At 39.6% G+C, this 59,949-nt stretch overlaps 1 protein-coding gene across 4 annotated transcripts; it reads left to right on the top strand.

Annotated features, from left to right (window-relative positions):
• Positions 1 to 872: 872 nt before the first annotated feature.
• Positions 873 to 55,518, top strand: SYT3 (synaptotagmin 3). Of its 4 annotated transcripts, none has more exons than XM_087948153.1 (10): positions 874 to 1,241; positions 20,028 to 20,480; positions 23,806 to 23,946; positions 25,363 to 25,744; positions 27,405 to 27,963; positions 41,028 to 41,148; positions 48,943 to 49,114; positions 50,725 to 50,854; positions 51,935 to 52,055; positions 53,240 to 55,518. In XM_087948153.1, exons 3-9 carry the CDS (start codon positions 23,811 to 23,813, stop codon positions 52,019 to 52,021), a joined length of 1,587 nt encoding a protein of 528 aa, XP_087804279.1. In that variant the 5' UTR covers positions 874 to 1,241; positions 20,028 to 20,480; positions 23,806 to 23,810; the 3' UTR covers positions 52,022 to 52,055; positions 53,240 to 55,518. The 4 variants fall into 4 exon arrangements, with proteins under 4 accessions (XP_026525300.1, XP_087804281.1, XP_087804279.1 ...); XM_087948154.1 differs by lacking the exon at positions 874 to 1,241 and adding an exon at positions 16,918 to 17,076; XM_026669515.2 differs by lacking the exon at positions 20,028 to 20,480 and having other exon boundaries at positions 873 to 1,241.
• Positions 55,519 to 59,949: the final 4,431 nt, after the last annotated feature.

The raw sequence follows: 59,949 nt of genomic DNA, 5'->3' as shown, positions 1-59,949 counted from the left end.
GCATACTATACTGTATTTCATTTGTAACCATGCTGACATACTAGACATACTCTCCAAAAATCTAGTCTTACTGGTTTTTATGGCAGTAAGTTTTAAGGAAACAGGTTTATAATTTTTAATGCCTGTTTTAAACTCCCAGTTTATGATTCAGTATAATTGTAATTTGGGTTCAGATGGCACAGCTTCTTTAAGGAATCATAGAGATCCACCAATAGGGATCAAGCCCAAGAGGGACATTTGCACAGCCAGTTCTTTTCAGACAATGCTAACCATTTCCATTTTGGCATTTCCATTATTAAATTACCACTCCCACTGCCCAGTCAGGGGCAGGGGATTATGGGAGTTACCCCTCTAGATGAGGCCAAGTTGAGGAAGGCTGAGCTGGTTTGACATGCGAGACTGAAGCCTATGTAGTTTTCCTCCCATCACCTGATAGCAGAAAGAAACAAAAGGCTGCTAAAAGGCTGCCATTGGGGTTTCGGGTAAGGGGTGCCTAGGGGCAGGGAAAGATTGATTCCTTCTTCCCTTGGGCGCTTCCAGATGCGCCCTGTTCTTTTTCATTTGCTGGCCGTGAATGTATGCTTTAAAGAACAACGTCCAGCAAAAGGAAGGTTGGGATGAAATACTGTCATCTTGCTGCCCATGAAAGGACGCCGCCTTCTAGACAAGTTCGAAAGTTCGCCACCGCGTTGCCTATCTGAATACATCACGACAATCAATACTGCACCCTTCTGGCTCTCGCCCTTCCGCTTGCGAGCCTCCCAGAATAGCCTTGGGCGAACGAGAGGTGCCCTTCTCCCCGCCCCCAACCTGAAAGCCACGAAACTGCACGGGAGCCGCTGGGTGTGCCGGTGCATGCATCCTTTATCCCTCTGCACACAGATTGTGCAAGGACCAACACACACTGTGCTGCCACCGCCGCCGCCGCCACCGCCTTGCTGCTTTGCCTGGCTAGCCCTGGCTCACTTTCCCCCTCCCTCCTTCCCTCTCTTGCGGTGCCGCCCCCCGACCCACCGCATCTAGTCCGGCGAAGGGGCTGCCGCAGCTCCCTCGGTCGCGTCTCCACCGCCCCCTTCGCCCCTCCTCCATCCTTTCTTTCTGCGGGCGCCCTCTAGTGGTGTGACTTCAGCTCCCAGCACCAGCTTCCGCGGACAGCCGGCAAGGGAGGCAACAGTCGCGGAGCGCAACCAGCCGCTTGTCCTTCGTCCAGAGTCGGCTTCTCCGGCGTCTCCCTTCTGCAGGTAAGGAACAGGCAATACGGGCAGACAGAAGAGCGACTGCTGCTGCTGCCACTGCTACTGCTGCGCCTTCCGGCTGCTGGAAGGGAGCAGGGAGGCTGCTGCTAGATGTGATCGGGGCTGGAGGGGAAAAGGGGGGGCTTGGTTGCATATGGGTGAAGGCGGGGTGACGGAGGGGCTTCTCCGCCATGGAGAGAAAGGAAAAAAAGGTGCAAGAGGGGTTGGGTGGGTGGAGAAAGGAGATCCTTGGGGGCGGAAGGCGGATGGAGTTGGTGAAGGAGACTGTCATGGCATGCAGGTGGACCTGGGAAGGAGAAACTGAGGCATGCGATGGGGGCAGCTGAAAGATCGGGGTGGAGGTCGGGATCCAGGCCCGCACCAGTGGGGCCCTAGTATGAGTCCAGAGTGAGCTGGAAAAAATGAGAAGGGAAGGTCCCGGTGATAGAGAAGCAAAAGAAATCAAGGTGGAACAGAGAGATCGAGGACATGCATAGGACGCAGTAGAACGAAGGGAACAAGTTTGGGGGGCAGCAGGTGTTTTAATTTGCATTTTTGAGGGAGAGGGTCATGCACAGCAGCTGCATCCATTCAGAGACTGAGGCCCAGCTGCTGGCAAGAAAGAAGAGGCCAGGTATGGGGGCAGCACATTTTTGACTCTATGGGGGTTTCATCCACACACCCTTGCCTGGCGGAGGGTGTAATTAGGAGGCGGCTGGCAGGGCTCAGCACGTCAGGGCGCAGACAATGGGCCAGCCTCCCGGGGCGGCTGTTGTGCCAACACGCTGCTAATGTGATTAGGGGCACATATCGCAGCCAGCACCGGCCTCCTGTGTGCCAGAGAGCGTGGAAGAGGAGTGGAGGCAACAGCTTGGAAAGAGAGATGGGAGGGGAGCAACGCCAGAGAAGGCCATACCTCCTTTGGCAAATGAAAGCCTTGAGAACTTTGGAAAAAATGAGCTATCTTCCAAGGGAATGAGTGAACCCCGAAGGGAAAGAACATGCTGTGTGCGCGCAGACTTGCTAATATGCCTCAGCATGGCATAGGCAGATGGACTGATTCTGTAACAGGCGTAGAACAGTACAATACATATTAATATACTATACTTATCAAGAGATCACATTTCCTTCCGACATTGGGCATGCAACTTGTCTATCAACAGCCTTTCCAGTGGAAGGTTTGTAACACCATTGTGTTTCACATTTAGTTTGTGTACACATTAAAAGTGCAAGTGTGATAGAACAGCTGTTTGTCTGCGTGAAATAAATGGAATTCTAGTAACACCCTTTGTGCTTGTATGTGTGTGAGGGTTATGGTGCTTCAGCTCAGTTCTGTCCCACCTCAGCTAAAAGATATGCAAAAATTAAATGTATGCAGATAAGTGAGTGCATTCCAGGTATTGTACACTTGGGTACAGGTAGCAAAAAATAAAGTTTATTTCATAATAATTTTTTATTAAACTTTAGTGAAAGAAATGGGCTACGTATATGACAGTGATGCACCTACAGAACATAATTTATCATGCATTCCTCATACTGAGGAAATATGTTTTTTTTACCAAACAATATCTTGCTGGAAATTTATCACATATTAATGTAACATTACCATTATGTACGGACTCCTATCCCTTTTAGATTGGTATACAAATATTTTTTCTCTTTTTCAATTATGATTCTTGGAGATTGCTTGGGTGAGTCTCTACAGTTTTCTTAGCAAAATGTTCAGAAATGGTTTGCCATTGTCTCCTTCCTAGAGCTGAGAGAAAGTGACTGGTCCAAGGTCACGCAGCTGACTTCCAGTGCAAGGCGGGTCTAGAACTCATGGTCTTCCGATTTTTAGCATGCCTTGGCCACTAAACCGAGTTAACTCTATCAACCTATGCAAATATATCTTTGTACATGTGTGTGGATAAGTTGCGTGATGTACCAGCCTGAGGAAAATAAGACATGAAGACATGAGTTCCACCAACCTTTCCTGATAGCGTATCTCATCTACAGAAATGTGTGGAGGAGGATCAGGCCTAACTTGGTATAAATATTTTTGTTTGCTTCCCCCTTAAGAAACAAGGCTTTCTAAAACAGTAAAAAAATGTTTGTTTTCAGTCAAAGAAACCTGTGATTACTCTTCCCCATAATTTAATTTTTAATCTTAGACGCTCTAAGGGAGCCTTCTGCCAAGTCCAAGCCCAGTGTTGATACTCTGAAGTCCAGTCCTTTATTTGCCTACCCCTAATAGAAAGAAACCTTGACAAACTAAAGCTATAGCCTTCTAACCTACTAGATATGTCCCAATAGATTCTAAAACAGTGGGCCCCGGCCTTTCCAGCTCCACAGACCACCAGCAGCAGTGTGTGCGTGTTTCGCACGCACAACCTAATCCTATGCCTGCACAAATGAACCTTCACATGCTTGCCGCTGCTTGGGTGGCCTGGTTAACAAAGGGCTGTGGCCTAGGAGCTTGGGACCCCTCTTCTGGAGCCCTCATCCAGTTTGGGGCTGCGCAGCCTCTTAATTTGGGCCTCTCTCTGGGAGAGCATTGAGTTGCAAAACGTTCCCCTGCTGGACCTGCAGGTGCAGATTCCCTCACACTTTCTGCAGTTTGTTTGGCCTCTGCAACTGTTGAACTACTATTATCTTCATTCCATGGGCCTTGCTGATTTTGAGATGATAGGATTTATCCCCCATCTTTAAACACTGAACGGTTGTTTTATCCATCAAGCCTTTCCATCCACTTTCTCTTCCTTCCAAAAATCCTGAGGTTCCTGGCTCCAAATCTCCTCAACTCTGAAAGTATTCAGTGTCTTAAAAACCCCTCTCTCAGCCCCCTGCAATTTTTGTTAATGGGCAGGCAGCAGAAATTAGAAGGAGGGTTGTAGTGGTCCCATCATTTATCTCAAACTCTGCCCTAACTTTCAATTTGGTCAAGTGATTAAGGGCCAAGGCTAGAAAGCAGGAGGCTGTGAGTTCAAGTCTTGCCTTAGTCACGAAAGCCACCTGGGTGATTTTGGGTCAGTAACTCTATCTCAGCCCAACTGCCTCACAGAATTGTTGTTGTGGGGAAAATAGGAAGAAGTGTTGGATATATTCACTACCTTATTTGTAAAAATAAATAATAAAGGTGATATATAAAGAAATAAAATAATCAAAAATCTTCAATCACAGTTATAGGAAAACTGCAGGATGGTGGTAGTATTCCTCATATTGGCAGCAACAAGACAGTTTATCGACCTGACATGGCTGTGGATGCAACAGGACTGGGTCATGTTACTTGCAGATGCCAGCGCAGAAAGACAGGCAGGCAGCTGCAAATTGGGAGGGAAGAAGGCAGGAATTCCTAGTTACCTGGGTAGGATTGGGGCTCTGTGAGTTATTTATGGATTTACCAAACAGATTTATATGACTGTCTGTCTATCCAAAGGAACTCTGGGCAATGAACAAGAAGAAGAACACAATACAATTAATTATAGAAAAAAAGGGGGGAAAATTGCACTGAGGCCTGATATAACTCATATTAAATAAATCAACTACACCATGCCAGCTAATTTCTGCCTCAGTAGTTTTTGGCCTTGAGGGATGCAATATCCAGTTCAATCTCTGTGTATATAGACCTTCAGCCACTCTGTTAAGACAGAATGTTGCCCGGGTATACTATTATGGAGGTAATTTACTCTTTGTACCTTAATGAGGGCCCGCAATATGACTGTGGTGGACCGGAACAAACTATAACACGTATAGTTCAAGAATTTCAGGAAATTTCAAGGTACCTGGGATGATCTCCTCGCAACCACACCAGAAGCACTTGGATGGTTAGCTTCCTTAGATAACAAATGATAACATTGATCCCATTGCAATTCTATGGCTCCATATTATGGTGATTTTATGGTTTTATCTTAATTTAATATTTTATCTCCTGTATTATATTGTCCACATATTATTCATGTGTTTGTGTGTTTGCTGATGGTTTATTTAAACAGTAATATGTAAACAAACAAACAATGCCAGCTCTGTCAACATCTTGGCCCTAAGGCCTGGAGGGGAAGGAGTTATAGTTCAGGGATGGAATTGCTGGTACTGCAGGAACAGACACCAGGCCAGATGGTAGCAGTGAACTAGATGTTGGTCAATTTATGTCCGGCAGAACTTTGTAAAAAGTGGATAGTGCATATTACATGCTATAAAATGTGGCAATGGGGAGGGAGTTATTCAACCATCTTGCTGAATGAGGTCCTGCATTTCTGCTGAATTCCACCTTTAATAACAAGGGTGATGGGGCCCCTGAGGCTTCAGCATATAATTTTAGGTTTGTGTCAAACTGCAGGGTGCATGCCCAAACCCTTTTTTGTGGCTGGCAGAAATTCTGATCTCAGGTGTTGAAAGTTTATGGTGTTTTTTGCTACCATTTTGAAATTAAAAACAAAGTGTATCATAAATTTTAAAATATACTAATTGTTTAACTACCAAAACCTCCTTCCAAAGCAAGACTCTTCCCCCAAAAAAACTGGTTAAACACACTTTGTGTTACTTTCCCATTCAATTCTACCCCCACCCATTCCCTAATGTGCAAGTCTTAGCCATCCAAAGGTTTCCTCGTCTTGACCTAAGTAGTGAAGGCTGGGTGTCTGGGTCCATAGTAGATAGTACAGTTCATTAAAGATTAGAAATAGTGTTTGATTAATAACTGGGCATAGGATTCAGCCATAGTATTTGGGTGCACACATAGTTATAAAAGGTACCCATCCAGGGGTGGAATTCTACCAGTTCGCACCTATTCACTAGAACCGGTTGTTAACACTCTAAGCAGTTCGGAGAACCAATTGTTAGAAGAAATTACTGGCCTAATCCTGTAAGGAAGGCAGGAAGGAAACATTCTGGTGTTGCTTACAGAAACTGCCTCTCTGTTAACCCTTATTACATTCTTGGCAGGACTAGACTTCCTGTCTCAGGAACTTCTCTGGAGTTTTCTTTCCCTCTTTTGCTGGTACTTTGCTTGTGTGGAGTGACCATTCAAAGTTACAATGGCACTGAAAAAAGTGGACTTATGACCATTTTTCACATTTACGACTGTTGCAGCATCTCCACAGTTATGAGAGGCCAGGCGAGGAGATGCGTGCCTCGATGTGAGTGATATTGAGTTGGCCACACCCAGCCAATAACATGACCACCAAGCCAAGCCCACCAACTAAGCCATACCCACAGAACCAGTTGTTCAAAAATTTGAATCCCACCCGTGTACCCATTCCATTCCCCAATCAGTGAAAGAAGGAATGAAAATAAAGGTCAAAGCTCTCCTTTCCACCCCCTTCCTTCCTGCAATGCATATTTTACATGATGGGTCAGCAGGAAGAGGATAGAAGCATTTTTTTAGATTAGCCTTCCCCAAATAAGTGCTTTCTGGATGTGTTGATTTGTAAGTCCCATCGTTGCAGCCACATATGCTTGCTGAAGAAGATGAGATGAGACAATTTATCTGAAGGTTTCCCTGGGTGTGGGGTTGCCTTCGGTCAGCAATTTAGTCTAGATTTCCTGTGTGCGCTTTCAGATGTAGAACCTACTTTATCAAATGTACTAATGGATTAATGGGATTCTCATGACAGACAGGTAGAGAACAAGGCCAAAGCAATGTAATTTTTGCATGAATCCCTCTTGTCTGATTCCATTTGTGTTTCCTAAACTATGGTTAGGTACATGGCTTTGCATTCTAGAAAGATAAAAATGGCCTCTACTAGGGCTCATTTTTCTTTCCTTTTGATCTTTATATGCAGCTGATGGCTAGGAGTTGAATTACGAGAGAAGTAGTGACAAAATCTAGGACTTCACTCAATAAAAAGCGCAAGAAGACCCCTCCCCCAAACGCATCAGGGACTCCTTTATATGTTTCCACTGATCTTATTGAAAGCCTACCATCGAAAAGAATGACAGTTTGTGCAAAATGCACTTATTAGTGTGAAGCATCCTAGGTACAATACAATATAGTACCTATCAACCAGTAGTGCAGAAAAAAATGGTCTAAGTGGGTCACAACTCTGTTGGATAAATTGAACAATAACACATGAAACAGAGAAAAGAAGGAAGGCAGAACAATCAGTCTCCAATGGATGTCCTAGGGCAAAAGATTGGGTAGTGTTTCTGTAAGTCCATATTGTAATTGGAAGAGCTTCTGAAAGTTTTGGGGCTAGGAATCAAAATATAATGAAATAATGTTTTTGCAGAGACTTCAACTCATTCATTATCTTCAAGGTATTTCTTGAGGGGAAGACTGCTCCAAGTGTCAAATACTGCTTCTGCATCCTATAGCTTTTGGTCATTAATTTATAGTTCCAACAGAAAAAAAACGTAAATTACATTATTGGAATTTTTGCATCCTGAAAGCTTACCATAACCGTTAAGTATAATGTTTGGGAAAGTCTCTAAGTCCTTCAATGAAAAAAGTGAACTTTTTGTTTCTGTCCTGATGGGAGTCAGGTTCTTGATATTGGGAGACTTAAGATTAAAAAGAAACGAAAACAATTAATTTGTTTGTTAATTACCTAGTTTGACTTATTTGAGGACTGTAGTTAGCTTTGGGAACTTTAACAAGGATTAGTACTTGCTGAAAACTGAGTGAAGATATTTCATCACAGGACACACTGTTGGCTACCACACTTGATGGCTATGAAAAGGAAGAGGGGAAATCCATGTGGGATCCATCTCCAGCTTTAAACCTGCAGCTGTGATTTTTAGAGGACATATATCTTAGTGTACCAATTGCTGAAAATTCTCTTGAGACATCTGGTTGCTTACCTGCAGGAAAATTTGAGAAATTGGACTAATTTTGGTCTGCTCCAGCAAAACATCTCTTATGTGAGAAGACGTAAATGTTCTGGATTATAATGTACAGCATTATAGCTTAGTGAGAAAAATAAGAGATGAGAAAGAATCAAGGTGATATTATCCTATTAATGAGCAGAATTCCTGACTTCTTTATGGTAGAGCCCCAATGAGTCATGCTCTCCCCTGCCCCCCAGTATGCATGGCCAAATGTCGTCATGGTCAATGCAGCAGCAGTATATGGAGACCCAGCTTCATTTTCAGTTGTTGCCTTGTGTAAACTACAAGATGTACAGACTTGTTTTTCCCCTTATGTGTAGTACAAGTAGGCTATTATTGTTCAGTACACAATAAGTCATAGTGTGAGTGATAACTTTTTCTTCATTCTGTATTTGCAGTGTTGCTTGGAGAATGTGCTCTTTTCATTTAGAAATTGGAAATCATCTTGATATTGTTTCAGGGTTTTCACATCACCCTTAGCTTTTCCTTCTTCCTCCAGCCATGGAGTTCCAGGGGGGTGGAGGTCTTTCCCCCCCACCTATGTGTTTCTCATCTACATAGGGGAAGCACTAATAGCTCAGATCCACCTTCCTGGAGGTTCCCTTCAAAACCCCTTTTCTCTTTTTCCTCCTCCTCATCTCCTTTACACAGCACAGTGACTCATTCCATGCGGGGGTGACAAATGGCAAGTGATTGAAGAGGCGGTATTGACATGATGCATGAGCCAGAGAACTGAAATCTCCCTCTCACTGACACAGATAAATGCACCCTGCACATGCACACTTGGCTTAATGGCAGGGCTTCCTTTCTCATGTATAATATTCAACTGAAGTCCTGCGCAGCCTCATCCAAAAGCATAGAGAACATTCCACAGGTGTGTCCAAAGCCAGTGGTAGCTAATGCATTTGCAGCATATCCCAGCTGCACATCAGCAGGGGGAAAGAGAGGTTTACCTAAGAACAGTGTCTGTTTCACACTGAATGCAAAAGTGTGTTGCTCCAACTCTAATTGTTATCACGAGTTTGCTGAGCCAGGGTCAAAAAGACTACAAAATGAAAACGTTGTTTAGAAACTGAGCATTAAGTATTTGTGGCAGCTGCTCGGGCTTGTCAAGAAAGCTTTTTACTAAGGTAATCCAAAGATTCACTCAAGAGTAGCAGCACATAGCTGTACCCTGCCTATTTGTATTTTATGGTGCACTCAGGATATTTTGCAGCACAATGGGCATGTCAAGAAACAGAGGTAAGGAAATAAGCAACAGGCTGACAAAACTGAGCTAACAATCACAAGAGATGAATAAGAGAAGGTAAGCGTGAACAACTCAACTCTGTGTGAATTCATACTCAACTCCCACTGAAAACATATCAGTCTGGTTGATACCCTAATCTGGAAAATAATTATCTGATAGGTTGACTGAATTCTGTAACATGTATATATACCAGATACTGCTCTGTGACTGTGTTTTGTCAAGTACTGCACTCTTAGGATAGTGCCATTCTTCCTAATATGAATGCCATTATTTAAATTATTTGTAACAGGCAGACATATATTAGGTGTCATCTTCCAAGATATCATGGGTAGTCATGGGCTTATTGACTGTTCAAAGTTACATCAGCATTGAAAAAAGTGACTTATAACCATTTTTTTCACACGGCCTTTGCAGCCTGCCCATGATCGTGAGTCCTAATCACCTTTTGTAATCACCTTTTGCAATATTTTGATGAGCAAAGTCAATGGGAATGCTAGATTCACTGAATAACCATGTTACCAACTTTTCAACTGAGGTGATTCACTTAACCAGAGTGGCAAGAAAGATGATAAAAATGAGGCAAATGTCTCACTTAACAACAGAAATATTGGGCTCAGTTGTGGTCTAAGTACACCTGTATATGTGTCAATGAAAATAGTTCATATTTTTATGCATACAGAAAATGTTGTGGATGGGTGTCCACCAGACACTATCACTGATGTAGTGGATATGGGAGAGACCTATTTTAAAATTTTCACTCAGCTCTAAGGCTGAAACAGGAGAGTTTTTGGCCTCACTTCCTGTACCCTTGAAATGGCAATACTGATGATTTTATTGGGTGTTACTGATAACAAACAAGACAAATGTTATAGGGAGAAAACTAATACATCAGGTGTTAAAAGCAGTTTCAAAAGGATGATTATAATAAAAGAGAACATCAGGATCCAAGTGCCAAAATTGTGCAATAAAAAACAGAAGTAATATGGATGTCTGCCAACAAGAATATCTCTTATTATTCTGTCTATCTACTTTTGAAATTATCTTGCATCACTGAATGAGGCAAATTCCAGGAAAATAAGTCATGTCTGTTTGATATAAGGAGATAAAGTAAATTTTGTTTTCGGCAGAAACCTATTGCTTCTTCCTTTATGTTTATGTCATAGCCTTTTATTGTTTGTTCTGTTTGGTGAAGGTGCATCTCTAGAAAGAAGGATATCTGCCCATTGAATAAAAGGAAGCCTGGAATTGGATAGGATCGCACTGTAACCATAACCACATTGTTGTATGTTAACAACAAGAGACTTATTTGATGCTGCTATTTGCCGCCCATGTAAGCCTATCCTATAATGAAGCTACAATCTTTCACATAAGCCTCCCCAATGTGTTGCTTCTCTGATATGGTGCTGAACTTATCCTTATATATAAGTAGCACTTAGTATATAAGTAGCACTTAGTGCTACTTCAAAATTTAGAATTATATTGTTTTAAGAAGTTTACAAGTTTCCTTTTAATGAGGCATTTATCTTTTGGTCAGAAGGTGGAATATAAAAAAAATTAGACTATTTTTTTTATTATCTTGTCCACTTTAATGGACAAGAACAAATAAAAGTATATGATATTATCTGAAGAAGTGTTATCATTACCATATTTAACCAATATTACTGTGTGCAAACTGCTCTGATATATTCTTGTTAAATTGGCACAAAAAGAAAAGAGGCAGATAAACAGGATAAAGTTGAGCCCTGTGTGTGTAACTTTGGTGCAGGAGAATAGGCCAAGGGCCTAAGACTGGCACATCAACAATTACACTCTCAAAAATTCATGGAACCAGACCAAACTAAATGTAATGTAATTTAATTTGAATTTAATATTATTTTAATACAAGTGCACCTATATATCTTTATTTTTCCATTCTATTACACTAAATACTGCAAGTCATCAACAACTTTGGGAAAGATTCTGGTTACTTCAAAGCCTTGGTAGACCATATGCAACCTTCAGCTGTGAGCTGGATGTATTTGCTTTCGCCCATGCATGTAATGCTATTGGCCAACTAATAGGCTATTTGAAGAGCACACAGGCTGAACTCATCTTCTGTTGCATTCAGGAAACATTGCTAAGAAAGAGGAAATTAGAATAAGAGTAAGATTGAAGAAAAGGAACAAAGGAAAATAGCCAACTATATGCAACTAGCTAATCTTTTCTGTTTTATGTGGCTAATTTGGAGCTGGGATGAATTTACTGTTGATTTTAAGATCCACAAGTAAGCCCTACAACAAAATGTTGTCTATGTCCTTTCTAAGAGGCCTGCTCAAAATTTTTGAGAAGGCTAGTTGTATTCTTCTTCCATATGACCTTTTATGTTTCATTGATTTTATTGTAATTTCTTTGTTTGTATTATTGTGAGCTACCCAGAGTAATTGTGAGTTGGGCAGCATGCAAGTTTAATAAATTATTATTATATTTGGTTGCGTAGTCAGTCAGCTGTTTCAGCTGGATTTAGCTTTCCTTTTTCAGCAAATATGTAATATACTACTGAACCATCAAGTCTCAAGTTGGGCAGTTTTTTTGTGACAGGTATGTGTACGTTTGTATATGATATTACTTTGGATTCTAGATATCCACAAATATAAAGTGATCATGTTTCAGCTCTATTTCTGTTTTACTGTGATAAATATAAGGTCATGCACCATTATATTGGATACAAACTGGCTTTGCCATGCAAGTATTGTATATGGTTTTGACAGAAACTACAGCATAAGTGCACCAACGTGCCTACCGTTTCTTTTTATTGTTTCTTATTTCTTTTTATTTTTCTTATATGTATCCATTTCATGTATTCCTAACTATGTTTATACTTATACCTGTTATCTTATAATCACTTGACAAAATAAAAAATAAAATAAATAAAAATAAAATAAATAAATAAAATAAATCTATCAGTAATGTAAATGAACCCATTGTTTTTACCCAACGCCACATGACAATTTTATTCTGAAATGTTACAGACAGGATAGCTACAAGAATCATCCAATAACTCATAAATCAAAATGGTGCATAATATTCAAGAACTATATAACAAAGGTAACGCACTAAAGCATTTAAATTATTGGTTAAGTGTATAACTAAGACTTAGAATATTTCTAAAACTTCTCTCTAGGCTTGCGATAAGGTGGGAAATGGGGGTTGAGACTGAGATTTAATTGTTTGTTTTTATATTGCACCATGTGATAATTTCTTCAATCATGGGTGATTAAATAAGTCACAATGAGAAAGGTTCACACAATCTCAGGATGCTGTATTGTATGAACTATGTTATTGGGACTGCTGCCGACCCATTTAGAAGATGTGATTGGGAGTTGAAAAATGGAAGCTTTGAAAATGCGTCCTACTTTATTAAAAAAAAAAATGAAGTGATGATCAAGAGCTTTTAGGATCTAGTTCCATCAGTTTGCTTGTCTTCTGAATACAGATAATTTTTTAGCTTTGAATCTGAGTGAAACTTTTTTGTCTAAGTCTGAGAAAAAGGGGTTGTCTTCTACTTGGGAACTTGTAGCAACTTTTATGTTGTACCTAAAAACTAGCATGTAAACACACACACACGGACGGACGGACGGATGGACGGATGGAGGGAGGGAAAGGGAGAGAAGAGAAGCTTTTGTAGGGTCTAGTTCAGGGATGGGCAGCTATAACCCCTTTACAATTTGCTGTCTCAGGAATTCTGGGAGTCAAGAAGTCCACAAGTCATAAAGGGGCCATAGTTGTTCACCCTTGGTCTAGTTCAGCTTTTCTTGTTACTATACACTGGTAACTTGTTGGTATTCCACTATTAGAGCTGCCTAGTTTTTATTGTTTCTACGTTGTATTTTTCTATATTATAATTTCATTGATGTTTGCTTATTTCCTGTCTACCTTTCTTATGCTACATGAATCATCAGAGGCAGAATATTTTCTTACGTAAGAGAGGCTTTGGGAGGAAAATGTTGAGATATAGAATCTTCATTGAAGCCGAACCTTTGCAATGTCAAATGGGAGATCAGTTCCCATGATCCTCCAGCCATCAGGGCTGATCAGGAGGATGGAAATCAGCTCAGACATACCTGGAGAATATTTGCTCCAAGTAATGCATTCTCTCCAGGAGTAGAAAGAGCATTTACTGAACAGTAATTGCTGTACAACTGCTCATGGCCTGCTTAGTTCCCTTGAGATCACTGATTAGGCCCTTTGGGGATTGGGATGTTGGCCTCCAAGGCCTTTAGCCTAATCAGCAGGGCTTTTATCAAATAGTCTATTAATCTGACCCCACCAGAGAATTCAATTCCTTTTATGTGAAATTTTACCAGCCCATTTAGTTTCTTCTTCAAATGACCGTAGTGTCATCTAGATCTGGGGCGGATCTTTCTTTTCAAAGAGCCATGGCAGAGCTCCAGCTGAAAGCTGCATCCTTTTCTTTCTTTAGTTCAAGAATTAGTGAGCTGTCCTTCTGCATCAGCTCTTGGGGTAGCCTAAAGTGTGAACGCACAAAATTGACATCACATATCAGGTGCACGGAATGTGTCCCAAGCAATATATGTGAGGGATGAAAGGAAAGCGGATGAGTTAAAATCACATTTTTCTTAAACCCCTTCTTTTTATACAAATTCCATTCCTTTCTATTTTGGCCGAGGTAAAATAATCATATTTAATTTTTTAACTTATTGAAAATCTGCAGGAGCTGAGGAGAGGGTAGAGTGCCAAACCCAAACCTTGAGAGACCTGCCAATCGTGCATCTGTGGTTTAAAAACATGAGGCAAAGTGCTGTTACTTGTTGGTATTGCACTGCAGGATGAAAAGAGCATTCATTGAAATTAGAGGGGACTGCAGATTACCATCGCCCCGATACTGCAAGGGTGCCAACCTCGTTCTTTGGAACAGCCTCCCCCTGAGAGCCTCTTGGCCCTGATCCTGCTTGCCTTTTGAAAGGCGTTGAGGCCATGTTTCTTAACCTTGGTGACTTTAACATGTCTGGATTTAACTCCCAGAATTCCCTAGGCAGCATGAAAAAAGTGACTCACAACAACCAGTCCTGAATTTATGACTCTTGCAACAGCTGCATAATCACAATGTCACAATTTAGGTGCTTGGCAGCCAGCATGTATTTACAGTGGTTGTAGCATCCTGGGGTTACATGATCTCCATTTCCAACATGTAAGGTCAATGAAGAAGCTAGATGCGTTTAATGATCTCATGATTCATTTAACAAACTGCAATGATTCACTTAAAGACCATGCAGGTTATAAAACAGGTGCAACTCATTTAATAACTGACTTGCTTGGCAATGGAAATCCTGGTGTCAATTGTGGTTGTAAGTCGAGTAATATGTAAATAATTAAAATCCTATTGGCTTCAACATGTTAGACAGTTTTAGCATTCAGTGGTTTTTTCCCCCTTAAAAATAAGTTTTGAAATTATAAAGTGTCTATTTTTTTTTTAAAAAATGTTAATTTTATATGCCTTGTTACACTTTGTAGGTTTCTAAATTTTAATCAGGCTTACCTTACATATTGGTTTAACTTTTATCATGTGAATTTCCCATTTAAAAAATTCTCATTAAAAATTTATCAAATAAAATTTATCCCATGTAAATCCTCTTTTTAAATATAACTGGTGTTGCCTGTATACAACTTGTTTTAGACACATTTTTGTGGATTTTTGATGAGGGTGAGTGAGAATAAAATGTAGCAGATTTTATTTGATTCTAACCTTCAAGCTAATGTAAAATAAGATGAGGACTGAATACTAAAATCCGCCTTCAACAATATTTATGATTTTTTTTTTTAAAAAAAGCACAATGCAAAATTTGTCTATAATTCTCCAATTTGTCTATAATTTTAAATCTTGTTTAAAATGTACAGCAGCTCAATTAAACATTGAGCGGCAATGTCTCGGGGTAATTATTTCTGAATCCTTTTTCCTAACCCCCCTTTAGCCACCATTTCCTAAGCATTAGCTTGCTAAGTTTAATAGTAACATTTCTGGCTATGTTTTTTTCAGAGAGGATTCTGTAGGTGCTTCTCTGCCCACTACTTCACAACAACCATATGAGGCAATGGCTATTTTATGACTGCCACAAACAGCCAAGTAAGATTTTGCACCCAGATCTCCCTAGTTTGTCTATAGTGGAGAAAATCTCACAGCCCTTCCCTAGACAAATGTCTTGTATCCCACCCATGGGTGTGGATTATGAGGCAGGAGACACATTCAACAGACCTCAACATGCTGTCTTTACTAAAATGTACACTTCAGTCCACACAAGCCTGTCAGAATTCATTTTCTCCTGTCAGATGCTTTATGAAGTAGGTTTGGTGCTCTTCCGCATGACCTGTTAACTTTGGGAAAGCAGGCTTTGTGCGATCTCAAAAAGAGAGCTAGAAAGATAAGGGCACCGATATGCTTTGGCATTTACCAGTGTGATATATTTGTGACAATCTAGCTTGGTTTAGCAGGATTACAGGATACAAGATTATGATACTTGGCTGGGTTCACACATTTCCAAAGCCATAATGAAGTTATCATATACCAGCTTAGTACTAACTCAATATTGTTCTTGTTGTTGTTTACTCTGATTGGCAGTTGCTCTTGATAAGCTCATGCAGAGGACTTTCTGATCACAAGTATTATTGCAGTATTGCCATTTGCTACCACCCAGCAGTTTTAGACATCTCATCATTGCCCTTTGATCTTGCTGACTGGGGGAATTAAGGGAGCAGATTGTCCAAAATTGAATCCCAGATAATAAAGGAAGGTTGATGTACAGTAGCAAGTAAAAGAAATTCAGTTCCAGTGAACGATGACCAGTCCTCGGTGATGTTTTTGTTGTCACAAGGGGTCTGCAAAGGTTTGAAAAAATGTTATGGTTTAAATCTTGAGTTAAGTCTTGGGGGGTCCATGGCCATAGTCTGTGGCCACAAATGGTGTTTAAGGGGCATCTGTGATGAAGAAAAGGTTGAGAACCACTGATTTTAACGCTTTGAAAACAGCAGGTGCTCAATTTGCTAATATGCACCTACACTTGCTAAAGCACCTGGAGTGTGTAAATTAGGCCACATAGGTTCTGTATTCCCTGAAGCAGGCAAGCATACATATTTGATGAGACTTTATTTGAATCTGTACAAGTGACATCCTGGAATCACATATGAGTTTTCTTGGCTATATCAATTGGTAGAGACAGCTTCCTGTTCCACATACATATTTCTAGATTTTCTATCTTTCTGTTAAGCATTGCTTCTGAGCAGGTGAGCTCTTGTATGATTTGTATGATTTAGCCCTTAGACTGATAGCCATTCGATATGATTACAGTGATGCCTTTTCAACCTAGCTGAGCACACATGCAATACAGTGTCATAGTTAAGGAACTGGAGCAATACTAGAGACACCCAGGTTCTAGTCCACTTTCAACTACAAAAGCTCCCTGAATAAGTTTGGGCCAGTCATTCTCTCAGTCTAACTCATAGGGTTTTTATTGTGGACAAAAAAAAAGAAGGGAGTGCTGTTTATGTTGCTTTAAGCTCTTGAGTTAAAGCCAGGATATGCATCAAACAAATAACTAAACCTTTTCCACTTTTCTGGCAGCTTCTTCAGACATATAGGGAATACGACTGATGTCAATGTGTGTCTGAATGGAGATTTAGTTCAGCAAGTAAACAAAAGTTGTAAACCTAAACTTATTTCCAGTACACTGAGTCTGCAAGTAAAGAACAATAAATACAGTACTTGGGGTTTCCTAAAGAGCTGATGAAGCATGGGTAAGTTCAGATAATGGCAATGTTATGTTACTATCCAGAATTTTTTTTGGGGGAGGCAGCTGTTGTAATAAAAATAATTGTGTAAAGGTTAGCTGCTTTGCAAATAATTAGCTGCTGTATGAGGTCAGGTCCTATGATAACTGTGACATGATTTTGCTGGTCAGAGAAAGTCCCAAGGGAACTGTGGTTCTTCTGCCAGATATCTCTCACATCTATTAAATTATATTCTCGAAGTAGTCTTTAACTGTGGTGGCTAATCATTGTTGGCTATAACTCAGACAAATTATCAGAGAAGTCATCAGCATGGTCACATCGAGAAACTGATCACTATGGACGGCCTACATCAAGACTATTTTTAAAATAAGGATGAAATAGTACTTCATTAGATCAGGGGTTGCCAACCTTTTGGACCTCAGGGACCACCAAACTCATAATTTTAAATCCCACAGACCACTAATATGAATTTTGACTGACAGTGGCTTGCTGACATTTTCCCAGGGTCTCTGCAAAAAGCAGCAGAGGCCCTGGGAAAATCCCCCAAAAAAGTCCCCACCCCATTTTCCTACCGATCGATCATTCTTTATTTGGGATTGCAGGATACCGTCTCCAGCTCCGTTCTTAGGGGGGAGAAAGAGACTTTTGGCTTCATGCAAGGAAAGCAGCAGGAGCAGCAGTAGTATTTCTTTCTCTCCCCCAAACTCTGCCAGAAATGAATCTTTGTGAGACTTTGTGAGACTTGTCGTGCCAATGCAGCCTCTTGGAACATGATGCCTTGCAGGGTCCCAAAGACTCATTTCTGGCGGAGTTTGGAGGAGAGAAAGAAAGACTTTTGCTGCTTTCCTCATGTGCAGCCAAAAGCAGAAGAAGAAAGAAGTGGAAAGAAGCAGCCTGGTGGCCAGGCGAGGTGCATGCGGCGAGTTCCCCCCTCCGCCCTTTCTCCCCTTCCCTCACTACTTCGTGTTTGTTCGCAATGCAAGTGAAACAAGCCTTGTGTTCCCACGGGCCATGTGGGTGGCGCAGCTTTGTGTTTCCACACAGCCTGGATTAATTGCTTTGGGGGGGGTGCTTTGGGAGTGATAATTCTCTGTGGACCACCAAAATTTTCTCGCGGACCACCAGTGGTTCCCGGCCCACTAGTTGGCGACCATTGCACTAGATCATAGTTTGTTTCTTTTAATCTATGGATAAGAAACAACATGACATTTAGGCACTGTGGATTATTTCCATATCAAAATGTCATAATATAATACTTGAATAATAAATTTATTTAGGTGACAATGATAGAAAAATGAACAGAGTTTGGGGCATGATCACTTTAGGTGGATGGTATAGAACAATGGCAGTCAGGCATGAAAGATATGATTGGTGTGACAGAGGGGACAGAGGGGGGAAGGGGAGGGGAGAGAGAGCGAGAGCGCAGTTACACTACTCAGCCCTTAATACTTGTTATTTTGAGCAGGAACACTGGTAACTCTAGCAAAGATGCAGCAATAACAGATGGAAGAAGCTGCAGCAGAATTCAGAGGAGGGGAGAACTGAGGAATTAAAGGTCCTCTTCTTTCTTCTCCTTTGGATGACTTGCTATTCCGTTGGGGAACAGGAGAATCCTATTATTAGCCAGACTTAGCCTGACTTCTGCCTTTCTAAAAAAATTGAGGAAAGAGAAAAAGGGAGAAAAAGCACGATATCCGTCATAGGCTCCATTCATTCCGTCTCTAATTTGATCCCATGCAAATTTAATTTAATTTAATTTGAACTAAATTGCAAGTGTTTTCCTTCTCCGGTCTGAAATACCTGTACAAGTAGTGTTCTGATGGCTTTTCTATTTGGGAAAAAGTAGGTACAGAGTTTCATCTCTCCTCAAATGATCCTGCTTCTACCCAAAATAATCAATGTTTTTCTTTCTATAGCCTAATCTACTAAAATATGTATTGGTTGTAGAGAATCCAAGAATACTAGCCATAAGTTCCTGTCGGAAGCCTTTGGGTTTCCAGAAGAATCTGAATTACAACCCCAGTTGTAATTCAGTTGTTTTCCAGGCCTTTATATTTTCACCAAGGTTTTTTTGGATTTTACTGTTTGTCTGTTCATCTTGCCCCTTTGTAAGACAAGCAGTAGAAACTATAAGCTTTGACCTCAAGATGGCATGTGGCTCTTGAATAATTTTGGGGTAGTTGCCCCAAGTATTTCTCTGACACTACTTAATTAAGTTGTAGGAAATTCACAGGAAATAATACATAAAAAGGCATGATGTAAAAAATAATTAGCCGTGCGCTTCCTGACGCCACATGGACTTCATGGCAGATATTTTTTTTCTTTATCCCTGCCAACCCTATCACTTTGAAAATCCTTGGAGGTGGCCCCCATTTTATAGAACCTTTCATCTCTAGTACCCTCAATGCTTTTAAGAACAAAGTTAAATTCGTTTTAGCAAGCTTCTGGCTCTTAGGCTTTTTTTTTTTTTTTTTGGATCACCACTATAATTAGTTGAGTGTTAATTATTTTAATTGGGGAACAGGGAAAGGATAGTATTTTGACTAATATCCACTGCCCAGAGTCTGTGTGGGTGGGAGTGGATTATAATGATTGCTAAATAAATAATTACCATGCTTATTTTGCTTAGTCTAATATAGAAACTTTAATGATGTTATTGACCCCCATAAAAACCATATTTGCCTTCTTTTGGCAAAGATGAATAATCCAATAATGCTTCTGAGAACTGCAGAGCAAACCCAAAATGAGTAAGGAGAAAATATTCTTCCCTTTGATAGAATTTTGTGACACTTTGAGGGCATAATATATTTTTTTAAGTGCAAAATGGTCCAGAAGTTAGATTTATATACTTTGTCCCATCTGTTGGAATTACAGACAGGCTGAACCAGGATGATGAGAAATAGTAGAAGCACAACAGGAATCCGTATCTGACACCCTTTTTTTTTAAATTCATGCAGCTGGCCACCTAACTGAAGACACTGGCAATAGCAGGGATCTAATTCGCAGGCAACCAATTTCATGGAGGATTTAGAAAATAATGAAGAACCCTCCAGAACTCAGTTGGAGATCTGGCATTTCGTTTAGACATTGTAAAGCCAGCTAGACACACTGAAACCTTCTCACAATCACATTTGATCTCGGCTACTGGTTCCATCCAGCATCTTGCGGTGGGCACAGTTGTCTTCCACCACAACATCAAATTGCAACTTGGACTCAGCAGTGCTCTGGATGGCAGATCCAGTGTCCTACTTCCCTCTTGCAGCCTCTCACATATGGACTCAGTTCACCAGAAACTTTGGATTGCTTTCCTGCTCCTCTGCTGCCTGGCATTGACTGGGTCAGTTAGCATTCTGGATCCAGCAATACAGAAGCAACTTGACAGCTATCAACTGAACCAGTTTGCTGACCAGGTGAGATTTTGAACAGAGGGCAGAGAATGTCAAAAGGTTCTCAAAATAGCTGACACTGATCCTCATTACTAATTGTAAAAAAGTCCAGACAAAGTTCTTTATTATAGTTCTGGAAATCAAGTGAGGATTTGGGATAGGGGAGGTTTAGCTTATCAATATCTATACAATAATTAGTAATGCTAATTCTGGAACTAAGGTATATTTTGAAAAATTATCCTTATTTGTTTAAGGTTTCCCTCCACTCTTTCTAATTATTTATTTTCTCTCAAAAGAAATTTACTTAGTGTTCAGGGATAAGATGGAGATTGAATATTATTAACAATATTAATGGAATTATTATCCATGGGTCATTTGTGGTTGCTGTTTTATTGTTTCCAGTCTGCACCATTGTTCTTTTCATTAAAAAAAGAAACAAAAGAATAAAAATAGATGCATTGTGGAATAAAATGCTGAAAAAGGCTTTATTCCTAAAATTAGAACTGTCAGAATTGAACAATAAGAACTGGAATGTATGGAGCAGCTCCCAAACCTATAACCTTTATCTTTTATAGCAATTTTGAACAATCCCCTCTCTGCATTTGAGTTATTGTATGTAGGGCAGCTGCCAGCACCGTTGTCCCCTGGGCCCAATCAAGGAGAGAGGGTCCTGCTTTTTCAAAACCATGCCAGGTAGGTTTTAGCCTAGCTCCTTATTTGGCTGAGAAATACCTTGAAGCCTAAATGACCAGTTGCTGCAAGCTCCTTCAGAAAATACTCAGCCTCTCTCCAGACATATACAAATCTTGTAGAATTAAGAGCAATGTTCTCAATGCTTATGACATTCAGGTGCATTGAAATTCGGCTCTCATAATCTAGCTAGGAATGAGAGTTATCTCTTTGTTTGTTTTCATGTTTCCTCCAACCCCTCAAAACTGGCTTGCTGTGGGATAAGCAAGGCTGAGAGTGGCCTTGCCTGAAGTCTCCCCTTAATTTTTCTTGGCCAAGGCTGCATTTATACTTGGCTCACCCCATCCTTGATCCAACCCCTTAACTACTGAAATCTAGAACAGGTGGAAGGCCTCTGGTAAACATAGACTGCCTTAGACAGCCTGACTAAAGAACTTTTATAGCATAATGTTCATGGACTCTGGAGCCTTTTTCATCACAGTAATCCTGGTAGCCTTTTAAAATGCTACTGCAGCTTATTAGCTGCCATGGGTTAATAAATCCCCCTTTCCAAACATAGTTCCTGTATTACAGTAAGCCATGCGTAGAGAAGGCTAATTAGATAGCTTCTCATAATGTATTATATAAACCATGTTTTATAGATCACAATAGATCGATAATGCCTAATAAACAAAATCAAACAAATCGCATTGTGGTATATACGAATCCTGCCCCTCTTTTACATTGGGTTGTACAAATAGGAAGAGTGAGAAGATCCCCATTTATCAACTTCCCTGTACACTTGTTGATCACTTGTTCATGAGCTGGCACACAAACTGGCCATGAATCACTAATGCACCAAACATATAACAGCCAAGACCATCAGGTACATTGACACTGGAGATTGGGGCACAGTCTGCATGCTCAATCTCTTGCCTACTCCCATTTGGGAGGGCATTTATTTAAACAATTCAAGTTCCATGGCTAATAAGCGGCTGAGGTAACCTATAATATGGGCTGGGGGTCCTGAAATGAACTCGGCCTGAGAATCAGTAGTGCATTTAGATAATTGATCTTTCCGGTATTCATGGCTGCTATTTCTTGGTGAAATGTCTTCCTTCTTTGTGTGAGACAATGTATTTGAGCTGATGCGTTGCTAGCCATGCTGCTGGCTCCTTTAGAGCGTATCTGAAACTGAGCTTAGCAACAGATGTTACATCTTTATATATGGGTAATGTTCAAGGAGAGATTATCCACAGCAAATTGGTATCTACCTCTGATAACTTTCCTTCCTACTTGAATTATTTGCATTTTATAAAATGTCTATTGCTTTACTAGTAAAGTTGAAGAAATGTCTTGACATTCTCCAGGCTTATTTTATGATGTGGTCCTTCTGACTGATTGTCAGCCAAGGCTGATATCTTATGGTTTTAAGTGTATTCAAAGTCCTTCCTTCCTTGGAATACATCAACACATATTTGATATTAGTTGGGCATCATTTCACCAGTGATTTACTACATTTTATTTCCAGTTGTAATAAGCCAGCACCGATGCACCTAATGGACCTCTTCCTCATGCTCCTGTCTCACGTTCTATCCCCCACCACTTATGTGCTTCCTCTCCACCCCCGCCTGCCTGTTCCACCACCCAAGAACAACATCTGGGATGCTGGGTTAAAAGACCATCACAGACCTAACTATACTGAGAGTCCCTTTTTAGCCAATTAAATCCGGACCTACACTTAAATTTTGGTCTGCCTCTGATTAGCCAAGCTAAGGTAACTCCCAGGTAATTATTTTTGGGGGAGACAAAATGCAATTGTGTTGGGCTTTGACCCAGTGCCACTGTATTTCTCCCTTGCATTTGGTGGTGTTCAGTTGAGATGCTGCCTTTGTCTGAATTGATAGATAAGACATAGATTGGTATTCCATCCCTGTTCACCCAAAGCTACATAAAGACATACCATGCCTGCTTTGTCATTTCCATGCATTTTGCACATGCTATCCACTTTACCCTCTGGCAATATGAATCAGTTTCAACTGATATAAAGTAAATATGAAAATGGCTTCTCTGTTAAGGTAGCCAGGTCCTCATCTATAGACAATGCCCACCCTTTGTTTCTCCAGAGTTCTGATACAGAATATATTTTGCTTCCCCTTTTGTTCCTCCTATCTCCCTGATATTACTTTTGTGCCTACTTCTACCATCAAAACTCCAGTTTTTCCCAGAGTAGACAGGGTTAGAGGATATGGAGGGTGGGTTTTGTTTTGCTTTGTTTTGTTTTTGTAGTGTGAGTCTGTTTGTTTCAGCTTCAGCATCAGTGGCTAAAATAAATGCAGAAGATAGCATAATCTAAGTGGCACCCAGACAGTTTTGAACCCTTCAAATAAAGGATGCACTTATGAGAATAATTTTTTAAAACAAGGTTGGCATATTTGTAATTCAACATAGCCTCCTTTGACTGTCAATGACTCAGCTGGTCATTGAAGAGAGCAGGGACTGAATTTAAATTCTTTGGCATGTAATGTAAAGACACCCCAAAGTTCAGCTAGCAATAAGAATCAGCAGGGACCTTACTGCTAGGACAACCTGCACTGCCGATTTCACCATGGCCCAAGGTCATATATAATGACATTTTTAACATGCAGTACAATGTCTACAATGTCTACTTGCTGTTTAGGCATCATGTCAGGAGATTATGATGAGGATAGGCATCGCAAGGCAATGGAGCTCCTTCATGTGCTGTGTTCCAACACATGTGCTGCCCAGGAACGTGAAAAGTGTCAGGAACTGACAGGGCATGTGGGTCCCATCAACACAGGTGAGAATCTTGATCTATCATATCCATAGAGGAAATAGGAATAGAATGATGAAAAATTATGGTCTAGTTCTAGTTAGTATGTTGCTGGACTGAAGTGGCATAAAAGTTTCCATTATAAATTGTTATTTTATATGAACAAATAACTAAAATATGTCTGTATGTTATTTTATAATTCCATGTGACAGAAAGACATTTTAACGAGAATTGTGGGATCATTTGAAATCTTGAACTACTTTTGTATTACAGAAAAATAAGGCTTCTGGTTCTTATCACATTTGCCAGTCGTTACATCCTCTGAGTCTAATCCCCACTCCTTTAACCTTAAACTATCCACTATTGACCTCACCCCATTCCTAAGAGGTCTGTAAGGGGCGTGCATAAGTGCACAATTGTGCCTACCGTCCTTGTCCTATTGTCCCCATTTATTTGTACCTATTTCCTGTATTCTTAGTCATGTTTATACTTATTCTTATTGTCTTGTAAGCGATTGACAAATCAAATAAATAAAAATAAATAAATAAAATCCTGAAAGCTCTCTGGAGTTTTCTTGGGAAATGCTTTGAATCAAGCAGTTTAAATGTTGTGCAATGGAAAATACATTCAAATGGAAGAACCATTACATAATTCGATTACATATATATTTATTGCAATTGTTATGGTATTTATTGAGAATTCTATGTATGTGTCTGTGCCATTGGGCTTTAAATAATCTTTAAATAGGATTTAATGGGAAATGATTTTTATATTCTTCTTGGCTGCATCTTATGAAAATTTATCAAAGACCATCAGAGATTTTTCTTAGGTATCAACAACACTAGGAAACTTGTGTATAAATAATGAAAATATATAGCAAGATAGAAGGAAGGAATGTTGTGCATTTATTGAACGTAGATGGCAATTATATTTTGGAATGAAACTACAATATGGCTTAATTTATATTTAGCACTGATCCCAAAGGACTGTAGAATTTATCCTGGGGGTGGAAACTTATTTCCCTCCAGTATAGTATTTTTTTTTACAGTTCCACAACTAATCAAGACTGGATTTATAATTAATGTCCAATTAAATATTTCTGGAATGGGAACCAAAAAAATGAAGGGTGCATAGCTTTTTATATGGACATCTCTTCCAGTGCTTGACAGCCCATAATATAGTCAGGTTGGGATTTCTTCTTCTAATGGAGGGACAGGACTAAATTGGGAGTCAGGGTCAGTTTGATGGTACCACTCAAGAAAGAGCTGAGCTGTCATGTGTTCTGCCCACTGGCAGTTAGTGCTATTTGCCCAGGGTTCTAGGTTCTCTCCAACAGCCAATAAATGAGGACAGCTCAACTAGTCAAGATGACAGATGACCATAGAAAACAACTTATCCCTGATCTTTCATTATGGTATTTGCCTCTCCACTTTTCTCCTCTAGAGATCCTGGTTAGTCTTCTGTCAGTGATTGTGACTTTCTGTGGGATTGTGCTGCTGGGCGTCTCCCTGTTCGTCTCTTGGAAACTATGTTGGATCCCCTGGCGAGACAAAGGATCCTCATCACAAACCCAGCGCAAGGAGCATCCCCTCCATGCTCATCTCCACCACTCACCTTTTGGGGATCTCCTGGCTGAGCGGGTAGAACTGGGTCCCGAAATGCCTGAGAGATCATACCTCGATATGGATTCCTACCCTGAGGCCAACCTCAAGGTTAGCCAAACCTCCCCTGACCTCCCCGTGGAAAGTCAGACCGGTACCAAGGAAGGCAGCATTCCCAATGCTCACTCCCATCAGCAAGTGGCAAGCTTGGCACCCACTCCCAGGTGAGTTGTGAGGAAGGAAGGATACAGAGGGGGAGCCCAAGTATTAAAGCTGAGTCTGTACGATTGATGTTTATATGGAGGACATACATTCAATACTATCTGTCCAGAGGTGGAATTCAGCAGGTTCTAACCAGTTCTGGAGAACCGGTAGTGGAAATTTTGAGTAGTTCAGAGAACTGGCAAATACCACCTCTGACTGGAGATTTTACAGTATCCTTCCCCTGCCACGCTCACCAGGCCACGTCCACAGAACCAGTAGTACAAAAATTTGAATCCCACCACTTTATCTGTCTAACATTAATAATTGGTGCCTGAATATTCTTGTGTTTTTTTTCTTGCCCCGTTTTTTTCTTTTATGTCACATTTTTTAAAATTATAAACATGAGGGCACAAACTGCATGATTAGTAAGGTAAGAGCCTTTCAATCAATATCTCTTAGCCCAGATTCCCATTCTATAAATGAAAATATCAAGAATAACTCTCAAAGATGCAGAAGGCAACGAAAATAATGCAAGTTGCCAGATGGTAGTCTAGGACTCCTGACAGCAACACTGACATCATGAGATCCACACATAAATACATAAATAATGGATTCATTATGCCAGTGTTTCTCAATGTGCAATTTTAAGATGCCTGGACTTCAACTCCCAGAATTCCCCAACCAACTGGCTGGGGATTTCTGAGAATTGAACTCCAGGCATCTTAAAGTTGCCAAGGTGGTGAAACACTGTATTATGCAGTATTCTGAAACACAGTGCTGCTTGAAATGTTTTGGGTTGACTATAACAGATGCAGTCCTTTAAAAAGTAAGTTTTGGCTTCAGAATATAATCATATGTATACTATATGGATAAGTTGGCTATTCACTTGTTCATTGTATTCAGCTTCCAAGATGCTTAGAGTTAGAGGTTTTTAATGGGACTTTGGAAAAAGAAAAAGCACAGTAGCATAGGAGGCACACAGCTGTAATATAACAATGTGGCTGGTTCATAAACAAAGCAAGAAGACCTGATTACCTGCCAACTAGATAATAAGTTCTCCTCAACTGAACTTCCAGCATATCACAGTTCACGGAGCTTTCTCCACGTGTTTGTGGTTTCTTGTCCATATTCTAAGAAGTGAAAAGTTAGTACTGATTAAAGATCTCACACTGAAACAGTTACAGGCTCATTGAATTAAATCATTAAATCAAGTGTATATCCAGTTTTGGTTCCAAAGAATAAAAGTGCACCTGCTATCTTTTTTGGAAGGCAGATAATGTGCATGTTACAGCAGGTGCTATCATGCTTTTGTAGGCTTTTTTCAAGATTTCATCCATAAAATCTGTAAATCTGCCACATCTTTTTATACATTAAATACACAATAGATCCAGATTTAGCTACATTAAGAATGTATTGTCTGAATGGCATTTAATGTCAGTTGTGGATAATGTAAATCTCAGTGATTTTAATGAATTAACTAACTCTGATTCAAATTTTAAATCAATTTAAGTTGATCTGTAGATCAGGAGGTATTTGTTACCCTTCTGTAAATTTAAATTTAGGGTGCTAACAGGTGTAATTCTATCCTAGACAGAGGATTATTTATTTGTGGGGTGAATTTAATGGACATGTGGTTATGTATATCTCCGGCTGTATTTTTTTTTCAACTGTTCTCTCCAGGTATAACACACTGCCACGTCCTGTGACCCAGCAACTGAGCAGCCCAGACACCGGAGTCCATGGTGGTGGAGGAGAAGACAAGGTGGAACAAGTGACCAGCATTGGGCAGATAAAACCTGAACTGTATAAACAGCGCTCAGGTGAGGCAGACTCCAAGAAAGGGGAGGCTCCAAGTTGTGGACAATTGAGCTTTGCCCTCCGTTATGCCTATGGCACGGAGCAGCTGGTGGTCAGGATACTCCGGGCCTTGGACCTACCTGCCAAAGATGCAAACGGATTCTCTGACCCCTATGTGAAAATGTACCTTCTGCCTGACCGTAAAAAGAAATTCCAGACGAAGGTGCATCGCAAAACGCTCAACCCTATTTTCAATGAGACCTTTAACTTCAACGTCCCCTTTGCTGAACTTCCCTCGCGTAAGCTTCATTTCAGCGTCTATGATTTTGACCGTTTCTCCCGTCATGATCTCATTGGCCAAGTTGTCCTGGACAACCTGCTGGAGATTGCTGAGCGGGACAATGATGCTCCCCTCTGGAGGGACATCATGGAAGCCAGTTCGGTAAGTGGAGCTGTTACAGGTAGCCTTTGGCTTACAATCATTCTTTGCACTTATAATTGTCACAACATCCGCATGATTATGTGGTCCAAATTCAGGTCTCCATGTATTTATGTAGTGTCCTGGGGTCATGTGATTGCGACCTTCTCAGTTGTCTTCTAACAAGCAAAGTCAATGGGGATATGCCAGATTTGCTTAACAGCTGTATGATTCACTTCACAACTGTGGTGATTGGCTTAACACCCATGGCAACAAAGGTCATAAAAATCAGATGCAACTGTCCTACTTAGCAACAGAAAGTCTAGTCACAGTTAAGGTTGTAAGCCGAGGACTTCTTCCGCTTGATTATGTGACATCCCCTTGAATGATTCATTCCAAGCTTTTGAGTTAAAAGGTAAAACTCTAACCAATAATGCAAATTGCTCAAGGGATTAAATTCATTGTAATTGAATTAGTCACAATATTCAGCAGTCTCATTTGGTTAATCAAGCTCTTCAATACTTGAATGCGGCATTTTAGCTTGGTGCACTTCATCAATTCAGTCAATCAATGCAGCTGCATTGCTCAGCTATTGTATATTCATGAATCAATAACAATAGTTGCCTCAAAAGGAGGGGGGAAGGTTTTTAAATAAATATTTCCACACTAGGAAAGTCAATTTTGTTCTTTGACTGAGGAGAACTCTGATAGGTGCTCAAAAGAACACAGTAGCACAGCTGTGCTCCATTCGTCGAGATCTCTCCTGAGCACCATTCAGATGGTGGCGGTCCCATTGGAGGGAAGACAAAATGAGGAAGGGAGTACCGCACTCATTTGCTTCATTTGCTCCCGCAGAAAACATTTTTGGTTACAGTTCAGTATTACAATACTTAGGAAGAAGATACAGTTATGTTTTAATTATAATAAAAGAAATAAAATGCCACTGAAGCAGCAGCTGGTAGGGGCATGAAGATGATTTTAAGCCTTGCTAGCTTTTAGGATGATAAGCAGGCAGGAGTGAAGTCTTCTCTGCTTATTTAAAAAGGCAATTGATGGTTAAGTTTACAGCAAATAGCAATCCCCACATTCCTCAAGGGGATATTACCTTTTTAACACAACTACTGCTAAGTTGAAATTATATTTTTCACCATTCTCAGATTCATTATTAGGTTAAAGCGACTACTAAGCCAAGCCTCCAAATTAAAAAAATCTAATTTTTCCTAGCATCCAGTTTACAACTTTTTTTTCTATTTAGCTTCTAATTGTCTAGTGAAGAGAAGGACCAAGCCAATGTAATCCTAAATTGCATTAACAGAGGGATACAATCAAAGTCAAGTGAGGTACTAATATCACTCTATAAAGCAAGGTTCTTCAAACTTGGCAAGTTTAACACTTGTGGACTTCAACTCCCAGGATCCCTGAGCTTACATGACTGGAAGAGGAATTCTGGGAGTTGAAGTCCACAGGTCTTAAAGCTGACAAATTTGAAGACCCCTGCTATAAAGCCTTAGTAAGACCACACCTAGAGTACTGCATCCAGTTTTGGTCACCACAGTTATAAAAAGGATATTGAGATTCTAGAAAGAATCCAAAAAAGAGCAACAAAGATGATTAGAGGATTGGAGGCTAAAACATATAAAAAACGGTTGCAAGAACTGGGCATGACTAGTCTAGTGAAGAAAAGGACCAGGGGTAACATGATAGCAGTATTCCAATATTTGAGGGGCTGCCACAGAGAGGAGGCGGCTCAAGCTATTTTCCAAAGCACCCAAAGGCCAGACAAGGAATAATGGATGGAAACTGATCAAGGAGAGATTCAACCTAGAAATAAGAAAAAAAAAATTCTGACAGTGAGAGCAATCAACCAATGGAACAGCTTGCCTTCAGAAGTTGTGGGAGCTTCATCACTGGAAGCTTTCAAGAAGACACTGGACTACCATCTGTCAGAAATGGTGAAGGGTCCCCTGCTTGGGTGGGGGGTTGGACTAGACCCACAAGGTCTCTTCCAGCTGTGTTAATCCGAATATGCACAATGCTTACATAATTCAAAATATGAAGCAAATGCTCAGGCATTATTCTGATCAGCTAAAGTCAATCAACAAGAGCACAATTCTAATCTGCAGATTATAAGTGGTATGCAAACTACATAATCCTTGTGTTGATCTGGCCACAGCCAGCCAGCCACAGCTATCTAGTGGTGCCCAGATGGCCATGCCCACCCAGTCACACCCAGCTGGCTTCAGTGAGTTGTCCCATTCCCTGCATATTTACAGAAGAGATTTCCAATTAGTTAAACACACATTTTGGTTTGTATTCCTGAAATTTTCTGTGGTTAGTGCCCATGAAACATTACTATTTCCTGAGAAAGCACAGGGGATATCTTGATGCTAAGAAATGTAGTAGAAAGGATTCTGAATTGCTGTTCCATATATAAGCACTTAGCTGCATCTATATTCATAAATATTGAGTTATGAACAAGATCAGGAGAGCAATATAACCGGCTGGACAAGACTTACAATGTGCTTTCACTGTGAAACACAAACTCTGTAGAAATTTGGTATACCTGGAGCTTTATCATTGTTGCCAGGCACATAGAAATAGCAATGATGATCATTCGTAGGGTGTGAAAGAATAGTTTCTTCTTTAATACATTCCTAATGAAGTTGAGCTTTCACTCTTGGCCTGTTCACTACAGCTCTGTAGATAATACAAGGTTCAGAAAGGTTCTCCACCCAATTCCCTTGCTTTTTGCTTGCAAAAAAAATATGGTGGAAATACACTCACATATCTCTTCTGTGCTCTGGCCTCAAAATGTCCTGCTTCCAAAATGTAAGTGCACTGCAGGGAGATTGTAAAATGTTTTTGATACTTAAAAATGTGCACACTGTCTGAAGAATGGATGATATAAAAGGATTTGTGTGGGCAGAGGTGAAAAATGGGAAATGTCATGAACAAGGGAGGGGTTCCCTGGAGAGAATTGGTAAAACCAAAAGAGAATATGGGAGTGGGTGGTTTCAGTAGGTTTCTTACAGACATTCACCTATTTGATTCTCCATCCTCCCATTCTTCCCCCTCCCCATTTCTTCCCCTTCAGCTCTCTCAAAGAGCAACTTGTCTTGTTTTTCTTCTTCTCCCTCTCTGTGCATATTTTTAGCTAGGCTCTTATTCATCAAGCTGGTGGCTAATTAGGGCAGTCAGGTGTGCAGCAGCTATTCTTCCCGATCCTATCAGCAAATGCCCTTTCCTCACAACTTTAGATTTCTTCTTCCTTCCTATCATGTCCAACAATTGTCATGATAGCTAGTCCAAGTTTTTTAGCTGCTATCTTTCTGCCTTTCTCCAAAAGCCTGAAATATCGTTCTGGTTTGAATGTTGTTCTTACTGATTGTGTGATATTTTTTTCCCTGAGCTTTAGCAAACCAGCTGGTTATAGGATGGTGGAGAAAGTAGTGGAATAGAGGAAGGGAGGAAGACCAAATAAACATTCCTGGTAGGATTAGGATACAGAGAATTATTTTAGAATTAGTTTAGTTTATTTTGGTTACTAGACTTGTTCAATAGGTTAAGAATGCAAATTGTAGCCCAACGTGTCTGGATGGATGCCAGACTGAGGAAGGCTGTCTTAACATCCAGTCTTGTTGAAGGTTCCTAGGATTCTCATTTGGGAAATTGAATTATGTTGCACCAGGGGTATCTGTTCAAAATACACCATTCGATTTGTTCTCTCTCTTTTATAAAAATATTTTTATTATGCATTTTCCTTCATTTTACATCGCAATTTCAATTTTGCAACAATGATATGCTGGTTGTATCAGCATCTTTTTAAAATATACATGATGTTATACATCCTAATTACCACCATTTTTCTCTTTTTCATACAGTATAGTCCATAGAAAAAAGAATAAAAACTTGATATTATACAACATACTTATATCTATTGTATCCATGGTTATAACATACCTCTATACATTTATCACTCTATATATTTTGATTTGCAATTATGTACAATCTTAGACAACTGAATCTAGTACCAATATTGCTTACAATACATATCCTTCTATATAGCTTTATACCTGTATTTGTTTCTAACTTGTTGATCCTCTTTCATCATCCATTTTCTAATCCTTGCACTCTTTTTTCTAGCCAATTGTACCACAGGTCCCATAATAGGTAATACTCTGTTTTTCTTGTCTTTAATTTCCATCGTTAATTTGTTCATTTCGTACATTCTAATATTTTCTTTATTACCATTTCCTCTGTGGGTAGACTGTTCTCTCATATGGTTACCAGAGTTGCTTGTTTTCCCTCCTGCAAATTAGAACACCCAATGTCTTTAGTGACATGTGTGGCATAATCTATTTCTTAGGGATTTTTTCACACCTACCCAACCTTTGAAGTGTTTCCTCCCTGTGCCTACCAGATGCTCATTCTTGTGTGCAAGTGATGGTGTTTTAGCTACATATGCAACTACTTCCAAATATTGTAGTTAGGGAGTATGGCATTGCACTTGAGTATTTGAGTTTTCCAGGATTTGGGTGTTTTTAGAAGCTTGGCTATGAACTGATATATAATAGACTCCCTCACTCCACACACACACCCAATTTTTGCATCTGTAATGCTATTGGTGTGGAGCTTGAGGCTGTAGGGCCATATGCTACCCAGAGTTTCTTGATCGATTAGATTTTATTGGTGGCACATCCAAATTTTGAAATCAGTGAGATGTAACTGAGAAATTATTTCAGTTTATTCAATATATCACTAAATCTGCGTTTGGATATTGTGAAGGCAAAACATTCAAAGTTAGGCACGAGTAATAGCAGGAAGAAGCAGTGAAAGCATTTATGAAATATGCTTTAGGAATTTTTTTCCCCCTTCCTAAGAAATTGTTACCAATGAACATCCAGTGCAGACAATGTTGGACATATCACATTTTATTCATCTTCTCAATATTTTTGTTTTTTATAATAAATAAGAAACATTTTCTCCCCCCCCCCACCAAGGATTTTTAAGAAGTGAGTGCTATGGCACAACAGTATTATGGTATCTATAACTCCCCTAAGTGGGTTTTGATGAAAGAGTCCTAGTTCACTGACAGAGCACTTGCTTTGCATACCAAAAATGTATTGATCTTTGTCAATTGCTTGTTAGGCTGGGAAAGATGAAGCCCTGCCTGAAATCTCTCGGGAGAGCTGTTGCTTGTCAGTATAAAGGGAAGACGTAAAATCTGTGCCTTCCCTTTTAATTATTGTTCACCCCAATCAGCAAGCTAATATAGTCAGAAGTCTGTAGTATTTATAGAGCTGCCAACCTTGTGTTGGAAGTATATTATGGAGATAATTTTCCACTGATGGAAGATTGACTTGTTTCAAGCACCTTTAGTCCCATTTTTAAAAAGTAATATTGCAACTTGCCAATTTTGTCAAATTAATGAGCAAAACCTGAGTTACTTTGAATAGCTTTTGGTGGATCTTCTTTGCTTTTCTAGGCTTTTCATTTTATATGTTTCCTCTAATGAATTATGGCTGATCTGATGCAGTGCATCTGTGCTTCTTAGGAGCACCTAAACTGCCTGTCAGGAATGGAATGGTGAAAGAAATTATATTTATCAATTTCCTGACTCTCCACCCACCTGATGCCCTTCATGTGTTAGCCTGCAATTCCTTTACTTGATAATCAAATCACATAACCACCCCCTCTTTGCAATCCACTACTGGTAAGTATTTCCATGAACATATATAAATATATATTTTATGGAAGTTATACATCGCTTTCTAGACTTGCTCAGGTTTGTTATCTTTGGTTTCAAGAAGGTACAAAATGTGGTTCCTGAATCCCCATTTTATCTTCATCACTATTCAGTGGCCTAAACTGAGATACTATGTTGTATTAGTTCATCACTTGGGCAGTGAATTCACAGGTTCAATCATCAAAAGGCAGCTTGCAATATTCTCTCCCGAATGCTTGTTCTACAGCAAAAAGAAAAATGGAACAACCAATGAGAAAACAGGAAGGTTAAAAGTAGAAGGTGTTCGCTTGGATTCCCCCATATAAATCTATAAATGAAACAAGGCAATTGCATAATCAGTTTTTTCTGGAACACCTTAAGTAATGACTTGCATAAATGGAATAAATCATGGATGAATCATCAAAAGTTTTTATATTACTCATGTCAGCTTGCTTTCATACATCTAAATGTATCAGATCCAGAGGGTTGTAGTAGGTATTTGGGCAATGGTATACTACTGTTACAAGAGTGGAATGGAGTAACATTTTCAGCTCAGGAATGGGGCAGAGATTGTGAAAATTTGATGTGTGCACCCAGTAGCTTAAATACCTGATTATTACCGAAGCTCAGCCAGCTATCTAATTAACAGGGAATCACATTGTAAAGCTATCTACAGCTTCTGCAGCCATAATTTTAGCACATCGTCTGAATCAAGTCATCACTTTAAAAGTTTATGTAAGCCAGTTGTTTAGGCCTAGCATAATAGGCAAACATAGGAATTTTATGCTTTGTTAATCTGGGTTTTGGTTTAGTTTGCTCAGAATGATATAAGGGGAGTGGTCTATAGGAATGATAGTCTTACCCATGACTTAGGTGTCCGAATAGAAAGTCAAAACCCCACCATTCTAATTTGACCCTCAGTACACATGATTTTATCTGGCTTCAATCTGTGTCTCTTTACCAGTGTTTAGAGAATGGGTTGTTGTTTTTTTCATCTATCTTCCTCTCCTTTTTCTCCTCCTAGACATACCTCCCTGCCTTTAAGCCAGCAATGGTCCATCACTCTGTGCCCTTCTGCTCTTAGCCTCACATTCCTCTGTAGTTTGGCCTGGATGAGGGCCAATTGATACCCTTTGGACTCTGATGGTTTAAGAGTGCTGCCAAGGAAAAGGAAAGGGAAGAAAGAAAAGGAGAGAGATTAATTCATATTGATGAGGCTTGCAAATGGGACTGAGCTGGTAAAAGATCATAAAATATTGAGAAGCAAGCAGTGCCCTACCAGGTCATGGGTGGGGGGCGGGTGAGGGCAAAACTTGCCTTCCCCCTTTCATCCTGAGCTTTCATTATGGGTATCCTTTCTGGGCTAAGCTCTCGTTTATAGGTTCTGGATTGAAATTCCAGGGATTTGTCCATGGTATGACACTAGAAATCCCAACCGCTCCTTGTTCCACATTTTTGTTTTGGAATTGGCTGGTTCGAAATTGAATCGGTAATGAATGGCATGCAGCATCAAGCATTGTGGTACAATATTTTCTTTCTGTACAGATTATAGTTTTGATTAAGTTGTCCCTTTTTTAAAAAAAAATCCTTGCTGTCACTGGAATAGTAAATGCATATTATTGTGGTTTTTTCTTTATCGAGGTGGGCTTTACCACCTCTAATTTCAAATATTTTTCTCCTCTCTCCATGCACCCAAACATCCTTTTTCCTCCCTACCTTCTTCCTCCAGGGGCCAAGAAAGATGCTTAGACAGTATGTATAGTTTTCTTTCAAAGTTTAATCATTTTTTTGTTTTGGATTGTGGCTGGATTGTATCAATTTGGATTATATCAATTATTTTCTTCCTGATGTTCTATGTGTTTATTGTTCTAAAGCAACCCACCTTCGGAAGGATTTGGTCTGAAAGGCAATGTATCAATATTTTAAAAAGATAACAATTCCCTCTGTATTATTTATAAAGTTAGCTGTAGATCGGCTTTTTTACTGGACCCAGGCTGTCGTGCTTAATGGGAGAGCACAAGAAACAGTGTGGATCTTCTTCAATCAAGAGTCTGACATATGCTTTGAATTCTTTGGTCCCCAGAACTCTTACCTAAAATGGAAGTTGAAATCAAAACATCTGGAGAACACTTAGGGGTAGGCTGTATCCAATTTGGGAGGAAGATCAAAGCCTTGAATGGAGACATTGAAATCTATAGTTCATTGTTTCCATCTTCACCCCTTTGTGGATCAGTCTTTCTATTCTCCTAAATGCCAGGTTCTTTCTGATGTAATCTATTGCCAATTATTGCATGGAGAATATACAGGTGAAATTAGAATATCGTGCAAAAGTTCATTTATTTCAGTAATGCAACTTAAAATGTGCAACTAATATATGAGATAGACTCATTACATGCAAAGCAAGGTAGTTCACCTGTGATTTGTCATAATTGTGATGATGATGGCTTAGAGCTCATGAAAACCCCAAATCCACAATCTCAGAAAATTAGAATATTACATGCAATCAATAAAACAAGGATTGTACATAAAACAATATTGGACCTCTGAAAAATATAAACATGCATATGTACTCAGTACTTTTTTGCAGTAATTACCCTTTTGCAGCAATTACTGCCTTAATGCGGCCAGGCATGGAAGCTATCAGCCTGTGGCACTGCTGAGGTGTTATGGAAAACCAGGATGCTTCAATAGCGGCCTTCAACTCTTCTGCATTGTTTGGTCTCATGTCTCTCATCTTTCTCTTGGCAATGCCCCATAGATTCTCTATGGGGTGCAGGTCAGGCGAGTTTGCTGGCCAATCGAGCACAGTAATCCCACGGTCATTGAACCAGGTTTTGGTGCTTTTGGCAGTGTGGGCAGGTGCCAAGTCCTGCTGGAAAGTGAAGTCAGCATCCCCATAAAGCTCGTCTCCGGAAGGAAGCATGAAGTGCTCCAAAATCTCCTGGCTGCGTTGACCCTGCACTTAATGAAGCACAGTGGACCAACACCAGCAGATGACATGGCTCCCCAAATCAACACAGACTGTGGAAACTTCATACTGGACTTCAAGCATCTTGCAGTGTGTGCCTCTCCATTCTTCCTCCAGACTCTGGGTCCTTGTTTTCCAAAGGAGATGCAAAAGTTGCTCTCATCAGAAAAGAGGACTTTGGATTACTGAGCAACAGACCAGTTCTGTTTTTCTTTAGCTTCTGATGTTGTTTGTTGTTCAGGAGAAGCTTGACAAGAGGAATACGACATTTGAAGCCCATGTCCAGGATTCGTCTATGTGTGGTGGCTCTTGATGCACTGACTCCAGCCTCAGTCCACTCCTTGTGAAAGTCCCCAATACTTTTGAATGGCCTTTTCCTGACAATCCTTACCAGGTTGCGGTCATCCCTGCTGCTTGTGCACCTTTTTCGTCCACACTTTTCCCTTCCACATAATTTTCTATTAATGTACTTTGATACAGCACTTTGGGAACATCCAACTTCTTTTGCAATTGAGGCTTTCCCTCCTTATGGAGGGTGTCAGTGATGGTTTTTTGCACAACTGTCAGGTCAGCAGTCTTTCCCATGATTGTGATTCCTACTGAACCAGACTGAGAGACCATTTAAAGGCTCAGGAACCCTTTACAGTTGTTATGGCTTAATTAGCTGATTAGAGTGGGACACTTTGAACCTAGTATATTGAACCTTTTCACAATCTTCTAATTTTCTGAGATTGTGGATTTGGGGTTTTCATTAGCTGTAAGCCATAATCATCTCAATTATGACAAATCACAGCTTGAACTATCTTGCTTTGCATATAATGAGTCTCACATATTAGTTTCACCTTTTAAGTTGCATTACTGAAATAAATGAACATTTGCACATATTCTAATTTTTTGAGTTTCACCTGTACCAGAAGGGGCTGAATCCAATCTCCCTCCCTCCCTCTCTTACATACGCATTCACACACTACCCTTTCTCTCAAGTAGTAGGTTTTGGAGGCCAGCAGGATAGAAACAGTAGCTCTTATTAGAGGCCTGGATTGTTTCCCGGCCAAGGATGTTTCAGATTTATGCAAAGGACTACAGGTGAGCTACTTCTTATGGTGTCTGGTGTCAACAGACCTGACTTCAGTGAACCGGGCTGGTTTATCATAAGACACCTTCCTATATTCCTGTCTTACTACAATCATTCTCAACTAAGCCCGTCCTTCACATTAGACTTAGATGTTATGGAGGAAAGTTGCGTACCTGTTCATATTTCAGAATGAGGAATGTGGATCTAGTTAAGTCAATGTGCTTTGCACATTTTTCTCTGACACCCTAGAAAGAATCTTTATGTAGCTGCAGCTAAACAAGACAGACAGATCAGATCATTTTAAATTTATTTTATTAAAATTACAGCAAGGAAGACACAGTACACCCAGCAGACAGGCATTTGGATAAGTGCCCACAATGTGCTCCCTAAAGTCCAGACATGACTATAGATCAGAAATAGCAGGGGTAGTTAACTCATTTCAGCCTAGGTTACAAGTCTTCTTTCTTCCTGCTTGGAAGAGATGTGCCTGATGGCACTGAGACATCATTAAAAAGGACAGGGCCAAAGGTTTAGAACTTCTTTTATTAATCTGGTAGGTTTGCATATTATAAGGTATCATTCCGGTATCCATCATGCATGAACCTTACTAAGATAATAGCTCCAGCACCCCAAATATATAGACAAACCTGTGCACTGGAAATCTAACTTTTATTTTATCGATTTTTATATGTAATGGTTATTTCCCCAGTGTTGACGATCATTAAAATGCTTTTAAACAAACATCTTCTTCCTATTAATACAAATAGTAATTTTGGCTATGAAATCCCAACTTTGAAAAAAAATCAAAATTATTTTGAGATGTGACAGATGGCTTTGAAATTTTCCATTGGAAAGGTATGTTGGCGTATATGTGTTCATGTGATCCAAACATGAGAAAATAGCTGTGTGGAGAAACTGACAGAGTGATAACCATTTTTCAGTTAATGATATTTCTTACTATTTAGTGAGGGAATTGCTTTGTTTCTGGTCATGTTTATTTTCTATGGCATGTGTGTCTAGAACAGGGATGTCAAACTCGATTTCATTGAAGGCTGCATCAGGGTTGTGTTTGACATCGGGGGGGTGGGCTTGGCCAAGGTGGATGTGGCTGGCTCAATATCACTCATGTGGGGGGCACCTGTGGTGGCCTGAGCACTCTGCCAGTGAAAACGGGCTCTTGAGCTCAATTTTCGGCTGCAACAGCCTCCTGCAACCCCTGCCAGTGAAAACAGAACTCAGGAGGGCTGTGTGCGGCCCTCACATGCTCCATTTTTGGCTGTGACTGCCTCCTGCAACCCTCTGCCAGTGAAAATGGAGATCCGTTTTTGCTAGCAGAGGTACCACAGGCCAGTCCTTCGCTCTTTCCTGATCGGCCCCACAGGCCAGATCTAAGCACTCCACAGGCCTTGAATTTGACACCCCTGGTCTAGAAATTGTTTGGTTGTTGGTGTTTTTTTTTAAGTTATATAAAGCTGCACAGTTTTGAAAGCGAAACAAAACTATTTTAAGCATTGAGCTCTCTAAAAGGTTTGAGACTGCCTTTTTTCTCAGAGTTTTAAAATATGGAGAGTCAGCGCATTACAGTAGAGTTAGAGAGAGAACTTGTGATTCCCAGATATTTTTGGATTCCTGTAATATCCATGTTGGAGAAGAGCCTAATGCTGGGAACAATTGAGGGGAAAAGAACAAGGGGACAGCAGAGAATTAGGTGGCTGGATGCAGTCACTAAAGCAGTTGGTGTGAGCTTAAATGGACTTTGGGGGATGGTAAAGGACAGGAAGGCCTGGAGGAACGGTGTCCATGGATCGCGATGGATTGGACACGACTTTGCGACTAACAATAACAAATATCCATGCAGGAGGGAATATTTATCAAGGAGAGGAATTATAGTCCAACAATGTAGAAGACTATTTCTGCGGCAATCACCTATTTTGCCAATCTTATAAATATTACTGATTATCTTTTAAAACAGGGTTCTTGAACCTTGGCAACTTTACAACTTGCGGGCCATGCTGATTGGGGAATTCTGGGAATTGAAGTCCATAAGTCTTAAATTTGTCAAGGTTGGAGAACCCTGCTTTAAAAGAAAAGGGTTCTAACTGATGGCCCAAATGAAGTGAGTGCGGAGGGAGTTCCTGAGAATATTTTGGCAGGAAAAAAATGTTCTGAATTCAGGCCACCAGCCAAAAATGCTCTTTTCCAGGAGCTTTGCAGAAGTGTCTAATAAAACTCTTGTCACAGATCTCAAAATAGAGATATGTAACTTGGTGCTGCCGGATGTTTTGGACTAAAATTTCCAAAATTTGAGCAAGGATGCCTGATGTAAAGGGTTACAGAAGATATATCCAAAATACTGAGAATATGTAGAGAGAAAGGAAGATGACTTTGACAGAGAGAGGCCAGATCTATTACCAAAAAAATGAAGGAAAATCATGGCTTAAACAGGGAGAAGGAATACATAAGCTGCTCAGACAGACCTTTTTAATTCACATGAGTATAATAGGAGGGTGGAGAGTAAAGCACAATCAAACGTGCAAGATTCTGTTATTATAGTTCAATATTGATAAAAGGAGCCTGCCTGTTTCTTGACTTGGTCTACATTGTGGGGTTTACAAAAATAATGGCAAGAAGGAGGGAGGCACATTTAAAGTTGTAAGGTTCTGTCATTGTAACCCTATAATAAAAGTAGTTTTAGTGTTCATGACTTTGTGCTCATGTTTGATCTACCTTGAAGGACTGACATCAATCTTGCAATTCTGAAAATCTTTACCCCCCTCCCCAACTTCCCTGCCTTTATTCTAAAGAGAACTAGGTAGGGTCTTTGGGGGTCATTGCTTTCTCAAATTCAATTCCTGATTTGGGCTGAGATTTCACTTACTTAGCCATTGCCTTGGCTGTGGCTTTTTCTTCTCTTCTTCAAGGTTATTTTCACAGTCCATTACACCCACCCTAATCTCATACCTGATTTAACTGCTGTCAGAATGGAAAACAATACAATATGTTGAAGGCTTGCCAGAATAGAGCAAATCAGTGGTATCTTTTCTAAGACTTTTCTGTGTGTGCGTATGTGTGTGTGTGTGTGAGAGAGAGAGAGAGAGTGAGAGTGAGAGTGAGAGTGAGTGAGAGAGAGAGAGAGAGAGAGAGAGAGAGAGAGAGAGTTCTGTTTTAGCTCCCTTCCCAATGTGAGGTCTGCAATACAAGAACTGGCCCAGGCACCGCTAGCAGAAGGCTGTCCAGCCTCTAATTCAATACTTCCAGTGAAGGTTTTCTTTTAACTAAAGACCTGAAGCCATTCCATTTCTTTTCCCATGTTATTATAGGAAAAAGCAGACCTCGGGGAGTTGAATTTTTCCCTCTGTTACCTGCCCACCGCTGGTCGTCTCACAGTTACCATCATCAAGGCTACCAACCTTAAAGCCATGGACCTGACTGGATTTTCTGGTGAGCAGATCTGACAAAGTTTGGGTCATGGCCAGTCCTGAGGCAAAATAACTAGGCCATTGGCAGTGGGGCAGTAATGTTGTCTTAGAGGGAGGCTACTCAGGGGAAATGGGTAGTAAAATGAGGAAAGAAAGGTAAATATCAGAATTCAAGTGTTGGAGGACAGTCAGTTAGGTAGGATGGGCAAGAAAAAACAGAAGAAAATTTAGAATGTACTAATATATGTCTATAGTTTGCTGTAGATCAATAAAACATTCTGACTCCACATTATTTTAAAAGTAATACAAAAAAGGTGCAGAAATTGACTTTCCCCTTTTTTCTATCCTAAGTTGGACTGTGCAAAAAGGGAACTTTTGGGGGGTGGGTGGGTGGAAGCTTCCACTATGGGATTTTGTGTGAAAGAATTTGCACAATGAAGCAGATTTTTTTTTTAACATTTAATATGCTTGGTTTTGAAAAATGCAGACAACATGTATGTGGGGGAGCCTTAAGAGATGAATCTCATAGCCAGGGAGTGGGAGTTTAACTTTTTCTTGCCTCTACTACATCCCCTGCTTTGAACCATGTCTGACATCCACCGTTTTGAACCATGTTAAAAGCAAAATCACATTTTATATGACATGTCTGTTCTCTTGCTAAAACAAATGCCTGTGTGGAGTGTGCTTCTAAAATGTGCTGCCCACCTGAAGCCACTTTTTTTTTTTTTTGCACTTAGGCCTGGTTGGTTTATTTTAAGGTTGTAGTAAATTGCAATTCTATTCTTTATGAATTTGGAGATGGGATGGCAGCAGAGAATGAAAGGTGGAGCTTCTGGAGCTATGTTGATTTCACAGAAGCCTGTGTAGGATTTGACAAGGAGGGGATTCAGATGTAGGTAAGAATTTGAGGTCATCAGAAGTAAGAACATTGGTGGAGGGGGGGGGGATGGCAATCTAATTCCCTGCAGATCTTTGAGGTGTTTCTCCTAAACCTTAACTCATTCTCTGCATCAGTCTTCACGCAAAAAGAAACGATAGCTCAACCCACCAAAAACATAACTGTAAAAGATATAAAAGAAATAAAAGTTAAAATAAGCAAAATAATAATAAGAGAACACCTGTCTGATCGTGATGAACACAAATCACCCGGGCCTGACGGATTACATCCCAGAGTTTTTTCTTAAAAAAATAAATTTTATTGTTCTTTTACATTTTAAAAAATAAAATTGATCATGACATTAACAGCACTGTAGCATCATTATTATACATATCCATCTCTTGTAAATATTTACATTAATATACAATACCATACGATTATATACCTTTAGCTATAGTTTTCTTATCTTAACTTTCTTTATTTCCTATTTTGTAGCCTATTTTTTTACCACATATCCCAAATTTTATGATATTCAGACTCTTCTTTATCTTTCAGTTTTAGAGTCAATCTATCCATTTTGGCACAGTCTAAAGTTTTTTGAATTATCAATTCCTCAGAGGGGATATTTTTATGCTTCCAACATTGTGCATATGTTATTCTTGGCGAGTTAATAAGTGTAACAAAATATATTTAATCTTTTTCTTGTACTTCTTTTTAAATATTCATAACATGAATAGCTCAGATTCAAATTCTATTTGTTCTTTTACTATTTCTTGAAATCAGTACCTAATTTTTGTCCAGTATCTTTGGGCTTCGGGGCAGGGCCACCACATGTGGTAGAAAGTGCCTTGTGCTTTTTTACACTTCCAGCATGCCGGGTTCATGTTGGGATACATTTTCGCTAGTCTCATTGGTGGTAGGTGCCATCGGTAGAACATCTTAAAGATACTTTCTTTAAAAAAAAATTAAAAAATTTTTTAACAACAAAGACAAACAAATAAAACCTTCTTTCAATTTTACAGTGTGTCGGTTGGGTACATATATCTTGTGCGCATAATAATGTTATACATTTCTTGTTATACATTTATAAACCATTCTAATCAACATTTTATATCATATTGTTCAAATATTATATTATTATTGACATTATAATTGTTATCTTTTAAAAACATCTCATTCTTACTAAGTTATATTTAATCTCTTACTCATTCAAAAGTAATCAATTATAATATAACTATTACCACATATTTCAATTTCTTATTTCTCTATCTAACCATTCATAAAATAAATCCCAAATCTTATAATACTCTTTTTTCCCCTGTTTTCCAATTGCCATTGTTAATCTACTCATTTCTGCACATTCCATTATAGATGTTTTCTTTATAGGCCAATGATCTTGTTAATTTATAATTCTGGTTCCAAATTTTTTCCCAATCTGCTAGATCTATATTATGTCCTATATTTTTGGCTCATGCTATCATACAGCCTTTCACTATTTCCTCTTCCGAATCAACTTCTAATAAATACTTATATAGTTTGGTTATACATTTCTCCTCAGGGCCTGTTAGAATTTTGTCTAATCGTTGCAATTCTGTATAAATTCCATAGTCTTCTACATCTTTTTTATATCTATTTTGCAATTGGAGGTATGGTCACCAGTCTATGAATATTCCTTGTTCTTTGAGTTCTTGGCTTGATTTTAACTTCCCTTGATTGTCTAATACTTCTTTATATTTTGCCATTTTACCTATGTCTAAATTATTGGGATGTATCATGGCTTCCATTATGGATAGCCATATTGGAATTTTCATGTAATGTCTCTTCCTAATTTTGTTCCAAGTTTGTATCAGAGAATCTCTTATGCAGTGTCTATGAAAATAGGTTTGTTTCTTAATTTCCTTTTCCCATAAGAAGGCATGCCATCCTCTTTGTAAATCATGGCCCTCCAGCTTAAAATCCTTTTATTATTTAAGTTGACCCATTCTTTAATCCAAGTCAAAGCTGCTGTCTTATAGTAAAGCTCTCCATCCGGGAGTCCAAAACTGCCTCTGCTTCTACTATCCTGTAACACTTTCAACTTTATTCTGAGTTTTTTCCCTAACTATATAAATGTTGCCATATTATTCATATCTGTAAAAAAGTTTTTCTCTAATTTTATGGGGATTGTTTGAAATAGGTATAAAAATTTAGGTTAAATATTCATTTTGATCACTGCAATTCTCCCTAATAATGATAATTGTAACTTCCCCCATAATTCCAAATCTATCTTTGTTTGTGGTAGAAGTTTCATGTAATAATTTTCTTTTATTGTTATACATTTCGCAGCTAGCCATATTCCTAGGTACTTAATTTTCTTTGTCGTTTGAAGTCCCATTACTCTTTCTAATTCTTTTTTCTGTTCTTCTGTCAAATTCTTAACATTTAACATTTTAGTCTTTTGTTTATTAATTTTAAGACCTGATACTTCTCCGTATATTTCTAGTTCTTGAATTAAAGTATTTCCAGTCTCTATAAGGTCTTCAATTAAAAAATACCATGTCATTTGAAAAAGCCTGAAGTTTATATTCCTCCTTTTTAACTCTAGCTCCTTTTATATCCACATTCTGTCTAATTCGAATTAATAAAGTTTCTAGAGTCAGGGTGAAAAGCAGAGACGACAGTGAACAACCTTGTTTTACCCCTTTCATTATTTAAAAGTCTCTGTATTCTCACTGTTTAATAAAATCTCACCTTTTGGGTAGAATATATCGCCTTTATCATAGTCTCAAATTTATGTTCTAAATTCATATTTTTAATTTGTTGCATCATAAATTGACAATTCAGATTGTCAAACGCCTTCTGCACATCCAGAAAAACAAGTGCCACTTGCTTTCCTGGATGGGCCTCGTAGTATTCTAAATTATCCAATACTATTCTTGTGTTATTTCTAATTTGCCTTGATGGGAGAAATCCATTTTGATCTGAATGTATGTATTCACTTAATAATCTTTTCAATCTATCTGCTATTATAATCGTGAATATTTTATAATCTGCATTCAGCAATGATACGGCCTATAATTTTGAATTTGTCTACTGTCCGTACCCTCTTTTGGTATTAGTGAAATATATGCTTCCCTCCATGATCAATTTGGCTTCCGTCAATACCTCATTATATAATTCTAGCATTAATGGTTCAATCTGTTCACCCATCATCTTATACAGTATATTTTCTCTGGGAGCCCATCTGGACCTGGGTTTTTTTTATTTTTCTGCTTTTTTATTGCTTATTTCAATTCTATCATCAATATTTCTTTGGATAAAATCTCCTTCATTTCTTCTGTTATTAGTGGAATCCCTTCATCTTTTAAATAGTCTATTATTTTCTCTTCCTCTATTTCCTCATTTTTATACAGGCTCTTGAAGTATTGATGTGCAATTCTTTTTTCCCCTTCCATCTTATGTTGAAATTCTCCATTTTCATCCTGAAATTAGTGTATTATCCTCTTCTCTCTCTCTCTTTTTAATCTACAAGATAACCATCTCCCTAGCTTATTCGTTTGTTCAAAGAAGTTTTGTTTTAAGGCTTTTGGGTTCTTTACCATTTCTTCTTGTTCTAGAATATTGTGTTTGTGTTTGTTTAAAGTCAATTCCCCTTTAATTTTAGTATTCTGTGGTGTTTTCTGTAGTTGGGTTTCTAGGTTTTTAATTTCTTCTTGTAAAGTGTTCTGTTTTTCCGCTTCTTTTTATTTCTGTTTGATGTATATAATATTATAATTCAACGTGAAAAAGCCTTCATAGTGTCCCAAAGATTTAGTATTGATGTGTGTTGTTTAGTGTTCTTTTTGAAAAGTAGTCCCAGTTCCTTCCTAAATTTTTAGGTGAATTCTTTTTCTTTTATTATTTGTGGATTTAAAGTCCATCTTCTTCTTACATCCCAGAGTTTTAAAGGAGCTGGCAGAGGTCATCTCAGAATCACCGCACCATATCTTTCAAAAATACTGGAGCACCGGGAAACTACCAAAGGACTGGAAAAGAGCTGATGTGGTTCCAATCTTCAAAAAAGGAAAAAAACCAGACTCAGGAAACTATAGACCAATCAGCCTAATATCAATACCAGGGAAGATACTGGAAAAGATAATTAAAAAACCAGATCTGCCAACATCTAGAAACAAATAAAGTGATAACTAGAAGTCAGCACGGGTTTGTTAAAAACAGATCATACCAAACAATCTTATTTCATTCTCGACATAGTGACTAAATTAGTAGACCAGCGAAAAACTGTGGACATAATATATTTAGATTTCACCAAGGCATTCGACAAAGTAGACCACAACCTACTTCTTAGTAAGCTAGAATAAAAATAAATATGGAATAGATAGCACCACCACTAGATGGACTCGCAACTGGTGGCAAACCATACTCAACGAGTACTCCTTAATGGGTCTAACTCTACATGGAGGGAAGAAAGCAGTGGGGTGCCACAAGGTTCCGTCTTAGGCCCAGTACTCTTCAATATCTTCATTAATGACTTAGATGAGGGAATAGAAGGGGAACTTACCAAATTTGCAGATGATACTAAGCTGGCAGGAATAGCTAACACCCAAGAAGATAGGCTCAAGATCCAGATGGATCTTGACAGACTAGAACACTGGGCAATATCTAATAAAATGAAATTCAATGTAGAGAAAAGTAAAGTCCTACACTTAGGCAAGAAAAACCAGAGGTACACATATAGACTGGGTGAGACCAGGCTCAATAGCAGTAACTGTGAGAAGGATCTTGGAGTCTTAGTGGACAACCAGCTAAATATGAGCCAGCCTTGTGCAGCAGCCACTGCCAAAAAAGCGAATGCAATCCTAAATTATATTAACAGAGGGATACAATCGAGATCAGGGGAGGTACTAATACCACTCTATAAAGCCTTAGTAAGACCACAGATAGAGTACTGCATCCAGTTTTGTTCACCACATTATAAAAAATATGTTGAGACTCTAGAAAAAGTACAGAGAAAAGCAACCAGGATGATTAGGGGACTGGAGGTTAAAACATATGAAGAATGGTTATATGAACTGGGCTTAGCTAGTCTAGTACAGAGAAGGACCAGGGGAGATATGATAGCAGTCTTCTAATATTTGAGGGACTGCCACAGAAAAGAAAGGGTCAAGCTATTTTCTAAAGTGCCTGTAGACCAGACAAGGAATAATGGATGGAAACTGAACAAGGAGAGATTTAACCTGGAAATAAGGAGAAACTTTCTGACAGAACAATCAACCAATGGAACAGCTTGTCCTCGAAAGTTGTGGGAGCTTCATTACTTGAGACTTTCAAGAAGAGATTGGACTGCCGTTTGTCAGAAATGGTGTAGGGTCTCCCGCTTGGGCGGGGGGTTGGACTAGATGACCTTCAAGGTCTCTTCCAACTCTGATTATCTGTTATCCTAAAATGAAATTCAATGTAAATTCAAACCCTGATCCTTGCCACACTGTTTAGGGTGGCTGAAAGCAAAAATGTAAGACCTCTAGGGAGCACCAGGCTCTTCATCCCTGCTATCAGCAAAGGAAACAGCATTTAGAATTAGGACAAAGAAAGAAGCAAAAGGGGTTACTGAGAAGGAAACAAGACAAGTGTAAGATGGGTCCTGTTGTGCTTCATTGCTATTACAAGGACATAGTTCAGCTTCAGATGAGCAAATCTATCAATTTTTGTTCTATTCAGCATCTCTTTTTTACCATATTAATTATGTTTGGCCTGTTTTCTCAGCAGTTTGTAAATGCTGTTCTTTATTTCTCCTAATAAATACTTTCTTATATGTGATTTTTCTAGAACGTTTTTTTACATATAGTTTTTTTTTTTTTTTTTTTGTAATAGGCTTTTCCTAACATAGGCTTTTTTTCTATGCACATTGTTCCTTAAGCTGTGCTTTTTGCACATTTTTTTTTTAAAAAAATTGCAATTTGCATTCTGTGTGAGCTGGGATTTATTTTTGGTTGGCTTGTACATTTGGGAGAGATGAACTCCATCAGTTTGCATAAACATTCACAGAATGAATTTTTTTACTGCCTCTAGTTAGGGATATACATCTCAATGACAGTTGTCATGTTTGTAGTAGGGAGGATGCATCTTAACAGAAAATTGCAAGTCAGTTTTGAGAAATTGATCCTTGGTGCTTATGATGACAGCCAAAGCTCAATCCTTTATGGAGGGAAAACAGGAAAGGCTTGCAGTTATAACTGACCAGGAGAGAGTGGGAATTTCTCAAAGTAAGCCTGGCTTTTAGTGGAAAACTGAAGAGCAGATTCTACTCTATAGTGGTAAACTTCCTATATAATCTGGAATTGCAGGTTAGGTTTGGTGGGCACAGCCCCACTTATGTCTATGATATACCTGCTTCTGCCATGGAAACAGCTTGGTTTATGTGACAAGTCTATTGTGGGGGCAGGGCCAGCCTCAAACATTTTGCTACCTGGTATTTTGCTGATTACATGGAAAATGTGTGGAATAGTAGGTCATTGGGGGGGGGGGATGGTTATATATAGCCCAACCTATTCCCTATAATGCTACTTTTCTGCTTATGGAAATTGCATCATAAAGAGATTCTGAATTGTGATTTGCCTCCTTACAAGTTCTGCCATGCCATTCTCTTGCACATGGTTTTGGATCTTACGATACTTCGTAGTGGACAGCATCTGTCCTCACTAAAGCACTTGCAGAAATTTCCAACAACCATGAAAACCTGATTCAGATGGCATTGGAAAAGATTCCTGTCAGTGCTCAATCGGGAAGTCTAAACTCCTTGAACTCAAAGGAGTAAAAAGTACAAGTGATCAGAAATGGGATGGGGCAGAAAGTTAAAGACAGAGAGGCTACAAGCGATGGTACTTGGTATAAATTTGGCTTGGCTGCTTCCCCCCCTGTAAACTTGGACTGCTTTTCTCTTATCTTTTGCCTGCATCTTTTTAGATCCCTATGTCAAAGCATCCCTCATGTGTGAAGGGAGGCGCTTGAAGAAACGTAAGACTTCCATCAAGAAAAACACTTTGAACCCCAGTTACAATGAGGCTCTTGTCTTTGACATTCCCCAGGACAGCATGGAGCATGTCAGCATTACTTTGGCAGTCATGGATTATGATTGGTAAGATATATCATGTCCACACAAATTCCGGTGAGTTAAACAGAAGAGGCATGATTTAAAGGGCTTTCCCAGGGACTTCAGTGCTGGCTGAGCTTTTGGACTTCTTCCCACCCACCCTCTTTGGAGAGGTCATTTCAGCCAGTGATGGCTCAGCACTTTCCTTGGTTTTACTTTCAGTGAAAGAATCCTGTTTTTGTTCTGGTTTTTTTCCAATAATTTTTTATTGTTTTCCACCAGTACAAATCTTAGTTACTTTTTCAACAGTATTGAATCCTGTTTTTTTTTAAAGACACTGCAGAATTTGGTGCACAACACGCAAGATGGAGACAGAGTAGGATGTTTTGGGGAGGGATATTGGCAACTCTTACTAGCTACAGATGCTGTTGCACAATTTCATAGAAAGGCTTGAATTTATACTCACACACACACACACAAATCCTTAACACCTTGTGACAACGTACAAAATAACATTGAAATGTCAGGACATTCAGGTTATTTGATTTGGTACATCTTGTAAGTCAGATGTTGTGTTGCTAGTTACGGGTTAGTGAAGAATAGTGCAAAAAAAAAAAAAAAAATCTGGAATTATATTGCAAGCTATTAGAGAAACACAATGGGCCAGCAGTAGTTCATTTTACTTTTTCTAACAAAGATGATGAGTTGAGGACCAAGAGCTGAGTTACAGGGAGAAAGATAAAACAGAGGGTGGATCTTAGAGCCAAGATTGCTCCACATTCTCTGACAAATAGAGTTATGTACTGAGGGCAATCCTGGATTACCATCCTTGTCCAATCTGGGCATCTTTCAGTTCTATGGCTTTGAACCCTTGACATGCCCTATTATTTCCGTAGTTACACTGGCCTGGAAAATCTGGGAATGTATATTCTCACCTCTAGAAGGTGGCAAGGAAGTAAGCTATTATCTGGCTGTTTTTATGAATAAATGTGGCCTAGTCAGCCTTCCCTATACTCGTAGGTGGGAGCTTATGATGCAATACATATGAAGAGAAGCAGATTAGCAGGATAGGGATACATAAGTATTAGTATTTAAATATTCCACGTGTACTTTTGCTGCAGAAATGGGGGGGGGGACCCTGATGCACACTTTGTTAAAACAAAACCAGCTTTGTTTAAATGTCCATTTCAAATGCCCCAGTTTCTTAAGTTGGTTTTAAATGCTGAAAGTGGAATATGATATAAATAAGCTTAAAACTTAGCATTTTTTGAGGTGGAGGGGCGGGACTTCATATTTTAGAGATCTGGATGTCTCTGGGTTCTTAATACAGCAGTTTGAAGTAAAGCATACAAATGATCCAGTAGCTCGGAGTTGTGTTAGCATCTATCATGCCTTTGGCTGATACCAAAAAACTAATCAGACTTGATTAATATTCAAATGGGAGATCTGCAGAAAACCTAGGGCTATATGCTAGGCTAGAAGTTTGTTTTTTTTTAAATCTACAATATGGCAATCAAAATTTTTTGGAACATGTCATCATAGGCAATGAATTTAAGGGAGTCTTTAGGTTTTTTAATGCAAAACGTATAACTGAGGTTGACATTTTCCTCCACTTCTGTGAGAGGCTGGCTCTGAAATAATCTCTTCTTCCACAGCATTGGGCATAATGAAGTCATTGGCATGTGTCGAGTGGGCAATGATGCTGATACGCCCGGGAGAGATCATTGGGCTGAGATGCTGGCAAATCCACGTAAGCCCATTGAACATTGGCACCAGCTAGTAGAGGTGAGCATGATATTATGAGAACACCAGGTCTCATCTGTGTCCAACTCATTGCTTCACTGGAAACTAAAAACTAAACTTAAACACCAGATCAGTAAGAAACAGGGGCATTGTGCAACTTCTCTGCTAAGCACAAAGCTAGTCTAACCTGCTGCCTTTGGCACAGGATAGAGCAGTGTTTTTTGACAACTTGAAGATTTGTGGACTTCACCTCCCAGAATTCCCCAGCCAGTCATTTTAAAGTTGCCAAAGTTGAAAAGCTCTGAGATAGAAAGACAAAGATAAAAATGGAGGAAGCCTATGAAGTGGCAGGAGAGAATGAAAAACACGGTTCTCTCTCTTAATTATGACACTACTCCACCCACATCTTGCTTAATTCCCACCCTCTATTGTCATGTAGTGCCTTCCTCGATTCCTTCTAAACAAATGTGGCCCTTGAAACAATAAAAGCTGCCCCTTCCAATAAATAAGGATGCAATAAATTACTCAGTGTATTCCTTTTATGGCCTGTCTTTCACTCAGCTTTTATGATAATGATGTAGTCCTGTTGGCTAAAATAGTTGTGCCTCTTATGTATTCTGGTATTGCAGCAGCACAGTACCATTCCAAGAAGTGCACCCTGAACAGGAAGCATGGCCCCTGAAGAATGCTGGAAGACTCACTGACACAATGGAATAACATTCCAGAATAACTGAGAAACAATGGGCTAAAGGGTTGGGAAGACTGTCGGGATTGTATAATGTCATAAGTTGGGACAGAATATGGAGTTGGGCTTTCTGGATCTTCTTTTGGGAAAACACAGTTGGGAGGGATGGGGGGGCCAAGGTTAGACCAAAATTGGGCAATCTCTTCAAACCTGACCAAGTCCTTCCTCAATCTGGGAAAAGTTGTTATATGAAAGATAGCTTGTATTAGCAAATGCCTTTGCTTCCGGGATTCTGCTGCTCTGGGAAAGGATACTAACATTGGTTTGATATTCAATATAATTCCGTAAGTCAGGGTGCTCTGGCAGTGGCTGGAGACTCTGAAAGCATCACATTTGTCCCTCTGATCTTTTTCTCTTTGCTGCCTCTGATTTTTCAGGAGAAGACTTTGAACAGCTATATCAACAAGAATCCTCCAGCTCGAGATAAACCTAGCATCATAGTAGAAAGCATTCATTCAGACTAAAGCAACCACCAGCAGCCCTTTGCCACCAGGGACTGTAAGTGTCTTAGGAGATAGAAATGGGATGAGAAATGACATATAGCTTCTTAATTTTGGTAGAGGCTGTAGCAAATCAGAGACACCTATGCTTCTCCAGGGGTGCTCCAGCTACCGTACTATATCGCTCTTTTATAAGATTAATGCCAGGTAGTTCACAAAGTAAATGCTACATGGGGCTTCCTGGATATGACCTTATTTAGGGGGCACTTGGATCCCTTATTATAGGCTGATAAGGCAGTGCAGACCAAATAATAAATTTCACAATTTATTAGATTGGCTATAACATCTTGCAGGTTCAATTGTGCTTTCCCTCTTCCCTCTTTTATATTCATGAGAATTAGCGGCGTGTTTGTCAGAGACATTTTCATAATCCCTCTTCCCCCCACCACACACACTCTCATTTGGATTCAAGCAATGTTTCCCTCTTTATTGCTTTGGTAATGGATCTTTTCTTTCTTCATCAGGGTCATCCTGTGTACTCTCTACTTACAGCCATCAACTTAAAACACAAAGAAGGGCCTCCAAAATTAATCAGTGTGCTTGAGTCCTACTAATGGGAAAAGATGTTCCTAAGATATTATGGGTCCAACCCATTTATAGATAAGCACCGTAATTTGAATTGGATCTGAAAATGAACTGTCAGTTAGTGGTCCTGCTGTTAAAGCATTGATGTCACCCACCCGATCAGTTCAGCAAGCCTCATTTAGTAGCTACCAGTAAATGGAGTTATTCTAATCTAGACAAATATTCAAACATTTAAAAAAAGATAATAGAAATGTAGTGGAGTAACACAGATGGTGGCTACTATTGAGATGAGATTGTCATCATTAGCCCCAAAATGCAACATTTCCCTTTGTCTAAACTAGGCTGCATTGAATATGCAAAATGTTCCATTTCTGGATCAAAAAACAAATCCCCCAACTCTATACTCCATGTGCTCTAGAGTTATGTGGCTGCATGAGGCCTGGCTGAGTTATTTTGAACCTTATCTCCAGATTATAGAAGTGGTGTGAGCAACAAAGCAATTCCAGAGCCTAAACTCTGGGTTAGAAACATGCTAAATTCTTGGGACAATTCCAGGATTAATCCTCCAATTCAGTTTGGATCAAGTCAGGAATTTCTAGTATATAAAAGTTGGTTTTGAAAGAAGTGATAGATGGGCTTCATTCTTTTTTCTTTCAGGGTTCCAGCAATGTGATCTCAGAACTTTCTGGAGTGTTAACGTTTCCTCAGATCCATCTGAGAGGAAGTGCCAATAGGAGACATCTGAGGGAAGGACTGCAAGTTCCTGCTTCCCTCAATCCCCATCTTCCCCAGAAAGTTTGCTGCCTGATGCATTTTTCTTTTCAAAAGCCATAAGGGCAGCCACCAAGGAGCATTTTTCTTGTGGGAGGGATATATTGTATCTGGAATTTTAAAAAAAGACCCTCCCCCCCTAGTTTATCTAAATGGGGGTGGGATCTTTTTTTTGACATGCATGCTGTTGGAGTCTTTGTTATGGAAAGAGTCAAGATGGTAAACTAGAAACATTACCTATTCTTTGTTTTTCAAAATTGTTCATTGGACAGAAATTCAAGAGGTTCCCCTTCCCCATGGAGCTATTTAATAGAGTTCTTCAGACTGTTAAACTTACAGTCTTATTTAGGAGGCATAATAGGGGACAGGCATGACAGACAACCATTCTTCTTTCTATATCCTGTCCTGTGTACGGGCTTCTCACGGCTGTGACTTTGGAGCCAGGTGACTGTTAACCCTTCCTCTCTTTCTTGTTTTCTTTTCACAACAGATCTTTTGAAGGCATGAAGGAATGTCTTTGTGGGTGCTTGGTCTGATAGGGGTGGGGGCAGAATTTCTGCATAGTACCAGAAAGCATGCAGCACCCATTACCTCAGTCTTCATGAACCTCCAGCCCAGAATAGGAGGGAGGGAGAAGAAAATTGGCATTCTTTCCTCATCACCCAACCTTGGTAGACAACTCTGAAAGTGACCCAGGAGGACTCCCTGTGGACATCCCTGCCAATTTGCCCTGCTATGCCTCCTGCATCAAGGACCACCATGGAATTATCTTCCTACAGATTAACAACAGGCTTGTGACATCCAAGTGGCTCCATAATGGACTAAATTAAGGCCTACTTTCTAATCTGGAATTAGAGCTGGGCTCAGCTTAATTCCAAACATCAACAGCCAGTTCTGGACTCTTTCATATGTATGTGTAAATGTTTGGGGGTGAGATAATAGTGCGACTCCTTTCCTAAGTCTTATTAAGTTTGCTGCTTCTGGCTTTTGCATGGTCACCCTCCAGTTTGAGTGTGTGAGTGCTTTCCAGATTTAAACTAGGGCAGCCTCTTGGTCAGAGAATCAAGGTGTCCTAGTTCTCACCACTCAAGTCTCCACTGTGTTACTTCCTTATGTAATCCCCCACCCCACCCTATTTGTTTTTAAATTTGGAATGTCTTTCTTTTTCTTGTTCTCCCCCTAAGGTGCATCCATTTGTCATTTTGTCTTGGTCTCTGAAGCTCAGTCCTGTTTATGGTTGGTTTTTTTTGTTTTTGTTTTGTTCTAACTGTGTGAAATAAAGGGAGGGGGGAGGGATAAAACAGCTTCCTAAACTTCTGTCGCCCTTTTTTTGGAAAAGCCATATACTCTCCCAATTGCTTGGCTATAGATTTCTGGCATTAATGGGAGAGGTAGGGGGCCAGAAGGTGATCTCTCTTCACAATAGTTTGGAACTTGAAGTTGCTGCTAAAACCGTGACATCAATAAAACTGGAAGAAAAAAAAAAAGAAGCAAGCATCTCTGGAATTCAATACTTTTTGAACAAAGGTCGAACATAGCAGTTAAGATAAGTGAAGGAATTGAGCCTGTATTTAGCATTCTACTAATATATTCTGATAAAGCAGAGATGTATATGCTCTTATTTCATCAAAAGAGATAAGCTGTTTAGCTGGAGAGACTTCTATGATCATTTGTTATAGCAGGGGTTGCCAACCTTTTGGACCTCAGGGACCACCATAATTTTAAATCCCAGGGACCACTAACCGGTTTTGTGGGGATGGCCTAATTTGTGGGTGTGGCTTGATGGACATGTGACTGGCTGGGCATGGCTTGTATGTAAATATTATAAAAATTATATTGATTTTTTTATAAAAAAAGGGCAACTTTTACCCAAAATCAGGCAAAGCAGGCAGGCAGATTGAGTTGCTCACAGAATCACTATCTGCCATCTGCAGGTCAGTCTGTCACATAAAATTTGCTTGCAAGCAATCTTACAAAATTAACTCACAACACAACATATATGTAAATATTGTTTTTTTTATATTAAAAAGAACAATTTTTACCCAAAATCAGGCAAAGCAGGCAGGCAGATTGAGTTGCTCACAGAATCATTCATTGATCTATCTATCTGCCATCGGCTACCTGAGTCTGTCACATAAAATTTGCTTGCAGTGAGTCTGCACTGAGAACCTTCAGTCCCAAGGGAGTGAAGGGTAATAGAACCTTCAGTCCTAAGGGAGGTTCGGCTGTGCTTAAAAACAGAGCCGAAGATCTTGGAATACTCACCTCTAATGATCTAAGTGCTAGAGCCCACTGCAACTACATAGCCAAAAAGGCATTAAGAGTTGTTAACCTAATCCTACGTAGCTTTTTCTCTGGTAATATCACACTACTAACCAGAGCATACAAAACATTTGCTAGACCAATACTCGAATACAGTTCATCAGTCTGGAACCCACATTACGTATCTGATATTAGCACAATTGAGAAAGTCCAGAAATATTTCACAAGAAGAGTTCTCCACTCCTCTACTCGCTAGAATACCTTATGCCACCAGACTTGAAATTCTAGAACTAGAAAACCTTGAATTACGCCGTCTTCGGTCTGATTTAAGCATGGTATATAAAATCATACATTGCAATGTCCTACCTGTCAATGAATACTTCAGCTTCAACCATAACAACACAAGAGCACACAATAGATACAAACTCAAAGTTAACCGCACCAAACTTGATTGCAGGAAATACGACTTCAGCAATAGAGTGGTCAATGTCTGGAATACTCTACCCGACTCTGTAGTTTCTTCCCCAAACCCCAAAAACTTTAACCTTAGACTGTCTACTATTGACCTCACCCCTTTCCTAAGAGGTCTGTAAGGGGCGTGCATAAGCGCACCAACGTGCCTACCGTCCCTGTCCTATTGTTTCTCTTATTCTTCTTTTATTTTTCTTATATGTACCCATTTCATGTATTCACAACTATGTATACACTTATACTTATTATCTTGTAAACAATTGGCAAATCAAATAAATAAATAAATAAATAAAATAAATCTAAAGACTAGCTAGAAAGCAAGAAATCCAACCATTTCCTGCTTCCTAGCTAATCTAAATCTCCTGGCACAGCAGAACAGCTGATGGTCAGGGAAAAAAAGGAAAAATAGCAACTTACCAGGCAAGTTTGCTGGGTAAGGAGTGAGTGGGCAGGGAAGGTTCCTGCGGGCCATGTGGGCGGCTCAGTCTTGTGTTTCTGCGCAGCCTGGATTAATTGCTTTGGGGGGTGGGGGGTGCTCTGAGGGTGACATTTCTCTACGGCCCACCAAAATTTTCTTGCGGCCCACCAGTGGGCCACGGCCCACCAGTTTGCAAACACTGTGTTATAGAACAGGGCAACTTTATGTATCAATCACATCATCCCAGAAAAGGGAAGCAAACTGATAAATTCTACTGCCCCTGGTAGCCAAGAATCAAGTTTTTATTACTATCATTGTATCCCACCATTCCTCTTGCACATTAAAATAGCACATGCAGGTAGTCCTCGACTTATAACCATAATTGAGCCCAAAAATATGTTGCCAAGCAAGACAATAAAGTCACCTTTGCCCCATTTAATGAACTTTCTTGCCTCAATTGTTAAGTGAAACATTGCAGTTAAGTTAGTAACATGGTTGTTAAGTGAATCTGGCTTCCCCATTGAAGGTCATAAAAGGGGACCACATGACCCCGGGACACTGCATCCATAATAAATACATGCCAGTTGCCAAGCATCTGAATGTTTATCACATATCCATGGGGCTGCTACACTGGTCATAAGTGTGAAAAAGTGATGTCACTTTTTTCTGTGCCATTGTAACTTTGAGCAATCACTAAATGAACTGTTGTAAGTTGAGACTACTTGTATTTAAGAGCTGAGGGAGATCATTCTTAAATCCTCTAAGAAAACTTCATTAAGAAAGGGACTATCCTGACGACCCCCAGTGAGCTCCTGAGGTTGAGTAAAGATAGGGACCCCTATTTCCATCCTAGTCTTATTCCATGATTACTTTACCTTCAAGACCAAACTGATGGGTTTACCTAATATTTTACATTGGAGATTCTACCTAGAATTATCCAGATGGATTAGCATGGCTTGCCCATTCCCTCACCTTGACAAATTTTTCTGGGAGCATCAGAAGTCTGCATGCCACATTGCTTTGGGGTACTCTAGATTCATAGTGCATTTATCTTATACAAGAATACAAGCTCAAGGGACAAAATTTTAAACAAATGGTAGATCAGTAACTGCAGGAATAAAAATATTTGTAGAGCCTCGGGGAATTTGGGAGAGTTGATTGGCTTCTGAATATTCCAGAACCACTTTTGCTTGACTCCTGTTTCTCTTGATCCAATCGGTGAGAAGTCCTAACTTATCTCCTTCGTGTCATGCTATGTTTCTATATCAGGAGGATGTTATAAAAATTCTATTAAAGATGTTTGCTAGAGTACAGCATTTTCCCTGGAGATGTATGCCTATAAACAAGAGAGCACAAATATCAATATAGTAGAATTATGATGAGTCAAGTCTGCAGACACTCTTCGTCCTCAGTACAATTCCAGGTTTAAACAAAACAACTCCCAAGCAGAACTGAGTTGGGTAACAGAGACTTGGTTCAAGAACACCAAAGCCAATGCTTCTTAAGGCTGCTTGAAGAGAGTGTCCAGAATGTAACACTGATACTAGTTTAGAAATTGTAACTTTGCTTGATTTAAAAAAGTGGCCTCAAGTGAACAAAAAAGTAGTGTGTGGTTGTTATATAAGGGTTATCTGGGCAAAGTCTCAGTTGGGTCTTAGAACTGTTAGGTACAAGTCCTAATAACCAAACCAACCGCATTATTAGGTATGGCTGTGCTGAAACTTGCTTTTTTACTGCCATAACATTAATACATTCAACTTTCACCTGGCTCTACTTATGCTTCATTGGACTTCTCCCCATTTTCATTATTTTACCCATTATTCAAAACTTCAATAGGACAGCTCAGCATCCTAAAGCAAGTATTTGGATTTTAACCATATAGCTACGAGGACATTTTGCAATTTCTTTTTTCATGTAAAGTAGGAACTCTGTTGAGTTGAGTTGAGAATCCATGTGTTTGCTTTCTTGGCTGTTCGTAGTATTCTCAGGAGTCTTTCCAACACCCAACTTCAAAAAGGCCAATACTCTTTCTGTCCTTATTCTTTCTTATTCCAAAGTTCATCACCTATCTTTGTTACAGTGGAGGCATCATAACCACACTGCCACCGTCAATATAATTCTGCACCTAAATTTGACAACTTGGATGCAAATTCAATTTGGGAGAGCAGCTCCCTCCCTCTGTATTGCCATTTATTAAGCATGCTGTTTATTTGTGGAAGAAAATATACCATTTCTAATTCCTCTGCCAGGGAATAAGAGGGAAATAGAAAAATAGTTTTTCATGCGGAAACATGACACTTTGCCAAATAGGAATTATATATGGCTCATCATGCAAGCCAGAGTTACAGAATCTTCTATCATCCCACATTGCCATGCTTGGCTGTGCTCCATTGGATTGACAATGGAAGCTAAGGCTAAAATTGAAGACCTTCTCTTCAATGTGGATGGATTGCTTAGCTGTAATACTAAAGACACCCTGGACATAGTTCAAAAGCTTTGAAAAGGTTTCAACAGGAAGCAAATTCTTTGTCCTCATTCTTCCTGCTATTCACATCTCAACCAAATGACACAAGTGTTTCAAATAAAAAGAACACGCTATATTATATGCAGAAGTCCTCACCAGATGTTGACACTGCTTACGTACTCACTGAGTCATGGGCTATGACTCTGCTTGGACTATACACAGCTGCTTTGACTTGATGCTCCCCATACATTTCAAAGTTCATGGACTTTGAAATTCTATTGATTATTTCACACATTCTAGGAGAATCCCAAAATAAACCATTCTGTCTATTCCGAGAATTCCAGAGGATGGTGCCAATGAGTTGAATCTTTTACAGTATTCTGGTCACAGAGCAGAATAAAAATTAAAACATTAAAATAGAAAAAGATGTGATCATGTATTAGAATCAATGGTGATATCATTGATGGGTGACCAGTGTCCCTAATTTTACAAACAGCACAGCACAATTCAGATATGTTCAAAGACTGCATCATACTGATCTCATAGTTAATAGCTGTACCTAAGGAAGATCACAATTTCCTAAACATTTTGTCGGGTAAGGAACAGGGGTGGGATGCTACCGGTTCAGCCCAGTTCTTTAGAGGCAGTAGCTGCAAAGAGCAGCTGACACCGAACCAGTTCGCTACAACAATCTTCTGGTCTGTTTGGCCCACCTGCCTGCCCGGGCTCTAGGCTGTCCTTTATTCTCTGCTTTTTCTCCTCAGCTGCTTTGCATGGCACAGCTGAGCACTGCTCGTCAGCTGGAGCAAGTGAATGCTTGCCAGACCCGGTGATTTGTAAGTAATGTGCATGTGCGCAGAGCGAACCAGTTGTTATGCCGGTAAGATCCCACCCCTGATAAAGAGTTATGAGTCTGTGAATCATTATAGAGGATATGAGATTTGGTTTCAATGGATCCTTGTCCTAATCACCTGATGTTGA

Source organism: Notechis scutatus, chromosome Z (assembly GCF_049901735.1).
Source record: "Notechis scutatus isolate UNSWTSFEM ecotype Mainland chromosome Z, rNotScu1.2, whole genome shotgun sequence".
NCBI classification, from domain to species: domain Eukaryota; kingdom Metazoa; phylum Chordata; class Lepidosauria; order Squamata; family Elapidae; genus Notechis; species Notechis scutatus.
Note: the sequence above shows the minus strand (reverse complement) of the source record. Positions and strands in the feature narration are given on the sequence as shown.

Excerpts from the sequence above, each read along its gene's own strand:
- SYT3 (XM_026669515.2), top strand. The coding sequence starts at position 23,811 with ATGTCAGGAGATTATGATGAGGATAGGCATCGCAAGGCAATGGAGCTC. Across the intron at positions 27,964-41,027 it reads ACATCATGGAAGCCAGTTCG|GAAAAAGCAGACCTCGGGGA; the intron begins GTAAGTGGAGCT and ends ATGTTATTATAG. Across the intron at positions 49,115-50,724 it reads GCAGTCATGGATTATGATTG|CATTGGGCATAATGAAGTCA; the intron begins GTAAGATATATC and ends CTTCTTCCACAG.